Source organism: Xiphophorus hellerii, chromosome 6, assembly GCF_003331165.1.
Source record: "Xiphophorus hellerii strain 12219 chromosome 6, Xiphophorus_hellerii-4.1, whole genome shotgun sequence".
In the NCBI taxonomy this organism is placed as follows: domain Eukaryota; kingdom Metazoa; phylum Chordata; class Actinopteri; order Cyprinodontiformes; family Poeciliidae; genus Xiphophorus; species Xiphophorus hellerii.
This window is the reverse complement of record NC_045677.1, coordinates 7,692,593-7,762,324: the sequence shown is the minus strand read 5'-3', so window position 1 is coordinate 7,762,324 and position 69,732 is coordinate 7,692,593. Positions and strand designations below refer to the sequence as shown.

Genomic DNA, 69,732 nt, shown 5'->3' with positions numbered 1-69,732 from the left:
GGCAGCAGATTAAGGCAGGGTCATGTTTAATGCATGCGGTTTGTGTTGCACTCAGCGCCGGAGAATGGGCTCCAGTCCATTAATTAGTAACAAACGGCCGCTGGAAACAAGACAGGCCCAGCACAGGTCAACCAGCTCCAAGGTCTGAAGCGATGTGGACATTGATGTCTGCCCTGGGCCATCAACTGTCTACAGCTCGCCTTCACACCAACAGGGCACGTCCTGCCCAGAATAACTTATCCTAGGTAATTGCTTGTGGCTTTAAAAGACAATAAGGATATTTTTCACCTGCATCACATTCCAAGAAATTGCTCGTGACTGATGATGCGCTGAGACCTTTGGAAACCCAGATTATCGGCGCAGAATTTGCAGCTAAAAAGGCAAACAAATAACGTAGCAGAGGATGCTAACCTAAAAAGAAGTAGTCTCTGCATTCGAAGCTAACCCCCCTGGAGTGTTGATGGATGTTACAGTTTTATGGTCAGAAGAGGCCAAGATTTAGGTCACAATGACAAGAAATATGTTTAGGGGGGAGGAAAACTTTACAAACTTGTGTCAAGCATAATCTTGGTTTTACTGGATAATTCTCTGAGGTCGATGGAACACTGAAGGAGGAGGTCTGGCTCTAACCTCAAAACAAGAAGATGATTGTGGAGAAATGGATCTAGCTAGTTTCCAAAAACAGACTGATTCCAAGCAGATCCAGCCTGGCCATCGCCTTTCCTATGCAATTCCCCTTGATTCTAATCTCCCTTCATTGCTCCATCTGGGCTGCCTCCCATCGAAGAGGATTTGTCTGGTAGAATTTCAATTTAATCTGTTCAATGAACAGAAGGAGAAGTTATACACAAAGTCAAATTGTAGAATTGTAGGCACACTACAATAAGTGAAAGACAAAGGTTAGCAATTTAAGACTTCAACAGAGTCCACCCCTCCAGGAAGCAATCGTTTTTCAACAGTCCAGGGTCCAGAACCTCTCTGTACAAAGCAAACCAACAACAAGGGGCTGGTGTCAACAGGCGAAAACAAATCCAAAGTAGTTTTGGGATGAATAAAGAAAGTGGTATTTAAGCTTCCAGAATGTCCCTACACTTAGAAAAATGTAAATACCTTCCTACAAATTTGCAAAGAACAACGGGCAAATATCCATCCAGAATGCCAACGAAAACTATGAATGGAATGATGTGTGAGTGAAAAGCAGCATGGACATTAAGCAAAGATTTATGTATCAATTTTGGACTCATTTATGACTTCCTAGATTTGACAAAATATTTAACATCAATTCAAACTTCTCAACTCTTTGATGTTGCACATTGACTCATGGTGGAAAAGAGAAGTGCAAAAAAACAAACAAACATGTAACCCCATGGTAAATGTGTATAAACTTCATCCCAGTGCTGTGAAAGCAGAATGTATTGCACGTGATTTCTACAGCTGCTTTACAGTAATGAACATTTCTGAAGGCGTTCTCCGCAACATCGCAGCATTTGCACTTATATACTTACAGAGATTTTTCAAGCAGTTCCCAGGTGTGAGCTCAGAGATGCCGCTTTAGAATCTTTTCTGTTACCCAATAGATTTGTTGTTTTTTTTAATTATTTTTTATGGGTTTCCCACAAGAAACTACAAGTACATAAATATAAGTCAGCTTTTCCTTGCTTTGGTGACCTTGCTCTAAGCATTTGGTCTGATTAGCCTCTGATCTTTCAGTCTGGCTGAGCTTTGCACCTCTTCGGAGTTTTTAGATTTAAGAAATTATCAGAATTTAAATGGCCACTAATAATTTTGGATGGAGTCCAAAACTTTTTCATATCCTGACACTCGGTGGACACACTCTGGCTGCACACGTATGGATTTTTTTCATGAACAGGATCATCATTGAGACCAACTTTAGAGGATGAAAAAGAAAGAAAAAAAAAAACCTGCAGCTGACTCAGTGGCACAAAAAGTTGAAGCAATTACAGCAGGAGCGGTGGATTCGGGTGTGCGTACTTACGCAAAATGTCTTCCGCATTTTCTTTTTTAGGACTTGTGTGCAAAAGGATATTGGTTAATTAACCAGTAGGAATAAATTATTTGTAATTATCACTGCAGGGCCATCGCAGCGGAGCGCGTGCCGGTGAGAGGGAGGCAACACCTCGAATGTTAATGAAGCCGTGATGAATTGTCCGCGTTCATACAAACACGCTCTCCTCATGGGTCCCCAGTGCATTCTTCTCAGACGTGCACAACAGAGTGGGCGGAGTGGAGAGAATTAATTCTATGAAGTGAATCCGGCGAGGAGACACTGTATGCAGATAAGTGCCCGGGGTGTGAACTATGCGTGTGCACTTCTGCGGTGGTTTGTTTCAGTGCGGGAGAGGTAATTGATCAACACTTTCTTTCTTTTTTTCCACGTGTGTGAACAAAACGCATAGTAACCTGCATTGTGTTGTGTTGTATTTTAAATCTGTGGGCGCACGCATTTCTTAACAACTCAAAAAGGTGTAGGATTGCGACGGTGGTCGCCGTGGCAGTGACATATCTTAATCTACTTAGTTAGCAGCCAGGGTCCTTTAGCAAACGGATTATCAGGCAGATTTGACTAATAGACTCCTCATTTGGCTTTAATGCGTTTTGCATAGAGAGCAACCTCCCCTCATCACTCTTTAAGATGAATCGGTTTCCCTGCAACAAGATAAGAGAAATGGAAGAAAAAAAAACTTCTAAAGTTATTAGTCTTCCAGCGACTGTGTAAATCATAACATTTTGTAAATGGAGGGAAAAGTTGCACGTTTTTCTGCCATCCTCTGGAAATGCAGGAATGTTAGTTTGGAAAAGTAGACATTAGGAATGGGCTGGTAATACTAATGTAGACCTCCAGGCTTTGAAATATTACCCTTATTTACACACCTCCAGAAACCAGATCTAGCTTATGTCTGGTTTCTACCTATTCTGACTTCTAAAATTGAGAATACTGACTGAAGATCTGTGCAGAGTAACTCCTTGAAACCTACCAAGTGCTTATTTCATGTCTTGAATTGGTGAGGTGGGATACTACGGACAATTAAAAACACCTCAAACAAAAAAAAAAAAAAACAAGGTCACTAGGAGCTTGGCTGAATGGATTCGACAAAGATAAAAGAAAAGGTAAGAGGATTTATTCATTTTGGAATAATTACATAAGCAAGAACCAGGTGTGGATGATTAACTGACGCAGTGCAGACGTGAGAAGTAAGGCTCTAAAAGCTGAGGGAAACTGAATGTCAAAAAGACCAAGTAGTAAGAGAAATAGACACAGAAACCATAACATTTTCCAAACTTGAAACTGAACAAGAATAAATCAAGATACCAACCCAACAGTGACAAGGAAACTCGAAAACACGATCGAAAAGGGAGGGGAAAAAAAGTAAACTGAACGGCTAAGATACTAAACTATGGTCTTCTAATTACCTCAAATCAGATCAGAACACAAATAAATGGAAATATAGAACAAAAAAACTCTCAGTGAAAGCATCATGAAAAAAGTGATGTTTTGCTTTTTTTTTTATATCATGCATATATTCAGTTTAACACTGTTGGGGATTTGCAAAAGGCAATATTAAGAAGATGGTTAATGTAGCACAGTATTAATATTGAAAATGTTCGTCAATGAGAATGAGAGCTGAAGATTCACTGCTCCATCAGAACATGAACAGAACGTCTTTACCTGGATCAAAAATCTCAGTTATGCGTCATAGTCTTTTATCAAAGAACAAAGACGCCACCACACTAAAACTAAAGTCCCTGCATGTTGCCTTTAGCGAATTCTCTGTCTGTTGCCTGATGGATCAGAACCAACACAACGAAGCGTCCACTGGCATCTTATTGGCACCTTTAAGAGCTGACATTGATGTAAAAAATGTACAAGTCTGAAACATCTCGACTGGAGCTGGCATGTTGTCACCACCTGCTTCCGGATGAAATGAGCTAATCATACGTCTCCCGATGCGAGCCGTGCAGTTCCTCTGTCAAAATGTCTAAATCGCCTGAACCCGCCTGCCACCTGTCAATACAATTTATTAGACTCATCTGAGGTGAAAAGCACCACGCAGCCTCTCCTAGCCTTTTATAATCAAGATTATATCATTGTGAGGCTAAATGGAGACACGTGTAAATGACATCTCTGTCAGAAAAGAGGCAAAGACGAGAATAAAACAAGTGCCTCGCAAAAGTAATCATGTCCTTTGAGCTTTTCCACGTTTTGTCAGGTTGCAATTTCTAACAAATGTGTGTTTTAACTTTACTCTGTTTATGCTAAATTGATATTTTGATATTTATATTACAAATATTTTCTGTTCAATCTGGGCAAATCTGAGTCCAACACAACAAATACTTGTCTGTAATTGGATCAAAAGGTTATTCAACAAAGTATTAATTAGACTCCCATTATTAAAAGACAGTTAAACTCGCATCTTCTTCCCTCCTCATCACAACTGTCCGCTATTTCGATCTCAAAAAATAAAAGTCCATTAAGTGAATTGCTGTAACATGACAAAAAGGGGGAAAGTGGAGGGTGTGTGGACACCTTTGCAAAGCGCCATACAGCTAAACATGAAATGAAATAAATTATTGTTAATGTGACGTCTTAACCCCAATGAGTGGCAGCTACAAAACCCAAAAGCGTAGACGATAAACGGCTAACACAAACGACTTGAAATATTTGCCTTTTGCTGATATTTAGCCAGTGCAGACGCTGACACCGTGAAAGGCCCTTGCACACACCCCACACACAGCTGGACATCCTATAAATGATGCAGACTCCGTAGATAAAGAGCGCCTGCATATATATCTGTGTCGGGGCCCCCCTGCCCGCTGTGGACGCTCGTATTTTAATCTTCATTTATCATTTGATGTACATCGCATCCTGCGTTGTGTTTTGGGGTTTTTTTTCATTAGTTTCTGAATTAAAGCAAAAAGACTCGCATTAATCGAACATATTTGTTTTCAGTCGTGCAAAGTAACAGATTGCTCGCGTTTGAAAAAGCGCCGCCATGTCTGCTGTGCAATAAGGCGACATTTTCCACAGGGAGCCTTCAGTTCGCCGAGGTCGACTTTGTGTGCACGTGTGTTTTACTTTAACACAAAAACCCTTCAGATTCCGCCTCCACAATAATGTATGTATTTGTTTTTTGCAAACAAGTGAAGGATGCATATATATATATATATATATTTAAAAACTAGGAAGCCTGCTGAAAAGTCTTTTTTTTTTTTCTTACACTTATGCACACACATGAACACAGACAAAGCAGCCCTGAGCCTACCGCTGCCATCACAGGCAGGACCTGGCCTGTCTGTGTGACACGCACAGTTTGTTTGGTAGTTTTAATTTGACAGGGCTCTGAATAGAGCCTCTGAAAGGTGCACACACACACACACACCCTCAGCCTTACACACACACCTTTAATTTGACAGCGCTCTAACAAGAGCCTGCTGCTTGTCAAATGTTCTCCAGTGGCAGCAGGGATCCGCAGAGCCGAGGGGGTTCTGTTCAAGGACATCTGTGAAGAAACACACACACACCCAATCTCCTGAGCTACCACACACTCGCTTTGAATAGGCTGCGAAGGGTTGGTCCTGCCGCACCACACGATGGGAGAGAGGCAGCATACATGCTGAGGGGGCTTCCACACTGCTGTTCCTCTCACTTTCCATCTTCCATTCTCAGTGTCTCCTTGTCTTTTTTTTCCCCCCCTCTTGTTATCTAACATCCCATCGCTTTTTTCGCTGCTTTTGGTCTTAAGTAGAGGGCTGAGGGACTGAGATAGACCAGGGGAGATTTTGATGGCGGCTCCCCGTCTGGTCGGACAAGCCAATTCCTTTCTCAAACCATACACACACAGACACACACACTTCAATCTTCAATCCAAACACTGTGAGACCTTTTAAAGTTACTCAAAGGCAGATTGGAGTTTGCTTGGAATCCTCCGGTTTCATCCCCACTGAAGGTGTTTGTGGTTCACTCGGGACCCACTTACTTTAGCGTGTGTGTTGGGGAGAGACTGCACGCTGTCTCGGATGTGGCCTCCGCCGGACACTTTGCTCATTAGAGGCAAGAGAGGTTGACTTGAGTGACTTCTCGTCGGCTCTCCGCTCGACTTGATCACAAGGCTGGTCCTGCGGAGCGCGGGGAGGAAAGCGAGGCTTCGGCGCAGCGTGTGACCCCGTGTAAAAGACGGCAGGGCACACCTGGCTGTTGGTATGAGAAGAGTACAATGACTGATTATTACAAAAACCAAAGGTTGGGAAAAACAGCCTGAAGTCACTGCCGTTGTTGTGACCGGTTAAGACATGGATCTTAACATTCCAGTCAGATCATGAGATGAGAAGTGGAGTTTATTTGGTTAAACTAAATCTGTGGGATTTTTTTTTTGTTCGTTTTGTTGGTTTTTTTTTTTTTTTTTTACAAAACAACTTATACATGTGGAATATTCCAATGCAGGTTTGAGTAGGCTGTATATTGTGTGTTTTTTTATGTTGGCTGTACTGTCAGAAAACAATTGTTTTTTTTTAAGTTGTCTACAGATTTAATTTTTTTTTAAAACTGCAAGGTATAAGAAGTGTTGTGGCTTTTTTAATATCGCACAATCACATAGTTCAAGCAACCTTGTAAAATGCCTTAAAATGAATGAATCTTTCATTGCAGTAGCATAACCATTAAAGCATTTAGAAAAAAGTAAAAAAGTTGCTTTATTCTCTTCCAATGCTGTCATTTTACTTTCTTTACAAACTCCCACAAAGACACTATCACTTTTGACTATATGAAATCATGAAACAGGACATGACTTAGGCTTCTTCTAAGACATTTCATAAGGTTGAAGAGGGATCTTTGACAAAACTCTTTTCATAACATCTCTAGATCGTCCATCTTTTTGCTCTCTCTTCATCTCATTCCATATAATATAGAGAGTATAGGGGCTAATGTGATTGAAGAAGGTTGATAGTTGTTCGGGTGAGGTATTTTGTGTCGATTTCCTGCTGATCCAATGGTGAACTATTCACAATTTCATGGCAAGGCCTCCCATATTTTTTTGCTTAAATGTCCTGAGAACTTTAACAATTCATAGCATCATAAACTCCAACGAGTTTCCTGGCAGGAACTTTGCAAGCGAAACAAGATCAAAGAAGTGTAATTATACATATCTATCCTTTGCGTCATACTAAACCAAGCTGGAGTGTTTGTTGCAGCTTTACTGATTTTGAAGGTTGGACTGGTAAGCCTTTCTACCAAACAGCAAGGTCCCATGTAGTGTCCAACTAGCTATAACTATTGAATTAACCCACAACCAATCAAATTGTAGGAAAACATTCTAGATTATGGATTGGGAGAAAATGCAGTGTAGTTCTGTAAGAAGCACATAACCTAGTCTTGTATTCTGCTAGCGGAGGGAGCCTACTCACCACAACACTGTCTCCGTTGACTGTACAGACATAAAGGAATAGAAAACTTGTTCAAGAGCTGATTGACCAAGAATGTATTTTAGTCTTCTGCTCATGCAGCCTCCTTCCTAATGTTGCCCTGGGCAACTGCCCATATGGTGCATATAGGAGGAAATATAAAAAGTGGTGCTAACAGACCACTTTTTGTTACACTTGTCCAATGGTGAGCTTTGGAGTTTATTATAACTGTGTGTGGTGACCTGATTAATATGGGAACTCATCCAGGCTAGTGCTTAAAACTTAAATGCATAAGTTATGTTTGTTGTAAAGATATTGCTCAGGGTAAAAAAAATAAAAATAAAAAGGCTTTTCCTGCATCTTTGCCAGGGCGCCTGGTTTCCTGTTTTTACAGGAAACCAGATTGTACAGAGAGGAGACTGCATCACTTGTACTTTGTTCGCATAAATCAAAGTGTGTCAGACGTAAAATCAAAATGTCAAGCATTATACGGAACCAGTCCAAATCACCAGAGAGGCAGGCGCGGAGATTATCCGTTAGATCATATCTCTGAGTGCACGTCTACCTCTACGCAACGCATGTTCCCGTCAGATAAAATGCACATCCGTTTTCAATGATCTAGAAACGGGATTCACATGGTAGACTCTAAAAATGTCAACCTGTACATACCAAAAAACATTTCACTTCAATTTGCAGTGACATTAGCCTAAAGGGAAAATGGTAGAGGGGAATAAATGAAATTCCGGGACAAAGTTCAGTTTTTGCTCAGCGGCACGATAACCATAAAGAAGTGCAGCGAGGGAAGATTTAACTGTTTGAAAGATGTTGATCATATTTTCTGATAAATGCGGCCCCTGATAGGGCTCGTCTTTGTGTGGAGGCTCGCGGGTCTTGTGATGATGAAAAGCCACGCGGATTATTCGAATCCACTAAATCACAGCTAAAAGTCGCCGTGCACAGCCAAGGTCTATGAAACCATCAGCCCCAAATTGAGAACACAGACGATATGTTACCACATTGCCAAGTGCTACCACTTAATGCCATTAATCTTGGTGCTCTCCCCCTCATCCCTCTCACTCCATCTCTGCGCCGGAGAGCCGGGCGTCCTCTAAAAGTATGGATCTTGACCGCAGCCATTTTCCGCAGAAGAGGGAAAGGCTAAAGAGAAAGCGCTGACCCCTCCTCGCCACAATTTTCCCCTCATCAACTTGTGAGACTTCATTAACTTCCATGGTGTAATTTCTTCTTTCAGTGGGTTTCTAAAGGGGAGAGGGAGGCGTATGACGATCTCGGCCGCACAAACCGATCTATTCTTTGTTCTCCCTCATCGTCTCTGCAGCCTGCACCTAAAAATACTTTGTTTTAATTTGAAATGGCGACAAGGTTTTTTTTTCTCCCCTGTAATCCCTGTAAAGTCAAATTGGTTGCACAATAGGAATACCTTGAAGATAGGAAAGATGGATATAATCGCAAAAGTCTTGTTGGCAACCAGTAAAGCACTGGCACTTTCTAATATTGTAAAGCAGTCCAAACGGTCATAATTTTTCTGTCCCTTAAAGAGACATAAATAATGTCTGAACATGGCCTTAATCGTCCTGATGTGAAGCTGAGGCCTCGCCTAGAACCTGAACTGTGGAAACTGTGAGCCAATGCTGCCCTCTTCAGGTGGATCTACGTCTTTGAGTGCTGAAAAAGGTGTGGGCGGATGCAAAATCTTTTTTTATTATTATTTATTTACTGCAATTAGCTAAAAAAAACCAAAAAACTTTCAAGAAAGGAACATGTGCATAAGTTTCAGTCAAATTTGTTATGTTTGGCAGTTAAAAACTGCTCCCTCAAAGCTGAAATTTACAATTATATTGCTTATATTTTGGAGAGCAAATTTGTAGCGTATCTAAAGGTTGGGTGTTTTTTTTTGGTGGGATACGCAAATTTGTGTGTGCATGTTTAATTTCACTCCCAAAGTGGTGAAATTTTACATAACTTTGTAAAAGCCCTGAAGAAGAGTCAGACAGGTTCCTTCTGCCCAAGCGCGTCTTATTAGCCGAGTTAGCTTGCAAACATACACAACAAAGATCCCAAACATGGAACAACGGTATGGTAGCTAACAACGAAGCTAACAATGAAGGGTGTAAAAATAGTCAGAAACATACTCACAAGCTTTTCAGCAGTTAAGAAAGTAGCTTACAACCGTACATGTGTGTTTATAGACACATACCTGAAGAAGGGGAATATTTTAATAAAAGAGTCAGACACGTTCCTTCAGCTCCGGCGGGCGGAGAGGAAGTTCCGGTGCTCCTCATTATGGGTAGCGCTAGCGGTAGACTCCCCCTGCTGGTTGCATCTGGCTACATCAACCAAATCAAACCGTACATCATTTAGCCCAAACTGCTGGCAAAACATTGCGAATCAATCCATCACAACTCCACCCAGTGTGACGTCGCACAGTGAGAACTGTGGGTTATATCCGTGCACTTCCACTTGAAAAAAAATGCGTATTTATATTGCTAAACGTTTAGATAAGAAATGATACCTTCTTGTGTAGTTATGATGATTTAGTGCTGTAAGGATTTTGAGGCCTCATACATATACATCGCCAAAGGACTGCAGTTCGTCTAATGTGCAGTTCAGAAAGCGATGTTCATCTGTCTGTGCCGATATGTAAACTTTCCTCTTTCTTCTTTCGCCCCTCCGAGCTGCTCCTCATGATACATGAAGTACCAGTGCCAGATCTGGAGCGGAGGCAAATGCCAACCTGCTTACTCCTCCAAATGTCAAATCTGACAGACACAGACATTAAGCAGCCATCGCCACTGGGTTGTTCCATAGACACACACACACACACACACACACACACACACACACACAACTCGAACAGTCCTCTCAGTGTCTCATGAAAGCAGAGCAGGTGAAGTGGCTGGATTCAAGTGATGCGCTTCTTGTTCGGCAAGGGAAGAAAAGAGGCAAGTCTGGAAAACAAACAAAGCTTGCCATGAACTCGTCATGATCAATTTATTTTTACATGGAAAAAAAATAAATAAATAAAATAAACATCTGAGTCATTTACAAGCAAAAAAACACTTGCAGGGATTTTAAAATAGAAATTTTGACACATGTCCACCAGAGGGAGCCATATACAAAGCGACAAATATCTTCAAACAACAGAAGCGCCTTCTCGAATCTGACCTGTAGCTTTACTTTGATTGAATTCAAACTTCTTTCCATGTATTAGGATTTTACAGGTTGTTAAACTGACTCAATAACCAAGGTTTTATTTTATAGATAGGTAGGTTTTAAATGCATATTTGTTAATGTTCCGAGTTTCTGTAAACAAAACATTCCCAACTTGATAGGCGCGAACTACAGAAGACATTGTTGCATACTTCCTCGTTCAAATCTTCCTAGGCTGCATCTTCAAAGTGAGAAGAACTCGAAAGTCTTTTCTCTATTTTTCGTTTTCCCTTTTCTTGTGCTACACCAGAAAGGATGTAAATTTACATTATTTTCAATGTCAATTTCATTTACAGGGGGCAGCCCTAGCATGTTTGATGCCCTGGGCAAACTACATTCAGAGCGCCCCCATTGTAAAAGGCTAAATTTACATACAATTGGTTCATTTATATATCCGTAGATGAGATGGTTTATAACTCCTGATTTATCATGATTAGATTAATTTTCCTATATCTGTGTTTGAACCATTTGTTCGGGCTAACTAGGCCATTTCTGCTGCTGATTTTGACCCTAATAAAGTAAACATCTTGTGAAAAAAGGTAGGAGACTTTTTACTGTGAGCATTCTGGTTTATTGAAGGCACATCAGTTAAAAAGTGAACATATCGGTTGTGCTTCACACATACATTCATCGTCACTAGGCTTCGTCCTTGGACTAAATTGATCTGCATCACACATTAGGTCGACTTCACTTGATTTGGACACAAATTCTGTAAGGCAGCGACAACTCTAAAGGACGGACTCCCATGAATCACTTAAGATACGCGACACCTTCTTTAAAAAGCACCCTTATTTTAGTAGGAAATCATAAATTACGTTTCATAAATAGACAAAACAGAATAGGCAGTCAGATCTGTGTCAGACTGCCTGGCGACTACTAATGTACAATGCATCACATTTCACAGCAATAAATTATCCTAGGAGATTTTAGGTTGTTTTTTTTCCAGTTGCCACAAGCAAGTATCTCAATGCTTGTGGCAACTAATCTGAAAAGAAAAAAAAAAAGTGTTTATGTGGTACAAAACTTAACAGAACAGGTGCATCTCCGTAATTTAAATTATCGCTAGAAAGAGATTTTCAGTCATTGAAAAAGGAAATGAATCTCATTAATTATATAGATTCATTTCTACACAGAGGGATATGTCTCAAGTGGTTATTTCTGGTCACTTTCATGACAATTCTCCGCAACTTTAATAAACCAAAACTTATTAGTCTCTCAAAAGATTTTTACATTTCACAACCAGTGAGAGAAAAATACTGAAATGCTATTTATGAGCGACGACTTGACAGGATTAGGTTATCGACTCCATCCACAAGCAGGGCAAGCCGCAAAAAGCCATTGTTAAAGAAGCTGCCTGCTCACGCTGTGCTGTATCCTAGCAAGCTAATGGAAAATCGAGTGGAAGAAAAAAAAGTGTGGTGGGGCCAAAGTCCTTTCAATAGCTTCGTGCCTGTCATCTAAACTAGCAGAAACAAATGGCTGCAATAGATGCCTGTGTTAAATAGAGGGGAAAACCCTATCTCCCAACTTTCCCTGTTGGTTCCAGTAAAGCATCCATAAATATGCATTTGAAAATATGTTTGAATACGATTATCGCGTGGCGATTAGCCATACAGTTGGCCTGCTTACTACAGCTAATGTGGCTTATGTTATAATGTGTATGTTACATTTAGAGCACTATTAACTGTGTGCAATAGAAGTATCTGCAAAGACAGCGACTGACTTTAAGCTTTAGTTTTTGTCGGAATTTTTATAAGTATCGCAATATATATCATAAAATCTGATACGCCAATCCAGATATAAATTTCACTTTTTGAATCTATAAAATTCATTTTCTTACAATATTTTAAGTAAAAGCAATTACAAAATGTTATGCATGGTTCTTTTGTGCTTGTGTGTGGATAAATACTGTGACAGTTCTAAGGTTATCCTACTGTGGGAATGTCATACTGGCATATTTCAACTACCGTATTTTCTGCACTATAAGGTGCACCGCATTATAAGGCGCATAGAATAGATGCTACAGTAGAGGCTGGGGTTACGTTATGCATCCATTAGATGGAACTGCACTAAAGGGAATGTCAACAAAATAGTCAGATAGGTCAGTCAAACTTTATTAATAGATTACAAACCAGCGTTCTGAAAACTCCGTTCATTCCCAAACTGAATAAACAGCTGTTTTATTATTTTCCCCGAGGTAAAGTCAGTGACGTGGTATTCGTTCGTGTGCGGATGGAGAGATTACGTCTTTTCATAAACCGAAAGCACCAAGAAGGACCGGCTCTAAATTCATTAATAAGTTCGCGTGCTAGCGCTGTTGCCTTATTCGAATAGTGATTGTACTGACACTTCTACTTGCTGCTCTCTGTTCAACAACCCACTGTTCGAGTTTGTCCTCCAACTGTAGCCATCTCGCTTTGTTCCCTCGGAAACTCTGTTTAGTCTTCTTTACTTGACGCAGGTCATCTTGTTGCTTCCTCCACTTCCGCACCATTGATTCGTTCATGTTAAATTTTCTCGCTGCTGCTCTATTCCCGTGTTCTACTGCGTGACTGATCGCCTTGAGCTTAAACTCTGCGTCGTAAGCGTGTCTCTTAATAGGAGCCATTTTGGGGTCTTTACACAAAACCCAGCGTGCACCGCGCGCTTCTTCTTCTACGGGGGAAAATGAAGTCGGCGGCTGCTTACCGTAGTTGCGAGACCTGTTGTGGCTCAATATTGGTCCATATATAAGGCGCACTCTGGGCTTTTGAGAAAATTGAAGGTTTTTAGGTGCGTTTTATAGTGCGGAAAATACGGTAGTTTAAATGAGTTTATCTTATTAAAATAAACTAATTTAGACAAGTGGAACTTTCCCTTACAGTGCCCTGGGACATTAAATTGAAATGTAGCAGAAGTCATGAGAAGAAAGCTTTACAGTTTCTTGGATTTTTCAAACCACAGAAAGTAAATAAAAAAAGGCTTAGTAGTCATATTATCTTAAACTCTGGAGAGAGCAAAGCTTCACTGACTCTGAACGTGTTGTCTCTTTTTCGTTTCGGGTCCTTTGGAGTCCTTCATGCAAGCCACCAGGAAGTCACGGCACTTGCGAGAGTACTGCTCGGGAAAATCACGGAAGTGGCAGACGTGGGCACTGGAGGCGAAGTCGCAGGTGTGCACGGCGACGCCCTTCTTTACCACGGTCTCCGCGAAAAGCTCGATGTCCCTGTGCCTGATCACCTGGTCTGCTCCGGAGTACAGCAGGAAGTGGGGCCAGGCGGGCGGCCGCTCTCGCACGGCGTCGTAGTGGTTCTTGTGGATGAACTTCGTCACCGGATACAGCACGATCCGCAGGAGGAAGACGCTCACCGCGAAAAGCGCCAGGAGGACGTACTTTAAAACGGGGCTTATCCGGGGCCCCAGGGTGGCGGTGAGCGCGCGCAGGGCGCCTCGGACGTTTCCGCTGCCAGGCGCGCTGTCCACCACCGCCCCGAGCACGCGCAGCGAGCTGAACTGCTTGTCGCTGTGCAGCAGCTCCACGATGTACCGGTAGAGCATGAAGCCGCCGTTGCTGAAGACGTGGAAGAAGACGGGGCTGTTCTCCACCTCGTAGTCGTAGAGGACCTCCAGCAGCTTGAGCGCGGTGCCGCTCAGCTCCTTGTAGCCGAACGTCTCGGAGATGAAGACGGTCTTCAGGGGTGCGGTGTAGCGGATGGTGACGCATCCCTGAGGGAGAAACCGAAAGTAGAATAAAGCCGACAGTTGGCGGTTTCCTGTGACGTCGCAGCGATTTTAAAGCTACAAGCCACTAGATATTTCAGTAAAAACAAACCAAGCGAAGTCTGGATATAGTTTGTCTCCTACTGATCAACACATTCTGGACAATTTTCTATTAAGTGTTAGAATTTTGCTGTAAAATTCTTTGATAAAGTTAAATTCTATCCTCCCCAATACGGGTGGGAATTTATTGTATCGTTCATCATTTATTGTGATAAATTTCTTATTATGTGATGTTGATTTATTGTTGTTACGATAAATTTCTATTAATGTGTAAAAACCCTTAAAAACTGGCTGGATTGTTATTTTTCACCGATTTTCTCCTGTTTGTTCATTAAAGTTGTATCAATAAAACTGAAAATGTTATTAAATTCTTGTGCGCATTTCGGTGACACAAACCACTCTTCTTCATGTGATTAGTGTCCTAAAGAAATGCATTACAAATGCGTATGATTTTCAAGAACAGTATTTGTAATTGTGCCATGCACTCACGTTCATAAATACCTACAAAAACGTAACATATACATATCATCACTTGTATCGTTATTGCAATAGTACCACAAGATATTGTGATAAAACCCTTAGTCCATATCGCCCACCCGTACACCCCTATATAAGCTTCTATACACATATGCCTCTGGTGGCATCACAGAAGGTAACTTTTTAGTGGACTAACGTCTATTTATTGTATGGTTTTTCCTCCTTATTGTCAAATTCTACTTTAAATGTGTTTCTATGAATTACTCATTCCCACACTGCCTGGACACATGGAAGATCTATGAGAAAACTACGAGAGAAGACTGGAATGGCCAATTATCAGGTATGTGGTCATGAAACACCAAATGATGTGCTTGGTGTGTTTTACTGAGATGATTATCAAGTTCTAATTTGATTTTTGGCAGAACTGTTTCAACATCTACAACTTGAAATTTGCTACATCATGCATGTGCTCGCGGTACAGCCTGTACCAAGAGGTGGGCATTTATCGCATCGTTTATTATTTACATTTCTTATTGTGATGAGAATTTGGATTCATTGTTGTTACTATGAGTTCCGTAACAACAAATGCGTTTGTTTTTCAAGAGCAGTGTTTGTGGTGCTACAATTGCTGTGTCATGCAGTCACAGCCATACAGTTACCTGAAAAACAAGTAATGAACAGTTATCGTCACTTGAATTGATATCACAATAGCACGCCCAAATATTGTGATAAAAATTTAAGGCCGTAGCATCAGTATCGCCACCATTTTGTCAACAAAACAAAGAGGTTATAAAAAAATCAATGCTCAGCAGTCAGAGAGAGAGAGAAGGTTTCCAGGTGAACTTCCGCAGTGTGGGTTCAAATTACATACTGACACTGCAACTGGCAAGTAACAATTATATTTGCCGTGGAAACTCAATCTCCCATCATCCGGTTGCTGTTCTGCAGTCATTGTGCAATTGACAGTGAAAAAAAAAATTACACTTCCTTATAGTATTTTGACTGGAATAATCCACAGTCTGCTATGGCTTTTCTAATCTCGTTGACCTGACCTTGTCATTGTAGATGGAGCTGTATTTGGAGAGGTGTTTGTCCTTGCACCCAGCCCAGCCCAACAGGATCACAACTGGCTCCTTTGTCCCCTGCCAGTGTCTCTCTGAAAACAGGACGACACACACACACACACACCCACACACACACACACACACACACACAACACAGAGCTTTAACACTAGCACAGCGAGCTGCACCAGCAGTAACGGTACCACACACACAGCGGCTCTGCTGGACGGAGCTACTGTATGGGTTACATGCAAGGAGGACTGTGCATCTGTAACTATGACTGTAATTACTCACCTGATGTGCCCGCATCCGGAAATACAATATTATAGTCAATATCGTCGGCAGCCATTTCTAAAAGCTCTCCGGCGGGCTAACGTTCTCTCATTTAGACGTTGTAGGCGACTGAAAGTAGGCTAACATGGACACAATTATGTATTTTCTTTAAAAAAAAAAAAAAGACACTACGAACAGGTTGATTCACTACATTGACCATAAACAGTATTACAACAGAACCCTTCCTACCGACAGGAAAACCTCTTCTTCCTTTGGTTTTACAGCATGAGCAGCGATCTGTCTTTGGTTTATCGCCCCCGGGTGGACGGCGGTCGAAAATGCTCCTAAAGATTCACAGCTCCTTTGGACTTTGAAATGGATACAAACTGCTATGTAAGATTACACGCCACCTTATATTTTCTTTATTTTATTCTGGACAATTCGTATAAGTCTTTTGGACAAACTGAGACCACAATAACAGATTTCGGAGTGTTCATAAGGTTTTAATTACCAAGAGAAATGAGAGGCAACAAATCTACATTGTGGCAACCATGCATGCCAAACAACTCATTTCCAGCGAAATGTCGGATAATTAAATGGGTTGGCACATAAATTTAAGAAAATTCATTTGATTAAAAAAGGCAATGTTTTTAATTCAATGAACAGAGGAGGAGAATAAAACACTGACTGCTGATCCAAACATTTTGATCTATTTTTTAAAGAATTGTAACTGCTTAAAGAAAATTGCTGGTCAAAACGATGTCATCTATCATATTCTTCGTTAACATGAATTTATTAACGATTGACCCGGGCTCGATAAGACTCGTAGGACCGACCAGTCTCAGATAGTTCCTCAAATTTTCACACTAATCCAACCAGCAGCTGCCAAAATAATAAAACGAATACTATTAACCTCATCTTGTGCGAAATAAAATGACATTATAGAGAAACTGAGCTACATCTTCTGCCCCCACACCATCTCCATCTTCTGAACGTGGGCCTTGGATGACTTGGCGAAGGTGCTTTTCACCACATTGAGGGGCGCTGCCTTGCCGCTGAGATAGATCTTATTGACGCAGACGGGGAGCCAGGACTCTTCTGGCTTGGCGTCGGTTCTTTCCGGCCCAGGCTCCGCCTCCTTCTTGAGGAGCGCGCACGCGTAGGCGAAGATGTATCCCGTCATGTGGGCGTCAAAGCCTGCCCGGTGCGATCCCGCGTCCGCCTTCTTCTTCGCCTCGGCCTTGGACTCTGCAGAACGGACGCCGGTGCCTTCTCCGGCGCTCGCCGCAGAGTCTCCGGGGTTCGTTTCTTCACCGACTCCGTTTTCTTCGTCGTCGTCGGTTTTCGTGTCCCACCCGTCGTCCATGCGGGAGTTTCCATCGGTGCGCGATTTTTCGTGCGCCTCCATTTGGTCGCCGGCTGCTTCTTCCTTGTCCGCTTCCATGTTTGGTATTTTATCCTTTGGGGTGCCGTCGAAGGCGGAGCAGTCCTCGGCTATATCCGATGGCCCTTTTTTTTCCCTGCGTCTCTTCCGCTTTTTCCTTTTTTCATCTTTGCATTTCTCATCCTGCAGGATGATCAGGTCTGTGTCGTGGGACAACGGGCACTTGGTGCCGTTTGGACACCAGCCGAAAGCCTGAAAAACACAAGCAAAAACAATAAGCAAATACTGTGGCGGCGTTGGGTTTGTTTGATTTAATTAAAAGGTAGAAGATGTACACTTAGATAAAGTCATGCGACATTCACATTAGTAGGAACTGAAAGCTTGTTTTACAAAATAAAATCTAATGTAAAACCCTAATATGTTTCAAAAACATTCAGGAATAAAATAAGTAGAAAATAACAAAAACTTTATTGTACTTGGAAAAGTACATACACGGCTGAAGTTTTACACACTTATACTATCTCTGTTCAGTTTAGCAAACAAATAAAGTGAAAATATTGCCTCTTATGAAATGGTTTAAACTCACTAAGATTGGATGGAGCGTGTCTTAACGTAAAGTTTCAGGTCTTGCTTGTTGTTTTTGTATTTTGTAGCACAGGCAGTGTTTTGTACGTATGTTTTGTTTGTATGCATGCCACACTTTTTAGATTTTTTTTAGATTTCCACAATAAAGGGAGGAAAAAAACATATTGTCTTCCTTCCATTTCACAGGTACACATTATGCTTTCGTCTACTATATATATAAAACCTCAATATAAAACGCAAAACTTAGCAATAAAATGTAAAAAAAAAAAAAAAAAACTTGATTACTATATTTTTTGTAAAACTGGAACATTCTTCAACTTAAAAGGCTGCTGAACGTCAGTGAAACTTACTGAGAAGCGCTGGCAGACATCCGTGTGTCCCTCTATGGATGTTACGGCCGGACATTGTCTGTAGTCGACGTAGGTGGACAAGTCACCCGCGTACTGGCAAAATTCCAGGTGGACGTGAGGTCCATCTGAGCCAGAAGTGACACTGCGGCTGTTTTCCAGCTTGCTGATGATATATGGAAAAAGAAAAACAAACATTCAGGTCTACTGTTTTACTGGACGTCTTCAAAAGCAGACAGTGTCGCCGATAAAAGGATCGCCATGTCACTGAGTTGCTTGTGTGCTGGTATGCTTACCATTTCTTGTAGGCGTACTCCAGATATGAGGCGGTCAGCCGCAGCTCAAATTCAGTCACGTATTTGGTGTCGTAAATCCCAGCGGGAAACATTTCCGACAGGTCGGCTGTGAAGGTGGCCAGCCGCTCGGGGAGGTGGGCATAAAAACTCTTCCGAAAAAATCCCACCAGAAAGAAAACAATTAGTCTCATTAATATCTAAAACATTTATAACCAACAAAAATATTTGGAGATGATAACAGGAGCTGCAGCTAATTATTTTAGCAATTAATTATTCTGACGATTAATCGCGTAAGTGGATTTAGCCACTTAGGCTTATTTTATACAATACTAAAAATATGTTAGAAAAATGCAAATAAACTTAGAGTTTCTAAAAATAAGAAAATAAAATTGTATTGCCTAAAATGCAATAATATAGCAAAGAATGTATCTGCAGCTACATAAATATTTAAATAACCTCATTTGCTTCACTTCACATCAGAGTTATTGCTGATCTGTTGACTGTTTTTTTTTGTTTTTTTTTCAATTAACCAATTAATAATTGGACCGCAGAAGGTGCTTAATAGTAGAATTGTACTGAATTTGAACCAGGTGAAACTAAAATCACGACTACTTGAGGAGTTCTGGGTACAAAATATTTACAGACGAAGCAGATTTGTTATCTAAAATGCAAAATGTGTATATTTTTTGTACAGTTTTGACTTAATTCCTACACTGAATGTGTTGTTTTTTCAGCAAACGGCCTTTTTTTGAGTTCACATACTCCAGCCGACGATAATTTGATTACTAAATTACTTGGCGTTTATTTCAATAACCAATTAATCACGACTCATTGTCTTCAGTCTCATACGCCGCCTCATGGTTCTGGAGCTTAAATGAGTCAAAGCAGCGCTCTCTGGTACCTGGTAGAGGAAGGCCATGTCGATGAGGCCGTTGTGTAGCACCAGGGCCTTCCTGGCTCGCAGCAGTTCAGTAAACAAAGCTCGGATGTGGACCCCACGGTCGTCTGAACCTCCCTTGCAGACATGAAAACGTGCAACAGAACACTTAAGGGAAAACGGAGTCAAAGTAATCACAGGAGGAGCCGAGGAGGGCCAATTGGTCGTTCGGTTCGGATGGAGCAGGGACACCGACACCAAGGCATTCTCACCTTATTGTTGCCCTTGCAGTACGGGATCCCACTGCCGTACTGCTTGTTAAAGTCAAACCCGTGCTGCACCAGAAACTGGACCGACTGCGGCTCTATGATGTACTCCTCTGAACACAGCAGGGTGAGGTTGTACACCTGGACCAGGTAGGAGTCTGGAGGCTGACGGAGAAAAACGCTTCTTACGTCAACAAACTTCCTTGCTAAATTAATCTTACTCCTGACCTTTTTGCACATCTTGGATCTATGCAAATACAAACAATAATTTAATTTATTTGGATTTATGTGACTGATGAACAAAAATCTCTAAAAGTGAGGCCTACATTTGTAATAAGCCCCCTTTATTCTGATGCCACTAAGTGCAGGACATAGAAACATCCTTTGGTATCCTTCAGTGGGGAGAGAGTCTGGAATTCCGGATAAAATTCCAATCGATGACCAATTGCATGTCTCACCTATTATTAGATTGTAAGTTGTAGGAAAACTTGTGGCGTTTGTCTTTCAGTTTACAATTATGCAGTACTTCCTGTTTGTCTGTTGTTTGTTTTTTTAGCATGACAAAACAGAAAACATAGTTACACATGTACTTGATAATAGATAATGTCCGGTATATGTGGTACCTTTTGGTCCAGCTTCTTGTAACACGCAATTCCCAAAGAAAGGATGGAGCGAGAGCGAGCAGCGTGACATATTGCGTTGTATCTGTCCTCTATTGATCTGTAACATATCAGAAAGGAGTCAGAGAAACAACTCTGATCACAAACTAACATATGAGGGGGTTATTATTATTATTATTTTATGATATAAAATATATACACTCACTCAGCCAACAGGGACTTTCTGTTTCCCAGACCACTCAGTTCCTGCAGCAAAACAGAGGTTGTAGTTTCTTCCAACTGAGCAACACACACATGGTTAGAAAGCACACTCAGATCAGAGCAACACTTACCGTGTCAATCGCAATGAAGGATGATGTTTTAATTGCAACCACCATGGCTGGCCATAGTTCTTTGAAATTGTTACTATGGACATCAATTACAGGAACTACTATCGAAGATGACATGTTTTCTCTAAACTTTGTTACCAAAACGTTTCGCTTAAACTTAACAACTGCTACATGGAAGTTCCATTAACACAGGAAACTACCCAATAAATCGTTTTTAGCTGTTAAAAATGTTATATCTAGCTAATTACTTATTTTACGTCTCCGTTATAAGGTTTCAGATAACGTTCATTAGCTTTCATATTTCCGAGTACATCAATGAGCCTAGCCGTAAACATTTCAGCGTGCTTCTCAGTTGTTGGTGGTTGAAATTTCGCATGACTGGAAATGAAGGTAAAAATACTGGATTCTCTATTAAAATGCCAGTAATATTAGAGTAAAATATACATTTAAAAAGAGTCTGATTTTGATTTTGTAAAATCGCATTTTATTAGTTGTTTTTTTTTTATAGTAATTTGTTTTCAGTCAGGCACTTTTGTTGACACACGTGAACATTACGTCGCTGGACTCAAACACCGAAGGGCCGCGCGCCATTTTGGCTCAAACAAACTCCTTAATATTTTATCCCAATTAAAGTGTTTTTATATTGTAATAGGGTATTTTTATGCTAACATATTGTGGGGTAACAGTAAACCTATAACGACTTAACATTTGTTTTGCCTTCTTTCTACGTTGTGAAAGTTGTCAGCCAAAAGTCATGGTTTAAAGAGACCCCAGCTGAGCCAACTCATTTCTTTGCTAAGTTTTGTTTTGTTGTTGGTTGGTTTATTTTTCACTTTGTGTAATGGGAGGCTGCTCCGCCCCAAATTGCTCCAATTCAACTAGCATAGGGAAGCAGCTGTTTAGATTCCCCAAAGACCCTGTGCGAAAGAAGAAATGGGTTATGAACTGCCGACGTGACTTTGAGCCCACTCCTCACTCCAGACTCTGTCAGGTAAGGTAGTTTTCTGTGTCCCTCTAAAATAATTCATTCAGGACAATCCCTTGCACATTTAATAGATCTATTAAATATAACAAATAAGCAGGGGCGTTCTTCGTTGTCGAAGAATGGCCCTCGTTGTCGTATTTAACTAGATCACCACCATTGATAACTTGCGTGTTTACACTGTTATTGATATGTCTTTTCGCAAGGACCACTTTGAGGAGAGCCAGTTTGAAGAAATAGCCAGATCTCCATCTGGTGGGAAAAAGCTGAAGCCCAATGCTATTCCCACGCTGTTCAATGTGGGAGACCCCCCTTTCCCTGCAGTCACCTCTCCATATATCCTGCTGCCACTAAAATCTGAACCAGGTACTTTTCTAAATGAATTATTGTCCCTGTCTTGGAAAATGGAATAATATAACAATCTAGACCGTTAGATTGTTAGGTCATAAGGATTCCTTCAAAATTATCATACCTTCAAATTTCTTTTAATTCAAGCTGATTTTTCTTTTCTTGACCACTAGGCTGACAAAAGATCCATCATTATAAACAAAACATTTTATTTAGAGACATCTACCAGGACACTTAAGGTCACTTACAGAAAAATACTCAACAATTCGTGAAGTGCAGAGCATATTGTCAATGTAGTAAAACAATTGTTAGCAATAGCGGGTTTCTGTGAGGTCATTTCAGAGGATGGGTTAGCAAAGAGGAGGAGCTGGATGAGACTTAGAGTTTGTGGCCTTCGACTAAGATTGTACTTTAAATAATTTAATGTAAATCCAATACTGTTTCTGTGGGGTAGTTCTATAATATTAATATTAATAATATAGTAAATCCTCTCACAACACAGTGATCAGAATGGTCAGGGTGGTAGAAATAAACTCCAAAGGTCGCTGTTGGATAACTTTGGCAGTCCTGGGGGTGGGGTCTCCATAGTAACCATTAGACTTTGCCTCTACATGCCAAATAGTTGTTTGGAAGTTAGGTCAGGAAAAAAGCAACTTTTGTTTTTGTCCTAATGTGGGGTGTTTCGAACTCTACTGACACTAACTGTAATCGTGTGCTTTGGCATAACGAGATTAAAAATCTGATGGACTCACTGCACTTTTATTTATTGGGAAGTTTTATGTTCAGAAACTTGAGGCACCCCAAAACAATTTTTATCACAGGTTTTGTACAACTTCATGTACCAAATGGCACGTGACCTATTTTGAAATAAATAATTAGGAACTAAATGTGTCCCCAGTGTTTAAGAAAATAATGCAATGTATATTTAGCAGTTCTGTCAGACAGAACTGCTAATAAGTTTGTATGATATTAGATCAAGTATTATATCTTATTCTGTTGTGGTAAAATTTTCATTGCTCTTTTCATAGTGAGGCACAAAAATACACCAAAAACTTCATGAGTATGCCTTAAAGGAGAAGCATCTTAAGTTGCTTTAGAAGACATCAGGCTACCACTCTACTTGGTCAATTGCGTTTCAAATGCGTTCGATCACAGCACTGCTCTTCCACTTGGACGTTTTCTTGTGATTCCAGTGGAAAAGGATCTAAATTTTGGCGATCATGGCTATGCCAGACGCAATCCTTTGTCTGGCCTTGAAGAGGAGGATGGAGAAAGAACATCTGAAGACCACAACCCCTGCATGCAGTGTCAGCTCCTTAAGAAAAAACTGGAGCAGGAGATGCAGCACACCGCAAGACTACAAAGAGAGGTAGGAGACATCTTATTTGAAGACTAAAATCAGAATTGAGTTGTTGAAGGACTGAATAAATCCAGTGAGCCCTTTTTCTTCTTGTCCAGGCAGAAGAGATGAAGAAGCGTCTGTATCGGCTCGATCGCATCGAGAAGGGGCTCCAGAACTTTCTGTACGAGGACCAGATCAGAGCGCTGTCCCTCACGAAGCGCTCACGGCGCGCCGTCTGGTCGCCGGAGACGATCCTGAAAGCTAGAAAGATCCGCTGTGCCGTCGGAACCAAAGGCTACGAGTACCTGAGGGAGATCGGCTACCCTCTGCCCTCGTACAGGACTCTGTGCAACCGTCTGGAGACGAAGATCATGGTGACAACCGACATGAGCTGTGAGGAGCTGGCAGAGCTCGGCCTGGGGCTTATGGCCACATGCAACAGTCCTACAGAAGGGGTCGGGGACAATGATGAGGAAGAACTGATGGGAGTTTTATCCTGATCCCAGTTACTTACACTGATTCTGAACTGCTGTAGAGGGATAAGTTCAGAGATTACACTGTCCGTGATTTAGAAAAGTTTTGCGGCACTGGTTTTAAAGTTTTCTGGCCTTCAGGTCACCTGGCTGTACCCACATTTTACATCCACTCAGGTGATGTTTGATGCACCGGCTTACATGTAGCCTGGATTCATGTTCTGCTGATTCCTGCGGTGATGCTGGCATGTTATGGTAGCCTGAACGTGTGAGGAGCATGTGCACAATGTAGCTCATTCATATGCATCTTGTAAATGTGAGTGACGCTTGTTAAAAAACCTCTTTGCACATAGCTTTGTGAAATCGCTGCTTGTTTTTACCGTCAATTGTGACACAGCTGAGTCTTTTACTGGCCTTGTTCTATACATTTAAAAAAATGAAGTGCAATGCAAACAGATAAACATGCTGCACATTTTGGGTAAGATGACCTTTTTATTAGGAACAAAAGAGATGACTGAGGCAACATATTTTGTGGATTTTAGTAACAGTAGTTCTCTGAGAGAACTTGTCAATTATACTCTTAAAAAAAACTGTATTTGGTTTATTTCGATTTGGTTTAACAAATCGAAATATCCTCCAGTTTTCAGTAATGCAGTTTACTGTCAGACTAAATTTAACATATCCATCTGATCTCTCTTTAAATCATTAAAAACGCTGTACAGAATGTAGACATTGGCTGGTTTCTGTCACTTGGTTATGTCTTGATTAATCAGATTTTATGTTTAACATTTCATGATAGAATTATTCCTGATTTATAGGGAAGGGATTGGGATTAACAAAGTGCTCACCTCATCCAAATCCTATTCAAATATGTACGCAAAATCAACAGAATATGGGTATTTTGTTGCCTTTTTTATTATTATTATTTCCTTTATTTTCTTTTTTTGTTGTTTGGATCATGGGTGCCGAAGTCACGTCCAATAAAACAGCTAAGTTCCCACATTAGCGGTCATGTTTCTTCTTTTTATACAACGTTTAGATGTGCATTACCGCCACCTACCGGAATGGAGTGTGAACCGGTCATTCAGCTCTACGGAGGCCTGGTAGTGAGCAGTTCATTTGATTCAGGTGTGTCGGAGTAGGAACTCATTTAATGTTGCGTTCCAGTCACCTCAGAAATTGGAGCTCGTATCTGGTTTTTGATACCCGATCCAAGATAACGGCGTTCTAGTTTTTCTTTTAAAAAAAGAAGAAGAAAGTATCAACCTAGCGACGCCCATTGAAATTGTTTGCATTACAAACATAATATTAAGATGCTTTCCATAAGCAAACACCACTTTTAATTTGTTCAGATTAGATTTACATGCGCTACGTGTAACGTTGACGTTAGACCCACGTCAGTCTTTTATAAAAAAAAAAATAAACATGTCTCCATCACATCTTACTACTGTTGACGCGAGGAGCGGCCATTTTGAAACGCATAGCTTACAAGTCGCAACTGGGCGACTTCGGGGAGCGCTCCAGTTGATTTATTTTTTTCCCCCCGACTGGGAAATCAGCATTTCCCATTTCCGAGTACAACTGGAACGCAGCATAAACATTGCAGGACGGCAACTCTCAAGGACTGGACTTGGGCACCCCTTGGTTTCAAAGAACCACGTTTCAAATGATGTTTCAAAGAACGATGTTTGGAATGAATTGAAATTAAAGTTAATGTACACCAACATTTTGACATCGCTTAAAGTGTTTTTACTTTTCCTACAGTCTTATAACAGTCAGCATGTGAAAGGTAAATGAAAATACAAATTCCTAACAGCATAGTGTTTGCAGATATTCTTAAAGCTTAGTCCTTGTCATGTTTGAAGTAAACATTACTCTATATTGCTAGTACTCTTTTTTTTTATACAGGAACCTAAACTTTAGCCAGCTGTCTAACAGCCCTTAATTGACGCACTTGTTTTTAGTCAATATGGACTTTGAGCAAATCCTTCACGTGCAAGATTAGATATTTGTTCTGCAGGTTTGTTAGTAAAGCAATGTTTTTGTAATAACAGGTCTGACAAGATTAATGTAACCGATTTCTATGTTTAAAAAAAAAAATCACATGTAACAGAAATTCACCAGTGACATTATTCTAGCCGATGGCTAGCATTTATTCTTACTTCAGTGTTTTTGGCATTTAAACTGTGGAGTGAACAGACAGCTCAAAAGGAAGCTGAAAAATACACTCATTCAGTTAGGGGTGTACCTATTCTGTCACCCAAACCAAAACACAATGCTTAAGTTTAAGACTTTTGTCTTAAGTTTGCAGGAATATTAGTCTTGTATATGTTTACCATTTACCCAGCAAGCGATGCTTGATCTGTTACCACTGCGGACAATTTCACTTCGTCGCTCTCAAATATAAAGAAGAATCCTGTTTGGAAAAAATGATAAACAGGAAATAAGAAAAAATGAAAACAGTCAAAGTTTCAGCAAAGTCACATCTAATAAATACTGAGCACTTCTTCACAACATTACCATATCTGTGCACACTTTGAGTGTCACATTCTTTCGCACTCAGAGTGTCTCTCTGTTTAAATTGGGGGAAGTGTTGAGTGAACGCCAGAGCTTTTATACTTCAGAGGTTTTGCCGTGTGCCAGTTAGAGTTGCAGCAAACACGGCGGATAGAGGTAAGACTTTCCCCTTGCTCCTAAAACTGTTCTCTATTCGTATTCTTCTGAAGTAAAAGAAGATATACATATTTTGGTTTCAAGCTTTATTTGGTTTTGTTTGTTGTTTTACATAAATTTAAACCAAAGAAAGGTCAAAACTGCCTCCCTTTCTGTTGGTTTTTGTATGACCCAAATCATAAAGTTAGTAGTTTCACTCCATCTGATGCTGTTAATTTGATTTTTCGACATGGAGCCGCGACTGTGAGCACTTATACTACTTAAAAGTTCAAAAGTGAATAGAAACTTGGATATATTTTATTTATATCCAACAAAAAATAAAAGTATTGGGTAATTGCAGGAGTAAATGCTGTTGTCGTGTGCGAAAATGTTGCCATAAAGACGGTAAACTTTGTGGCTGTAGGCATACAAAGCTTTAATCTCTCTCTGTCTCTGCAGCTCAGTGTTTGCCTGTCAACATGTTGCTCTGAAATTCCTTACCCTTTTGTCCGTGTACTCGGAAATACTGGCTCTCATTTTTGCAATTATCTTCACTCAAGTGGCCAGAAACAAAGAGGTTTTTGTTATTTCATCTCTGTGAGACCAGACTGACCGTTTATTATTATTATTATTAAATGAAGGCCCATGATTGCCCGATTTCCAAACTCCGTTTGTTCTGTAGTTCATCGTCCATCAGACTAAGATAGATTGTAACATATGGCTCACATACAATTTTTCTACCACAAAACCATAAAAAGAAAAAAACACGTCCTTCCTGTAAAATCTAGCCATCACTAGCCGCCACATTTGTAGCATTCTGACGTTTGAGAAGAAGAGACTGCATGTTTGTGCACGATCCAGATGATTTCATAGATGTCTTTTTGTGTGTATCCAGTTTTGGCAGACGAGAGGGTGATGATGCGCTCTCTGCTGCTGCTGTGTCAGAGTGCAGCCCTGCTGGGTGTGATGTGGGCCTCCCACTCCACTCTCTTGGTGGAGGGCGACAAAAATGCCTCCAGGATCTGCAAACCCGCGCCGAGCTGGGAGATAAAGGGCCGCTCGCCGGCGCAGGAGCTGCTCGGAAATGTGGTGGTGGTGGCTCTGCTGAAGGCCAGCTGACACTTCTGTCTGGTTCAGGCGTCCCGGTGAGTGAGAAAAGTAGCAAACGTCCGAATCAAACTTGAAGGTGGATTCTGATCACCCTGTATATTTTTGCTACAGTTTGACACAGATCACTGCTTTGATTAAAACTGATGATAAAAGGATATCTAAAAACTATTGGAATAAGTATGTCTGGTTTTCTATTATTATTATTTATTTCTCTCGTCCTTAGAAAATTCCAACTTTTAATTTGACCCTGTTTATGAAGCAGGAATAAATATGATGTGATGCAGAGGTACTTGTATATTGACAGGGCTGCATCTCAGCATATCATTAGACATTTTTCAGATTCTTTTTTATTAAAATAAGTTGATACAGTGGCACTATCAGACCTTTTATTTCTTAAAACATACATATAAAAAAGGATGAACTGATATATCCGATATCAAGCTCACTGTTATGGCTGATAACTGATATTTGCCAACATTATACATATTTACCTGTTTTTTTTTACACCTTTGGGGGAAATAAACTACAAGAAACAGACTGCAACAAGATAGAAATAAATATCAATTTTTAATATCGACCCAGTTTTATTTGTCAGACCGATACCAATATGTTGAAAAATGACGAATGTCGGCCGATACCGATGTTGGTGCGACATATCGTGCATCCCCAGTTTAAATAGTTCAAAGCACACAATCTCAGCTCTAATTCTTCACTCGTTTGAATATCTGCAGTATCGGACGCCTGCGCACCAAACTGAGGCGCAGCAACGTAACCGACGTGTCCTTCCTGATCGTCAATGAGCAAAATGCCGTATCCAGAGCCCTGTACTGGGAGCTGAAGAAAAGAGCTCCCACTGGTGTCCCAGTGTATCAGCAGGACGCTAATCAGACCGACGTGTGGGAGGTGCTGGACGGCGACAAAGACGACTTCCTGATCTACGACAGGTAAAAAGGCGCCTCCGTCGCCGACCAGAGCGCTAAATTGGAAGTCGCTCCAAGAATGCCGTTTTTCTTTTCCTCCCCGTCCTCAGGTGTGGCCTCCTCACTTTCCACGTCGTGCTGCCGTACAGTTTCATGCACACCCCGTACGTGGAGGCCGCGATCAGAGCCACCTACGTGGGAGACATCTGCAACTGCTCTGTGAGTGACCCGACTTTTGGGGAGGCGCACGGGCGAACCCAGACGGGCGGGGAAAAGAACCGCTCAAATGTTTAAGCTGTCACACTTGATTGCTCTTGATGGTTCTTTATGAAGTACAGTTTTTTTTAAAGCAATATCATTTTATAGGTAAAAAAAACAAAAAAACAAAAACAAAAGTCAGCTACATTACATCAAATTTCAATCTGTTTTCTTGGGGTTTGGTGTGATAGATCAACACAACCTATCTTAGTTTCAATTTTTTTTTTTCTTTTGCAAAGACAAACCCAAAGAATGTAGAGTTCATTTGTTCTCTTCCCACTTTATTTTGAAACCCTTGACAAAAAAATAAAAATAAAAACATTTTCTATCAGCATATGTTTTTTCATGTAGGTGATACTGAGGTAATTTGAAAAAAATCAGACTCTGGATGTGCAAAGCCGCTTGGAATAATTCCACTTGTTCCAATCATATGTAGAGACTTAATACATGTGCACAGTAGATTTTTGAGGATTTTTATAGATTATATTTGCTTTTTTGCTTCTTTTTTTTTTTTTACATATTTTTTCTTTATTTCACAATTATCCACTATTTTCTCATGGTCTATAACCTGAAACACAAATGAAAAGATGTTTCACATTTTTAGGATGTAACATGTTGCATTTGAGTAAGTATAAAGGGCCGGAGTAGTTTTCAGATGCTGTATTGAGTTTACGAATTATTTATCATAACGTTCTTTAACAAGGCATCAGTCTAATTTAAAATAGAGCTAATCATTAGTTAGCATTGGCTCTGTTTGACAATTCGACAATCACAAATTGATTGTCGACCTCATGTTAGCGTCACTTTGCCTTAAATCTATTTATCTGTTTATTCATTGTCCATTCATTGTTTGTATTCAAAATTTAGAGACACCAATTAGCAACACGACGAAACCAACTCGTTTATCTTTCGCAGGCCATTTCCACGAGGACTCCAGGGACCGTCCAGCCACCGGACGAAGGGGTCGACCCCACCGAGAAGACTCAGCCGATCCCCCACCACTATCACCATCTTTCCAGCTTCTTCCATCATCAACCCGCTCCTCGAAATAAGACCCAGGACCAAGATAGGCCCGTAATATTCCCAGCTCCGTATCATCCGCACCATGCCCACCAGCACCCCCACCACAAGTAAACCAGTGTTCATAGGTTTTCAGGTTTATTTTTTGTTCTTTTTTTAGAATTGAAGCCCGTTTTTATTTTATTTTTCTGAAACGTTTACACATCCCGCTATACAATGTGCCGAACCTGCTTTAAAAAGTGCAGCTTGGTGCTTCTGTATTTGGAAAAGAGTGGCCAGGACCCTCCGAGTTCTCCCATTAATGAAGTCCAGAGTGTAAAGCCTGCCTGCAGGGGGCTGTGGACGGATGTCCAGGGGGAGAGAAAGGAGAGACTCTGACCGCTGCCGTATCCAGACAGAAGCAAACGACGAGGTGCAACGACGCTGCCTGGCTGGTCTCACTCAGTCAGATTGTCTTTTTAAAGCTGATTCGCCCCAATTTGCTTTCTGCTTGACAAGATGTGAGGATTACAATGTTCAGAGAACAGGAATAACATCTTACACACATGACTTAATGACTTATTTTAGATGCTGTTTATTGTGCACTTACAATTTCCTCTTAGAATCTCTCATTATAAATTAAACTTATTTTGTTTTTCTCCAGATTAAGGCGGAACTACATGGTAGATTGAGTAATTAGAAACTGTTGCTTCATAACGTGAGCTGCAATAACTCAGAAAATGTCCTGTAATAACGCATTTCTGTGTAATTAATAAAATAAAAACTCAGAATCCAATTACAGTTTGTTTTCTGTATCTGAAATAAATAATACTGTAGAAAGATACTTAATTTTTTATAGTGATTTAATGGCACATTATTCCCTCATTTGTACAATTTTGTACACCCCAACACTTATAAGGTGGATTTAGCTGGTGAGCCATATGCCAAGCCAAAAGCACACACACACGCACACGCACACTTATACACACAGCGGAGACAGGTCGACTACCTCAGAGCAGCTTAAGTCTTGGCTGAGATGCAACACTGGGCAGAAAACAGACTCTGCTAGACCATCGAAATGACGGTAAAGTAACAATTTGATCATTTTTAGCACAGATCATGCTCCAAAGCCAGCCAGCTGCTTTAACAGACATATACATATATATATTGCTGATTGCTTTGTTTAATAGCCGTTGACATAGAACTGGCAGAAGCTGCTTGCAGGAGTCCTTCCCCATCAGTGCGTTAGGACTCCATGCTTTATCTGGCGCAGGGCGGGTCGCAACTTCAGCTACTTCTGAATGAGGGCGGGGGGGCTGACTGCTCAACTGTTCTGCATCAATATGTATAACATTAGTGTATCCACTTATAATATTCTAAATAAAGCTGAAGTCGGTTTGAGGGATTCTGATCCTGGGAGGGATTTTTTTTTTTTTTTTTACCATAAATCCTTGGGAGGCTACAGGTGAGGCTTAACCGCTTAGCTTTCTCTAAACAGCATGTTCTGTAAGGCAGCATAGTTTATACTGCTGCAAGTCACTTTCAGCTGTGGAGAACAGAAAAAAAACACACCATATTTTCCACTACTACTTTATAAGCTTATTGGATTGACAGAGTAAGATGCAGTTGAAGCCCAATATCTAAATACATTGTATATTTTTTTAAAAATGGAAAAGAAGAGAACATTACTCAAAAGGCAACAAAAGGAGCCAGATTGCAATTTTCACCCATGTCTAAAGGAAAGTTTAGAGAGACCAGTTAACCTAACAGTCATGTTTTTTGAGCTGTGGGAAGAAGCTGGAGTACGGAGCATCAGAACCATGATACTCCTTGGTGTAGCCTATAAACCTTTCTCTGTGTTACACCAGTTCTGTCAGGAGAAGGAGCCAAAATTCCAGAAAAACTTTGGTGAGAAATTGGGGGAAAGACACCAAGAACTACTGAACTTGAAAAAAGGCAGAAACCAAATAGTACAGAATTCAAAACGCTGTAAAGAAATCATAAATATTTTTCAGATCATTCCAGGATTTAGATGGTAAAAATGTTTTAGGTAAGCTGAAATGACTCAAAACTTGTGATGATTAGTCTGATTTAATGCCAGAAAAAGTGTTGTATTTATTTATTTATTTTTAATCAAGTCTGTGTAATTATCTGGGTTCAACTGCATATTCTCTTTCATTAAGCAAAACACAAACTACTCTGGGGATGAGTTTATTTTCACAGGTTGCTAAATTATGCAGAGAAGAAAAAGACAGGTCTTTCAGTTGTCATATGTTATGCATCTGAAATTCAGTTATTAATATAATAATAACATAAAGTCCAGAAAAGCAAAACAACTCAAAAAAGAGGAAATAAATACAACAAACAAAGGTACGCAACACTGAAAAACATTAATAAATGCAATTTGAAGAACTATGTGAATTTGAGTTTGCTTTCCGACACTAGATGGCAGCACTGTTACACCGCATCTGAAGGTTCATCGCCCTGTCTTCAACAGGAGGCAGTCGTTCATAAAGAGGATTATTAGTTATTATCTATCATCAGGAGATTAGCCAACATAATCCTCATGCTAAAAACCCAGCTCATCGCTAGGTGGCTCAATCAAGTTTGCAGTGGGAGGTTTCTTTCTTTGGTAAAGCCGTTGATCAGGGTTCGATCTGTGAATACATCGGGGCTTACGTCTCTGTCGTCAAAGATAAAGCCTTAACTTTGAAGAGATCGCAGGTCCTGCTAAGCGTGGGAGGTAAATGGAATGCGTCGACCCAAAGCTGACATGATTCTAGAGCGTCAGTAGAAACGTCTAAGATGAAACCACAACATACGTGTGGACGGGCGCGGAAGTCTCATTGGCAGTTACAGAAATCACTTTGATTGCCTTAAAAGGTTCAGCAACAAACTATTAAGTTGCAGTCAGTGGGGATGCTGAGTTCAGGGTTTTTCACCGCTCAAAGCATTTTGGGAGAAAAAGTTTTGGGTTCTTCTTAGAGTACCTTCTTTACATAAACAGGTAAAATTTGAGGACCAATGCTGGTCCTGTCAGATCAAACTCTGGATCTATGCGGCTCTATAGGTCACCATTTATCAGAGTCCTTACAAATTCACTCTGTAATGGAACCTGTAACGTCTAGGATGTGGATTGTTATGTTGTTTCCATTTCTGCCATTGAGAAATTTATCTTTCGAGCTATTTCTCGAGTTTGCCTTCTTCAGTTCAAGCTCTAACGCTAGGTATGGCAATTAAAACAAGCAAAAAAAACTGCATTATGCTCATGTGCTCATCCCAGGGTAGCAATGCTGTCACCAAGTGGCAGAAACTCCAATTATTCTACCAAGGCATTCTGGAAAATGGAGGTAAGAATATATTTTTCAGCTCGTTACCTTACAGAACCTTGCATAGTTTGGCAGTATTTTGTGCTGTAACTTTCCTCTCATATTTCACTGAACAGACAAAAGGACAGACAATTGGCTGCTGGTCTACTCCCCTGTGCCAATTACCTGTATATTCCTGTGCTACCTGATCACTGTATGGGCGGGGCCAAAGCTGATGGCGAACAGGCGGCCCGTCAACCTCAAACCCGTCCTGGTTGTTTACAATTTTGCCATGGTCTGCCTGTCTGCCTACATGTTCTACGAGGTAAACTCTGAACACAAACAAGGGAACTCAACGTAACTGAGATATTTTGTGAATATATATATATATATATATATATATATATATATATATATATATATATATATATATATATATATATATAATGTTTAATGTTAAAAGAACCGGCAGGAAGTTGTTGACATGTAAAGTTGAGGTAGCACCACCAGAACCCAATTATTTAAATGCAATGTTTTTCCACATTTCTAGTTCACAGCATCATCTTGGTTGGCCGGTTACAGTTTGTTGTGCCAGCCGGTCGACTACAGCAACAATCCACTGGCTCTACGGGTAAATTAAAAAAATGTATATACCTTATTTGTAGTTTAATAATTTAAGGATTGTGTTTCTTCTTTCCTTCTGTGTCCTTCATTGTTTCTTTTCTTTTAGCCTTGCTTCACTGAGTCTTACGTTCATTCTGTTCGGCTTCCTTTGTGTTATTTTTCGCCGTAACTCAGTCGGCCTGTTTGTTCTCTTCCCTTGATTAATTCGCCTACATTCTCTGTCATTCTCCACTCTTCCCTCAGTATATAAGTTCACTGGTTTTCATTGTTCTTCACTCATTCATCTTCTCAGTGCTAGTCTGTTTAACATTCCTCCATGCTGCCGTAAGTCCGTCCTGTTTCATTTTGCCCTCCTGGTTCGCTTTTGGATTTATTTTGTTTTATTTTTTTCAGAATATTTTGAATTTTGGACTTTCTGCATTACAGTCTCGTTTTCGAGTATCATGCAAAATTAACTCTAGTATTTTAGACTTCAAAACAAAGGAAAGGACAAAAGATTTGGGAAAACTCAGTCTGACAAAGTTTGGATTTTTTTTTTTGCAAAAGTTGGAATTTGCCTGCCATGGTAACAGCCGGGAGCAAAGAATTTATATATACAGTACAGACCAAAAGTTTGGACACACCTTTTAATTCAATGAGTTTCCTTTATTTTCATGACTATTGACATTGTAGATAAAGTGTTTTCGAATTTGAATAAAATTAGATTTCTTTTTCCCTTTAATTTATCGGATTGAACAGCTTAATACCTGAAACGAAAGTGTTGATGTCTCATTGTGTTGTGTTGGACAGATGGCCAGAGTTTGCTGGTGGTTTTACTTCTCTAAAGTCATAGAGCTCAGTGACACGGTGAGTACACACACCGGAGCTGCACTCAGTTATATAACTGTAACATAAGTTAATGCTTCTTCTGGACATTTTTAACACAGGTTTTAATTTGGCGTCACTGCGTATTGTTTTGACAAGGTCAAGCTAAAGAAAGACTGCCCTCCACTGGTCAAAACATAAAAGCACATCAACTCTGGACCAGCATTTGTTAGGCTTTATGTAGTTCAGTCAGATTCTTTACTTGGTTATTTCAGAATCAGTTCAATAAAGAGAACATTTATCTTTTTAGCATAAAAAAACATCCATAAGAGTAAGTTCAGACACTCATATGACTTACTACAAAATTATGCTGCAGGAAAATATGCATCAGGTTTCTATTTAAAAATATAACCAGGAGTATACTGCGGTATGGCCTTAAATGTTTTGTTCTTGCTTCATTTAGTGTGTTTGTGGTTTGCAGATATTTTTCATTCTGCGGAAGAAGAACAGTCAGCTGACATTCCTCCACGTCTATCACCATGCGACCATGATCTTTAACTGGTGGGCCGGGGTTAAATATGTAGCCGGGGGTCAGTGTGAGTACGTTTCACTTTGTGCTAGCAGAATCCACAAGGACTGTACCATGAATAAGATGATGATAAACAAACAGAGGTGGTCAGAGTACCCACAAATTGTAGTCAAGTAAGATTAGCACTACTTCAAGGAAAAGTATTTTTACTCAAGGAAAAGTATTTTCCTTTTGGTAAAAAGTCTACTCAAGTAGTGAGTAACTGATCAAATTATCAATCATTTAATGTTATAAAATTACTTCGTCAGAAGGACCATAATATTACGTTAAGTGGAAATTTTGGTATTTTAAGGACCAAAATGACAACATTTCACATAAGTAACAAAAAAATAACAAAATCAGACAAAAAAAATTTTTTTTTTTTCCAAATCAATTCTTTTCAATATAAAATTTATTAAACTTTAACAAAAGCTGCAGGTGTGTGTCTGTTCCTGGTGATTTTTTTTATTCAAACTTGTTTGTTCTTCATTCAGTGGGTAGAGAATCCAGAACTTTTATTCAAGTAAGAGTAGAGATACTTCATGATAAAATTACTTAAGTAAAAGTAAAAAGTACATCATAGCAAAAATTCTACTAAAGGTTCTTTTTTTCTCCCAAAAAGTTCCACAAGTAAATGCATTTGAATAAATGTTTAATAGTTACTACCCAACTCTGTAAATAACCCATCTTGTGTATTTGTCTGTAGCTTTTCTGATTGGTCTGATCAACACCCTGGTCCACATAGTCATGTATTTGTACTACGGGCTCGCCGCTCTAGGGCCACACATGAATAAGTATCTGTGGTGGAAGCGATACCTCACTTCTCTGCAGCTGGTAAGAACGGACGCTAGTGTCAGAGATGATATGAAGCTAAGATACATCGGTACTTGAATAAGTGTGTTTTTCACCTGTACCATTTTTTAACCTGGTGTTTGCTTATAAAATAGCATAAAATATGTGCTGGTGGTATCCATGGTTTTCAAAACAAAGACCCAATTAGATGTTGGAGGCTGTCCATCAAACCTGAGCAATTCTCTGCTAGAGGAAATGTTGATCATAGTGGGTTAGGATCTGTGAAATTATCATTAGTTATAGTTCCCTGGTGTCATACCACAACCTGGTCACTTTTGCGGGAAACTGTAGAGAATTGTGCTGACGTGGATATCAAGATTTTCATTTTATTTTAAAAACAATATTACCTAAATCCGGGGATTCAACTGGCTAACAGATGGCGTTCTTCCTCTCTCAAGATTTTATTTACTTTTCTACAAACTCTTTCTACCATGTGTAGGTGACCTATTACTAATAAAAAACTCAGTGCCTAACTTTAAAAAAAGCTGAACTTTTCCTTTAATTTTGGGTCCAGTCTGGGAGGCTTGTAGAATCAGAACACGAGAAATAAGACAATCAAGCTTGACGCTTTGAACAAGATTCCTTTGTTAGAACATATCAAATTATTTAAAGTGTTCTACTATTGTAGTTGGAAAACAAAGAACTTTTAAAGACATAATAAAAAGATTTATAGAAAATTAAGAAATTTTAATAGATGAGAAGCAAAACATGTTTTTTTTATCAACTTATTTTTCCTAATAACCGGACCATTTGATTAGAAGGTAAAAATTTTGCTCAGTTCTGTGTTATTAAGGTAAATGTGCTTCTCTGCTCGGCACAGATGAACTATTTGCTTATGATTTCTCCACTGACTAAGTTTAATATAAATATGTTTTGTGTTGATGATGTCTCCTGAATGCATATTTTAGTCATTTGCCATCTTCTTGTCTCTCTGATCAGCTGCAGTTTTTCATCGTCACCACGCACACCGCCTACAACCTGCTTGTCGACTGCAACTTCCCCGACTCCATGAACGCTGTCGTGTTGGCCTATTCGCTCAGCCTCATCGTTCTCTTCAGTAACTTTTACTGCCAAAGCTACCTCACAAAGAAGACCAAAAGCACTTAAGGGACACAAGGGATGAAAAGAATAATCAAGTCAAAGAGAAAAGAAACTGTCTTAAACCAAGGAAACGTGCCAGAAGAGCCAACAGTCGGATATGGCCGAAGCTTGAGACGACACAGACTGGATATTGATACAGAGTTCTGTATTCTACGGTACCACTCTGATGCTATATTTTGAATATGGTAATCACTGGGCAATCATTGGAAGAGGCTTTCTAGTAAAAGTTCAAGTCTCACCATTGATCTTAAAATTGCCCCAAAAAATCCTTTGTTGGACACACACAGGTAATATTTTCAGGTGTTGTACCTTAAATGACATCTAATGCTTGATGTATTTAAACATATGGTCAATGTTTAAGTGAAACTACTCAGTAGTATTTCTGACTTCTTTATTGGCCCCCGTTGTTTAAACTGGCCTATGCACTTGATTGTGATTGTGTGTTAAATATTGATGCCAAGTCACATTGAGGATAAATACTTTATTTTGAGAAAATACTAAATATAATACTTTTCAAATTCCTTTGAACCCTATTAAACTAACTCATTCTCAGATTGAGGAACAAGATTTTTGTCACTTTCTCTCTCAAAACACTTGCTATAATTATCCAAGTTCAACCAACAGATTCTCTTGGAACCAATGCTACTGACACTAAATTTGGTTCCTTTAAGGGGACAAAAGGGTTTTAAACAAAAGGTGATTTGGATGCAGCAAAGTCGGCTTTCCAGTCAAAATCTCTGGATAGACGTGTTTCTAGTTATCATTGGTTATAAAAAGGCAAATACTTTGTGCTGTACTTTGTATTTTCCATGGTAAGAGAATTGTGTCGGTAATAACTTTATCCTGATTAAAAATAAAAAGTCTCCATCTGTATTTGCATGCTGGACAGGCCAAATTTGTGGGGCCGCATGAAATCACTCCAAGGGCCACAAATGGCCCTCGGGCCACACTTTGGACACCAGTGATCTAGGGTTTCTTAAAGTTTATGAAAAACAGCATGATAGTATACTTATTAATCGATATTTAAAGTAATGTTCTTCAGTTTTGTCACATGACTTGAGTGTTTCTACATCTTTCGTTGGCTAACTTCTGCACCTGCAGTACAGAATAAACTTTTAAACATTCACTGATGTAGGCGTTAGTATCCAACCTGTGGAGGAGAAAACTTGTGACCACATTCCAGATGTACTAAAATCATTAATTGTTAACTGTTGTAACCTGTAAATGTAAGTTTTATTTGATGAAATGCCTTTGTTTTTGGGGGGTTTTTTTTGTCAAAACTCTGTTCTAAGTAGCAGATGGCGATTTCAAATGTTCAAAAACGTTCGAATGCTGAGCAAAAAAAGATTAGCTTCTTTCTGAAAAAAGATCAAGTGTTCCTGATATTATTCTAAAATGCTGATCTCCAGTGTAAATTACATCAGTGGGGGGAAAAAAATTGACAGAGAATGTTATCGTGTGAGTATTTTTGGCAAATTGTGTACCTCCAAAGCTTCACATCACAGTTTGGCAAGTTCTAAAATAACTCACTTGTGTGGCATTAAAAACCATATTTTGCTGCTGGCAAGTACTTAATCTACCCTTCGTATTAACACAAGTGTGCTACCAGCAACACACACACGCATACATACGTACAGCTGGCTGCCAGACGCCCATTCAGAGCTTGATGTCCCTCCGCTTCACTGCAGGCACGGCTCCAGGTTCATTACTGCTGAGTGCTGTTCTGCTCAGGCATAACCGACTCTCTGGCTCGCCGTCACTTTGATCAACTTATAATTTTGCTTCCGGATGACGGGCTTCATCTTGACTTCTTAGCAAGTTATAAAGCTTTTCACACAATGCCAAGCTAGCGAGAGGCGTCACCCAGCCGTTAGGCTAATGCTTTTTCTTTACTCGCACGTGACACGCTCGAGTAAGTTTTGAGCGGCGCGCGCCGTGATTAAAATTGTTTTAGTGTCGCCGCCGATAAATTCACGAAGATATTTAGAAGCCGAGCAACCGCTTCAGTTTTTTCTTTCTTTTTCTGCTATTTTTTTTTTTTTTTTTTTTGTTGCTGAATCTTGTTTGGGAATGACTTTGTGTCGGTCTCCTTGGAAACTGTGCCAGACGGTGTTTGGGCTGCGGTCAGCTCGAGGCACACTGTAATTAATAATCAGGTTAGAGTGAGAGGATATTGAAGTGCTTTTGCTAACCTCGCAGCCGGTGAGATGGACAGAGATACACACACACACACACACACGCCGGCAAACAGAGACATAATTGTTGATAGTGAGAGAGCTTTGGGACAAAGAGGCAGATAAGTGTGCTTGAAGGTGAGTTATGGGGTTGTTTCAAACAATGAAGGTTAACAAGAGGCTGCAGCAATCTCAGCGTGATGGGAACACTCTCTCATCCACTGGAAAACCGAGCGTTAATCAGCAAACCAGCCTTTAAGTGTAATTAACAACCAAGAAGCTCAAACAACTCCACTTTTCAAGGAGGTATTCTGTCTATTTAAAACCTCGAGGACGAATCTTATCCTGTAAAGATCACCAATCAGTCATTTTGTCGTGAACGTTTGTCTCGGTGCTCCACAAGAGAAACCCCATCTGCTGGTGACACCAGCCCTATTTCCAGACAATGGGATGAACTCAGCACCACCTGTATCTGTGTTATCGCTGCTTCATGGGGGATGTGCCATTTATCCTGACAGCCAGACAGGTTGATTTATGGCTTTTATTATTTGTTGTGGGACGAACGATCATACGCATAAAGGCGATTGTTTCCAAAGAACACTTGCCCAAGGGGGTGTTTGGTGATTTGATTTGAATGGACGTGACGCTGTAACTGTGGCGTACTTGAGCAAAATGGCAGAAATACTTACTGTTTCCCATTCAGAGGCTTCTTTTGAGAAGCACCTTTTGTTTAATGCTACATTTACGCCTAAAGGAAAGCTCAGGTTAAACACTTTCATTTTGTTTTTAAGATTAAAAACACATAGTGCGATTTTATTGTACAATCAAGCACACAACCTCTCTGTTCATTGCTTTATCTTCATTGGTTCACAGGGATCATCTTCAGCGAGCGGTGCACATGGACAGGTCCTCACTCTTGTCAGGGCCACACCGAGACACACAGGACAGACAAGAAATGAGTTAGTGATGAAGAAGTTAATCCATGTTCTGACGGAAATGTTTCAGAATACACTGTGTGGGTCTGGATAGTTCCAGAACAGTGGTGGAGTCTATGCAGCCATCGTTCACTGCTACAATCACCAACTATGGGCATATGAGCATGACACTTACCTGGACGGCCGTTGCCACTTTTAGCATAAAAACAGAAGGTAAACAAAATGACTCAGCAATGGCAGAAAGAGTGCAGTAAGTTCGAGTTGACCTCCAGAGTCCCAAATTCTCAATCTGGTTGAGTTTATATGGGAAATGCTGAGCAAAAATGTCTTCACTATATCTTATTCTCCCTGCATGACCTTTGAGATCAGCATCTATCTTTGCTTATCTAAAAGTAAATAAAGTGGCACCATGTCTCATGGCGAGGTAGTCCTGAACTCTTAACCTTTTCTTGCGACAATCAAACTCATATACTTAAATATGGTTTATTTCCGTTAGCATCAAAAGAATTTCTGTATTTTGGGAGATAAGTCATTGAGATAAAGCAATCATACACACCCTCCTTTCTCACAGATTATTTGATTTGATTGCGTACTGTTTTCAGATGAGTTTATGTGACACACCCAGTTATTCTTATCCTCATTTTGGCTAATTCACTTGTGAAATACATGAGATAGGGACTCCTGATTGAATTCCTTTACATTAGACCAGTCCTAAAGATTTTCTTCTGCCCCCAGTGGTTCCCAAAGATTTTATGGGCCCCCCTATGGATTGCAATAAAATCCCTGGGTACACATATCGTTCAACCAGACCTAAACCTATACACATATTTTGTTTTCAAACTCCACTGAAGTTTATTTCACACTTCAGGATGCAACAAAACAAACTACAAACCGTCTTTACAGTGAAACCCTTTTGTGTAACTGTTTTTTGTTTTCTTTTCATTCATCCATACTGGTTCCTGCGCCCCCCCTACAATGCCACTGTGCCCCCACTAGAGGTCGCGCCCCCCACTTTGGGAACCACTGCAGTAGACAATGAGTAGATTGCACAAAATAATTTTTAATTATGGGTTACAAAATTAAGCAGGAGACAAAAGGTTCCAAAAGTGGGTACAAAGAGAATCATGGCATCAACCATCCAGCGGCAGAGGATGGTCCAGGGTTTTGTGACCCAACCCTGGTCTTTAGCTTACACTGCCCTGCATGTTTCATCTGTTTCCCGGATTTCAATTGATGGCCGATTAGCAGGCTTTTGTTGAACTGCAATCTTTGGGAAAAGCTCTAAAACATGCCCTGATGTTTGCTGGGAAACACTGGTCTGGAAGATTGGGGTAGAAAAATATAAAGATTGCTATAATAAAACAACCACGAGACCTAAACAACCTGAGCAGCTGAACTTTAAACAGAGAAATTATGAAGCAACTTTATAGCAAAATTTGCGTATATTTAGCAGAGATTGATGAATATTGTTAAGCAAAAAACGTATGAATTCCCAGGACAGAAACACAACAGCAGGTCTTTTGGTTAATTTGGAGATTAATAAGACCGTTCATGTAAATTATTTTGAATGAATAAATATGTTGGCCGGTGAGTGAAAACTTGACTTATTATTATCTTTCATATAAACGTCTTTTAAAATATGATTTCCTACCAAGTTTCCTTGGAAATAACCGGAGATATTTTACAGTGGTCAGTTTTTACATTGGGGGCCTTTATAAAACAGAAACAGGAAGGAAGAAAGCTATGAAGAAAAGCTGGTAGGAAACAAGGAAGGAAGGAACGTAAGACAGGTAGGTGACCGGGAACTGATGACAGGCAAAAATAAAATATATTACCAAAGGAATAAATAAAAAGAGGACTAAATGAAAGAAAAAATGAAGAAATCAAGGAATTCTAGGACAGAAAGATTAAAACAGTAACAAGAAGAAAAGAAGACAGAAATGAAGGAAAGAGGGAAGGACAAAAGGGACAGAATGGAGGACAAAAAGAAGGAATGACATCATTTACACCCATGCTTGTCTGTTCAGAGCTGGACTCTGTCCTTCATGTGTTAGATGTGCGGCTGCTGCAGCACACCTGAATCAAATGATTGCTTGCCACCAAATCCTGCCGAAGCCTGTTTATTCACGTCAGGTGTGTGGAGACATGGAGACACTTAGAGGACTGTGGACCCGGAGGAGCAGAAGTGGAGAAAATATTTATATTTAGACAACGAGACAAGGAATAAGTCAGTTTTTTTTTCAGTCTAAAAGGTTGAATTTTATAACACTACGTCTGCAAATTAACCTATTGCTTTATAGTGTCGGTTGTTTCACTTGTGATGCTCAAACATATGTTGGGCCCAGGCAAAACAGCAACCACAACAGCAACAACAATCACACGTTAGTGGCAAATACAGTTAGTGGCTTCAATGTCATGTTTCCAAATGTTCAAGTAAAAATCACAAAGATAAAAAAAAATACTAAAAGAATAAATAAATTCAAAAAAAGCAATCCAGTTTCAGAAAAACCCTCAATCACTAAACCAATCACTCCACCCTGGCTGTGATTTTTAACCTCTAATCACATCTTTTCAACTTCAAAATAAACCATTTATTCACTTACTGCTTCTAAATTTAACGCAGCTATTTTTAAGAAGTGAACACGGCCAACAAAGGCGGAGCATTTAAAAAAGAAAAAAAAAAAAGCTGTTTTGCAGCATGCACACATAAAACTGAGCGCAGTTTACATCCTACCACAGAGACCTCGTCAGGAACTAAAACAGATGGCGTAGTAAATCTAAAACGCACTGATAAAAAAAAAGTAAATGATTGATGAAGTAAAAACGAATGAAAATCACAATAAAATCTACATATGTGTTTTGAGGAATTAAGCTATTTAGTATTAAAAATAAGCCTTTTTGTATTCCATAGAGGAAAAAATGCTCATGATGTTTTCATTTCAGAGTGCTTTCCCAGCAGTGACTTATTTAGATCGGTTTAAAAGTGTATTAGACAACAGGGTCCTTTCGAGACATTCTGTGTTGTCTTCATGGTCTGACAAGCTAGTATTAGCATCGTTCTAATGCTAATTAGGATCTTCAGCCTACGTATAAATGTGCAAATATCACGTATAAAGATATACATGTAACAACCACTTTTGTTTGAGTATTTGCCTCGTTGCAAATACAAAACAAGAATGGCCCAAAAAGCTATTTTTTTTACTCCTCCTGGCCTGTAAGTGGCGCTAAGCACCAAGTATGGGACATGTGGATAAAGCCTCCACACCTGGTTAGCAGTAAGCGCAACAAGAAAAGCGAACAGCAAAGCGCGAGTAGAGTATTTTGTGCTGTAGCTGCTGAAAAAACTTTTGTTGATGCGGAACAATAACGGGTATGCCGCCATTGTTGTTGTTACGTCTGACGCGTTTAGCGGCGTTTTAGCTACCCACATGAATACGCAAGGGGAACATATTATTTCTGAAAAAAAAGGAGAAAGGTTTACAACGCAGTTTTTGTTTCAGACAGCTTCTGAAAATTCCCACACAGCAACTTCATCACTTCCTCAAAGTTGACAGCTTTGCTATGCCTGCAGCTGATTCTAATCGTCGAACGTCAACGCTCAGGCGAAACATTTTCTTGCTTCAAAACCTAAAAGAATGTGATCGTCTTCTTCTTTTTTATTTTGGAGTGATTGTGAAGTGTATTGAAGACTCCCCGTCATCTCAGCCTTGCACGGATTTTTGCCTCTGTCACTCAAAGCATCGAGGTCCCATTCCTTCGCCTTCCCTTTTGCTTCTCTTTTTCCCCGTCATTACTTTAGCATATTCTTTCCCTCCTTTTCTCTCTTCGGTTTTGACTCGTCGCCCTCTTCCCGCCTCCGACACTCCTTTCTCTCCCCGCCCCTTCCCTCGCCGCCCCGCCTCACCCTCCGATGATTGCTGAGCACATTTCATTTGACGTAAAAGACAAAGGGCTGAGCACTCATGTGGTTTCTCCTGTGTAATATGAAATATTAATGCAGGCATAATTCAGCTCCCTGGACGAGGGGCGGAGGTGGATGTCGGGGGCTGTGAGGGGTGGTGGGCTCTTTCTAATCACCAGTGACTGCCGTTTTCTTCCCCCGAAGGACGGTAAGGCTGTCAGGAAGGATTGAGAAACAGTAAAGATAACAACAACAGAATGCTTACTGTTGGCGGCTTCTGTGGCCTATTTCTGTCTTGGTGTTTAATGGCTCCACTGGCTCATTGCCCAAGTTACTGAGGCTGCTCTCAGTTTAAGGTGCCTCGCGCGGCATTTTCAACCATCAGTGGTCACGCTTAAATCGGTTGTGATAGACTGGTATAATTACCACGAAACAATTGGCAGTCTCTGCTAGCTCTCTTTCCGCTCACTTTCGCTCTATCGGAGCCTCCTGTGTGTTTGCATCACTTCCATGGCAACATACGTAATCCCGTGTGCGGTTATGACATCACTGCGGTGATTTATTACGACTGAAAGGACAAGGCAGCAGCATGAAGTAAATTGTATCTGGTTCAATCAAGCAGAGAAGCACTTTTATGTTATCGTGTTTGCATAAGGGTTACGTTATGCGATACGTGACATCTTGATGCTTCCACAGTGCAGCGAGCTGTTGGCACGTTCTGATGTGCTGTTGAGCAATTCATGCTCTACTCCAGTAGACGCATTGCTTTCACAGATTTTTTTTTCTTCCCTTCAAGCAACGCCTGACTGCAGTTTTCATTTTATGGGCCTGAAATCTTCAAAAACAACAACCGTACTTGTAACCGATCAATTAATCAATCGATCAAGCAAGCAAGCTTATTTGTATGGCACATTTCAGCAACGAGGCAGCTCAAAGTCAAAGTGCTCTACGTCATAAAGTCTCGAAAGTACAAAGTCATAGAACAGACAGTCCACAATTGAAACATTTCATTTTGCCAAGTGTCGTCATTTCACCTCAAAATGTTGCTTTGTGTTTCATTCGTTATGGTTCAAAAGCAACTCTAAGCAGGTGAGGTTTATAGACTACATTTGAAGGAATTCGTAAAACCACATTGCCAGAGTATCGGCATCTTGCCAGAAAGCATTGATTTAGGTGTGTCTCTTTAAATCAGTAAAGAAAAAAAAGTAAGAAAAAAATCCTTTGTTTTAACTTAGAAGATTTAATCTCCAGGCTTTTAGGTGGAAAAATCTAATAGAAGTGTCAACACAATGCAGAATCCTCAATGAAAAAGCCAGACTTTTCTCACCAACTACAACCCTCGAAATCCAACATGGCCGCATGATTTGTTTCCTTGGTGACAGTCTTTATCTGCTCCGTATAGTACGTGTGTTGCTTATTATTTTACAATCTTACAGCTCTAGTAAGCATATTGCAAGATTGTTTGAAAGAGCAGAATGCTAAGCCATTGGTATTCATTTGCGTAAGTGATAGTTTGTTAAGCTGTGTTAGGTTTGTTCCACAAATCTAACAAGCTAAATTTTAAAAAAAAAGCCAAATCAGTAAGCAACATTTGCAATCACTAAGATTGTTAGTATTTATTTGCTTCTCACTTCTTTTCTGCGCTCATATAAACTGAACATATAAACTCCGCGCTGTTTCTGGGAAAAGTTGTTCAATTAATTCAAATAGTTTTTTTTATCTATTTTGCAACTGCACAACTACTAAACATCCATGGATGGTTTTTTGTTTTTTTTCCACATTGCTTTTTTTTTTTTTTTGGTCTTTATTTAGGTGAGAGACAGTGGATTTTTATTTTGGGTTGTCTAATTAAAGGGGCTGAAAAGAAGAGCACGACACACATTTCAGATTTTAATTTTCGAAGATTTTGGAATAGCATGTATCATTCTCCTTTCACTTTTCTACATTGAAATTTCTCGTTGCGACCTGAAAATAACTCTAAAATAAATAACATAAATAGGAATTGAACATTGAACATCTTAAGACTTAGGATTCTTGAGATGTATGTAAAGCAGTGTGCATTATCATAATTTAAGAGCTAGTTTTATTACTAAATTACCTTTCTTTTTATTTATTTGTTTGTGCTTAAAGCAAAATGGCTATTAATTATTTAAACCACGATTAACAACAACAAAAAAAAGCAGCACAGTCCCAACTACTAGCTAAGAAAGAACTTATACAAAGTCAAGCTAACGTTGTCCCGTTAGCGTGTTGGATTGTTGGGAATGTGGGGAACGGTGGCGCTTTCAGGAATTTTTTTTATTCAAAAAGCAAACCAGGTGATCAGGTGATTTGTGGAAGATAAGAACATGGAATTTGTCTAAATCACACAGACGCACACTCTTTGGGTTTCTCGTGGGAACCAGCCTTTTGCTTCTTTCCCAACATTTCTTCTTCCTCAGAAATGTACACTCACCCTGGATCACACACATATGGGCAAGGTCATACTTTCTCTGATATATTTAATTATTTCTATGTTTTTCATTCAAAAATCCCATTGGAGTTTTCTTTTTTTTTTCATGTAACATACTCTGTCTCTCTCTCTCTCTTTGTCTCTCTCTCTCAGTCTGCCGTTGCATCACTGCTGAATTACCATGCCGTTCCGCGTTATTAAACATGACACTCGGCCCAGATAATGGAGCCTTTCTTCATCTCAATTTGGAAGGGTAATCTTATTGCTTTGATTAGCACCAGCTCCATTTGCATATCAAGGCCTCCCTACTTTTAATTCCTCCATCTCAAATCCCCCCTTTCTATAGCCGCAGATAAAAGGAACCTATCTCTGCACAACGTATGTATCTTTCTCTGGAATCTTTTTCCTCCCTCCCCTCCTCCTGTTCTTCTCTAACCACTTGTTCGTCTGTTCGGGTTTTTGTCTCTTCTGTTCGGATTCGTCGTCATTGTGAATTGAACGACGTCCGCCGTGTAAGACAAAGGGAGAGGCGAAAAGCAAAGCGCGACCTCGTCTCGCCGTGCCTTCGGACGAGAGGTCAAGTCCGGCAATCCTGGTTACTTATTGTTCAGGCTTTATTCGAGTGGAAAAAAAAAATGTTTCAGCAAAACCTTTAAATTGCACAGATCCATTAAAGTGTAACGACCGCTTTACAGCACCAACAATAAAACGCGACGGAAAGTTGCACTTTGTTCACTATTCCCTGTAAATTGGGATTAAGTTTAGCCTTGAGGCAAATAAAAAAATCTATTTGAATTGAAGTTTAAAGTGTATAAAAATATTTTCTGTTGGCTGATAAGGGAAACTTTCTTTGGATTACAGCTATGATGTACCAGTTCTCTGGTCTGAGATGACTCACTACAACATGAACCGAACACTGGGACTTATGTTGTAAGATCTGCATGCGATACCACAAAGTCCCTTTATCTTTTTTTTGTGACATTAAATGAACTGAAATCAAATATTCCTAAAGCAGAGTACGAACTCTTTTCCTCCCATTTTTAGACTCATTGTTCACACATTTTATATTGACATCATGATCATTTTTCGTATGCAGTGGCTTGCAAATAAATTCACAATCCCCCTATTTTTTCAAATTTTAGAATAACAAACATGATTGTTATAACGGAACGGAAATTTACAATTTTTTCCTTTTTACTCTTTATTCAGATCCCCTTAAATAAAATCCGGTGCAACCGACCTCCACAAGTCGCGTAATTAGTAAATAAAGTTTGTCTCTGTGCTATTTGACATCTTTGTCTAGTATTAGAGTCATAAATAAGAAATATTTAAATTATTTGTACATTGCTTAATTTTTTTAAATTTTGTCATATTTAGTAAAGAAGGTTGATATTTGTTCAGGGCAGTTTTATTGTGAAATTTAGTTTTATTTTGAAAAGCTTACTTCCTGTTGAGCCTTATATTATATTAGAAAGATGGCAGAAGGATTGCATGGACACGGAGCAACACGATTTGTGACTGTGTATACCGTGTATTTTTTTGGAACGAAAGAAAAGGAATTGTATAACTGATTTTGTATCGTCATTTTTGTATTTGCGCGTTCTATTGATAAAGAATTTTTTGTTAAATTCAAGGTTTTGCATGCGTCCTTTACTTTTTCTAGTCTGTCTACGGAATGACACAGACATTGGGTCTGTTGCCATAACATCTAGACGTAGGCTTGTTAGAGAACATTCGTGAACAAACAGCGTCATAGAAATCAATGAACACAGCAGCCTGGAAAGAAATGAAGCTGAATCCAAAATCTCCAAATAGATACATTACGGCAGGACTAGAAACACGGCTGCCCGTTTCAATTGACAAGCACGAATTGAAGAAACAGTCAACAGACTCCTGGTAAACGATCCACGGGACAACTATTCTGACTTTTAAGTTTCCTGAAAGCCATGCAGGGGGGCAAAGGAAACACGTCCAAGAAGGTGATCTGATCAGAAGATAGTGGAACTGTAAAATTGCATTATTTTTTTTTTTTGCCTAAATGCGAAACATATGACTGTAGCAAACAAGCTGGTCAGAGCTCACAGAAGATAAACGAAGTTAAACACAAGCCAGTCCCTGAACAACACTTATTAGAGGCTACAAAAGACTGGAGACTAAGAGACTCACTATGTTTAAAAGCCAAGTCAAAGTCCAGAACTAAACCTAACTGAGAATCAGAGACAAAACTTAAAAATGGACCCTTTCTGACTTTTTTTTTTTTGCCCTTTATTTCGAAAAAAAGAATGGGCAACATATTTGTTTTCTAGAGGAGAAAAGCTGACGGAAACCATGATTATTTGGTTAAAAAAAGTAGTGACCCTATCGAGCACCAATACATACAGCACTTTTAGATAATCTAAATGTACACAATTCAAACTTGCTAGCAAGCAGTTCGGACTGTAGGAAGTCAAAGAATTTGATTTGTCACGAGAAATGAAGTGGGTCGTCTCACTTGGCGATGAAAACTCGGTGCGGCTCACAGAGTAAAAACGCAGTACACCCGAGTAAGTTGGAAACCTTAACGCTGACCCTCATCAGGATGCACTACTTTTTGTGTTGTGTTTATCACATAAAATCCCAGTGAAATACACTGAAGACTGTGGTCAAAAAAATCTCCAAAAGTCAAACTGCTATGAATTCTTTTGCAAGGCACTAAATATGGAGCGCAGTTGTCGCCAATCAATCTTAACGGCGGCTCACTTCTATGTTCTCCCAACCTCCTTCTCAGTGACTGCATGGCATTCAAGGAATTTCAAGGAACTCAATAAAAAGGTGTCAGACTGTTATGTCATTCGCTAGTAAGCTAATGCTATACTATATGACAGCAGACTAAGCCTCAAATAGAAACGATGCCCTACAGACAACACAAAACAAATATGGCGGACCAAATGGGAATGACGGTTAGCGACACCTCCTTTGTCGTACTGACGAGAAAAATGTTTCCTCTCATCAAGGAGATGTGCTGATGATGGCTTTCTGAAAAATGTCTTCACCGAAGATGTTCACCCCAGTTGACCCCTGCACAAAATGTTGCCACAGTTGGGGACATTAGCTAGCTTGCTTGCTTAACTTGCTAGCTTAAGACGCTCGCTCGCAAGGCAGAGCCGATGCAAAACGATCACCAATCTGCCGCTGTGCCTGATAAATCTGATCAGGGATGCGTTTCTCTCTCTTCGAGTTGTGCAAGTGCACTCGGTGACACTGATCTGTTCCGTGAGCGTGAACAAAACGGAGGAAGGAAAGCCAGAGAGACGCTGTAAAAAGCAGAGAAAGAGATAGTGGGTGTCTTTTTTTTTTTTTTATAGGATGTTGGCCAATCTGATGTTTTACACGTCAATAAAGAGCTCCAAGGCCATGTTGACTTTCCGTGGTTCAGAAATGCTATCAGCGATCTGGAAACGGCTGCAACGTGCAAGATCGATGTTTAAGTGCAACACATCAGAAGCTTTTACCTATTCACAGTCAGTCAGACCTGAAAGCCTGAGGTGCCTCAGTCATATAGTCGTCTTATTGATGGAGAGTTTTCATCTGCAGTGTGCTGCACCCACACCATTTCATTGTAATTGGGTGAATGGCGTGCTCATGAATTTACTTTTAAGAAGCGGTTGAATTTTTGTCGGGGTCTGCTGTATCTACTTAGCTGCCGCCCACGTGCCAGAAGACTTTCTGTGTCGAGGCGATAAATTTGTCAAATGAAAAAAAAAAAAAAGACGCTTCCTCGGTTACGTTACTGTCTGCCTCATAACAGGAAACGTAGATGGGAATATTAAAAATAGAAACGCAATATTACATTTAGAGACATCAAATTATGGACGATGCTTTGTAAAGCAAAGCTCCACACAACACCAACGTTAGTGCAGTTTAATCTTCTTTTGTTGATAGACCTGCATGAGAGTGGACAACGGCAAATTTCTTACAAATAAAAGTGTAAAAAAAATGTAACATTTTTTTTTACAAATTTTAAAAAATGCGTAAAAATTTAGGAAATTACAATTGAAATTTTACAAATAAAAATTTTAAATAGGAAGTGTGCTGTTATATTCAGCATTACTGACTTGATAGTAGAAGCGTGTTTTGCTTTATGGATATGTCGCCGTTTTGCACATGTAGAAACTGATTTTTTTTTTTTCCCCCATTCTCATTTGGAAAGTAGCTCTGTGAGATTGGATGGAGAGCATCTGTCAACAACTCTTTTTCTTTTTTACATATATATAGTCTGAGGTACTTTATTGGATTATGGTCAGAAATTTGATTGGGTCACAATAGCAAACAAATATCCCTTGATATAAACCTTTTCATCGTGTCTCTGGCTGACTGCTTAGGGTCGATGTCCTGCTGGACGGTAAACCTCCGTCTCAGTCTCAAGTCTTTTACAGCTTTTTTTTTTTTTTTGATCACTAAAACATCTCCATATCATGATTCTCCACATCATGACTGTTGTGACAAAATTCACAAGTCATACCTACATGCTACATGCAAACACACATTTGGGCCCCCCCCCCCCCCAAAAAAAATTATTTAGTCACAAATATCTTCTACACTAGATATGTTATCTACAGTCTATAAACTTATTTTGTTGCTGCAACAGATGCTATCCAAGCATATATGATTATTAATAGAAAGTCCAACCAGGTGGTGCGTCTACAAATTAGCCGCTATCTAGAAGGCCTACATGCAGGACAATGGTTATTTTTGTAAAATTGATTATTTGTTCATCAAATGAACAAATTGAATAAACTTAATACTAGAAAAATACTGTCGAACATTTAAAAAGATTACAATCTGTGTCAATGGGTTCTACAGAAGAAGAAAAACAAATCTTAGAAAGGCCGAAATGAAATGTTTGGTCGTCAAGTCCTCTTTATCTGATCAAGTGTTTTGGCGTTTTTGGGGAATTTTCTAATTAAATCTTCTGCCAGAACGATTTCTTTTTGTGATTTTCCATTTTGTTGAGGTCAAGAGGTTTTCGAGGGGGGAGGGACCCGTGGAAAAGCTTCTAGGTCACCCTTTGCAGATTTTCGCCATTGTTGGAAGAACCTTTCTTTCCCGTCTTGTTTATGCCCGTCATGACGTTTGCTTTATAAATGTGTAATTGTTACAATGAAGAAATTTTTCCCTCCCTGTATAATGCGCGCGGTTCGGGTGATCGAGACATTGGTGAATCAATCTCAAAGACATCTTATGGAGTCATTGGCAATTTTATTTTAATTTTGTTTTCAGAGACGCTGAGGTTGATGAGAATTTAGTGAGTATAGATGGTTAAATGGCAAAAACTTTGGTCCTATCGAATTTGAATGTTTCAACAACCCGTGGCATTAAACCCTAGTTATTTATTCAAGGGCCTCTCCGCAAAATTGCACAACTGCATTAAATACATTTTTGATTACCGTGCATTATTTTACGAGTGATCAACAGAGGAAGGAGAAAGGAGCACGGAGAGAACAAAAGCACAGTTCATAATCAAGCTTTGCATAAGTGCTTTTGCTCAGCTTTTCTACCTACTAACAAGATAATTATGTATCCCCTTTGACAAATGAATGCCCGCTAAAATGACTCCAATCATATTCCTCCTGAGCTTTTTCAGGTCCAGGCCATGAATAAAAACCTTGAATAAGAACTTGATTATCTTATTACGAGCCATTTCCTCCACCCAGATAACAAATGCAAATAGAAGGTTAGAGTTTTAAAACAAAACTTTGGGTTTGATTCTTTTGCAATCAGCCCTAGTAAAACCGAAGGTTATGACCATAAAACAATTGCAGGAGAGTTCACTGGCCGCAAGGTGATTTAACGGATTACCCCGGTGAGCCGTCAGCGTTTTACTCACTGCCTGTGAACTCCACAAACGACCATTTAGGGAGTTTATTGCCCTCTCCCTCGTAGCTCGTTGTACTCATCATCTTCGGTTATTATTGCCCTCTCGTGTGATCACATGCAGAGGAAGGAGGTGGCTAGAGGCTTTGACTGTATAAAAAGGTAGCTCGGCCCCCGGGTCCCAGTACCTCGCAACCTCTCTCAGCTTGCCTCAGCATCTCTTCTCTCGCCTCTCCGAAAAAACAACCGACACCACCAGAAAATGGCCTTCTCCGGAAAATGGGAACTTGAGTCCCAGGAGGGATACGATGCATTTTGCAAGTTGGTTGGTAAGAGTGAAAGCAGCAGATTCTTTTTCAGATTTGTTCTTTATTTCTCTCTTGATGAGCTCACGTTTCTCCTTATCTACGCTGCTTCAGGTATCCCCGACGACATCATCCAGAAGGGCCGCGACTACAAGACGGTCACGGAGGTCGTCCAGAGCGGGAATGACTTCACCTGGACGCAGCATTACCCTTCCAACGCCAAGGTCACCAACAACTTTACCATTGGCAAGGAGTGCGACATGCAGACCATCGGAGGAAAGAGCTTCAAGGTAGGAAAAGGACATTTCCGGAATATTGGACAGATGTAGGAAAGACAATGTTCTCTTCTGTCTGACAAGACGTCTACGGATGTCTGAATGCGATTGGAAAGTGTATGGTGTTGAACAAGTGGACCAAAGGGTTAAGGGCAATGACTTGCCAACCCTTAGATAGCCTTAAAGGTTGACAATGCCTGTCCGGTGTTTGAACGGTTGCCTCACCCATCGCTGTCGTCCTCTCTGTGTTTCCAGGCCACCGTGAACATGGAGGGAGGCAAGCTGACCGTGAGCTTCCCCAACTACCACCAAGTCAATGAGGTCACCGGGGACAAGCTCACCGAGGTAAACACACTCCCTCAGGCTTTTAACGCGGAGAGAGTTATGCAATGACAGCCGTTATTACACTCGGCTCCCCGCGGGGACCATTAGAGTCGTGAAAAGTTATACGGGGCTGCAGCTTGGGAAGCGGCTCAAGCTAACGAGAAAACCGAGATGTGTGGCAACGTCGCCAAATGCAACCTTAACAAGCAATTTAGTCTCGCCGTTAACCTTTCCACCTGTGTTAATGGGAAACAGCTCTCTTTTTACACTTCTTGTTTTCATGCAATAATGGTATTAAGTGAACTTGAGAAGGGGATATTGCAGAAATGCACATTATAATTACTGCGATAACTGCAATAAATTATGGGTATTTTCTTTACGCCGTGCATTTTGATGGGATTTTTTGCAATCAGCTGTTGGAACAGGATCATTTATGCCTTCTTCTCTGTGTTGCAGACCTCCACCGCTGGGACTGTGGTCCTGAAGAGAATCAGCAAGAAGATCTGAACGCCAACTGACTGTTAACATTTTGTACAGTTGAAATGGAGAGCTCAAAGCTGTCGAAACGAGCAATAAATTAAGAGTCATAAGAGTCTGCGTCGGTGTGTGATTTCAAAAAAACGCATCATTTTCACAACAAAACGCATCTGGCAAAATTTTTGCAACACTACAAGAACTAACTTATGAGTTGGGAAAAAATATATATATATATAATAAAGAACAGGTAATAATGTCAGAATGAGAAATATCCTAACTTTTGTTTCCTTTATTTTATTCTTAGGAACAGATCCATCTCAGAAATAAAAACTCAGCAGAAGCAGTTAAGCTTAGAATATAATGTACTTATGCAATATAAGTGTAAAAGGTTCTTAACTCTTATGGAACAACCTGCGCGTCATGTGACTGTATACGAGTTGTGTTGAAAAACAGCCATGTGGTCCTTAGTTTACTTAATGACCACTAAGAAACACTACATAGAATTTGCGGTACGCTTCCTGATGCCATCATGGTTACAAAATGATCAACCAATCAGAGTGAACGAGAGGATTCCTTGACTTCTGATTCAGTCTCAACAAACATAATCTAAAAAACTGCACTAAAATGTTGAATATGTTCATTTTTTCTTGACTGAATCTAGTCTTTATTACTTTCTATCATGATAATCAAGGTAGTACATTTTCCCATGGGATTAACGTGAGGCGCTGTAGAAAAGAATGCACAGACTCTTTCCAAAATAAAATATATAAAAATAACTGTGTGTGGATAGAGGGCGAAAAAATTAAGTCTAAAATGTAAAAGTCATTTACAAGTCAGTGAAGTTTTCTGGAAAATTACATTTTCTTCTCGACTACACAGTCCATATTCGAGGTGGGTCTCAGAGTGACGATATAATCACTAATATATTAAGTGTAAATAAATTGATGCAAATATGGCAATTAAATAAAACGAACTGGATAGTCAGATGTGCAGATAACTCTCCATGGTAGATCCTTAAAGCAGACTATGAGTAGGCTTCAGAACATCCTGTTAAATTGTATCTGCTCATAACATGCACAAACCACATGAGACCATTTAATGAACTGTAAGTCCTGCTGACTTAAAAACTTCCTCCTACAGAGAAATTATTACAATTACAGATCCACGGGCCTGTTTTTCGAAAGGCGTTGTTCATTATTGCAGAATTAAAAAAAACAATTTTTAAAAGTGGTGTTCGGCCAAAAGGATAAGATCAACAAGAAGCGCCATGCTCCTGCTCCCATTTCCTAACAGATTAAACAATTGTTTGAATCTCTTTTCACAAACTTGTGCTTCCTGTCGGCGACTACCGCTGCGTAAACGCAGCCGTGTTCGCTGCAGGCCACACTCCCACCTGCTGATCACATCATGCAGTCTTTGCTCGTTCACGCCGAGCCGGTAACAAGCCCGATGTCTGTCATCTGGGAAGCTATATAACAAAAGTTAGTTGTTTTTTCATCTAATTTAAACCAGTTCTGAATTATGCCCATTCTTTAATATCCTTTGTTAACCGGCTTTTCTAGACTTTGTTCTGTCATCTCCTCTTATGCCCTTTCTTCTCCTTTCTCCCCCTCGTCCCCAACCCACAACACACCCGCTTTTTGTCTTTCTTTACATCTACCCTCTTCCTCGGTGGCTCCCAGCCAAGCAAACAATCAGTTAATTAACCAGCTCAGTCCCAGGATCAGTGTAGCAGCTCTCAGAGGAGCGCTGCGAAGGCCCTCACGTCTCTAAATTTACAGCTTCATTAAGTGGTCTGGAGTAAAGGAGAAATCTTTTGGAATAAAATTGCCAGATTGAAACCTGCGAGTGTTTGTGTGCGTGTGTGTGTTGGCCTTGACTCTGGGGCTGGTGACTCAATTGCTCCCTAATGAAAACAAAATCTCTGGGTTTTTTTGCCTCTGAGGTGGCGATTGTTTTGGTGTAATAATGAGCCGTCCTCTCTTGCCGGCACAGACGCAATCAAGATCCCACACTCCTCCGAAATTAGGGTTGGAAAGGCAATGAGCAAGGTGTCATTTGAGCGTGTTTGTGTAGCCTGCCGCTGGTGCAATCACGCCGCAATATCACTTCCTTTGTCCTCGCAGACAAACAGGCCTAATTGGCTATTTCCGAGGCCACTGCTTCTGATTGGCCGTGCTGCCTCTTTCTGATTGGCCTCCGTCTCTGCGAGCACAAGTGGGAGAAAATGGCTCGTTAACGTCTCCGGATTGGGTTTTCCCGTGCCGCATCTCTGATACTAAACATCGGGAGCACTTGGGAGCCAAAGCCGAAGCCAAAGCCTCAGCGGCAACCTGGATGAATTCCGGACAGGAAACCGCTTGGGTTTTGTGACAGTCAACCAATTTCTTTCAGGAGAAAAAATATATAAATTCGATGCAAACCTTCGGGTTGATTTCTGCTATTAAAGGGAAAATGGCCTCTGAAACAAAAATAATGAATAGAAACAAACAAACTGCACATTGGACTTCGACAGGAGATCCATCATTTCATCCATCCATCCATCCATCCATCCACTCCTGTGCCAACTTTCTCCTCGCAGAGTTTCAGGAGGCTGATGATTATCACCAGTGGGCTAGAGGCATTGACTACTAGCAGCCCACACACACACAGGACAAATAACCATGCCCACACACTCTCACTCCGTAGGGCAACTTAGAATATCTTAGTAACGTAGCACGCAATTGCTTTGGTTGGTGGGAGGAAGCTGGAGAAACAGGAGAGGACCTAAAAAAAGGTGGTAAAGTTGAAAACTAAAATCAGAAGGCAGAGGAGTGAGTTGAACTCGACTGGGACAACGGCGTTAACGGCCATTAGGCCCAATTCTGATGTAAAACTGTTGTGAGTGGAGTTCTGAAGAGAAGCGCAGAAGAAAGAAGGTGAAGCTTCTGCGGGGAGGAATCGTCAGAAATCCTGTCAGTTTGCAGCGTGACTAATGTGGGACTTATCAACACGTCAGATCAAAATAAAAACTGCAGCTTGCTGTTTTAGCAATCTGCTCTGTGTTAAAACATTTCCAGCAGGAGAAAGATGTGATTGTGGAAGACTGTCTGCAGCTATATGTGCTGAACCGGATTTGTCTTTTGAAAGCAATGGTGAAAAAAAAAAAAAAAGGTAAAATTTTATTTCTGTAGCATTTTTCAGCAACAAGGCATTTCAGAGTACTTTACATCATAAAAATACATAGTCATAGAACACACAGTCAATGATTGAAACATTACATTTTGTCAAGTGCCATGATGAAGTAATTTAGGTGATGCGCTGTTAGAACATTTTTAGCATAGTTAACACATGTTGTAGCTCCATGTAGGCCTGGAAAATCTGAAACAATAGTTTAAAATATGTACTACTGATGAAACGTTGTTATTTAGTGCATTTAGTACAGATTTGTTTTTAATGGAGAAATTGACTTGGATTCCAGATCTGAAATGTCATACATTCACTTCTGCAGTTCAGTATTTAGTATTTGTGAATTTCCATGTGGAACATGACTCCAAATTATTTGCATGTTTTTTTTTTTTTTTTTCGTTGAACATAATTCAAGTATTTGACATAAAATGCTGAAATACTTTACCGCAATTCTACTTGACGTGGTATTGGCTGGGGTTTGCAACACAGCCAATCCAGGGGCACCGATCATTTTTCCTCGACTGGATGAATCTGCAAATACCAAACAGCTAGTAGTTAGTCAATTTACAAAAGATTCCAATAGATTTTTTTTTTTGTGTGTGTGGTGGTGGCAGCCCTGTTTTTCTTTTTTTGGGCTGTGTATTTTGTCGAATTGCAATGGTTTCGTCACATAAAAGCAAAACTCAATGTCGTCAGAGAGTTTCTTTAATTGGCTAAAAAAAACTTGACAGACTAGAAAAAACACATTTTTCTCTAACGGGAGCTGAATTTACACAGATGTAATTTCAGCTCTGAACACAAACAGAACACAACACCGTGTGTGATACTTACTGAAACCCAACATAACAGTATTGAAATTTTTTACAAAATGACACCTAAAAAGGAAAACCCTGGAGGAGACAAAAAGTATAGACACAATTAACTTTGTTGTTGTTGGGTTTTCTCTAATTTGTTGTGCTTTACGCCTAAAGGACGACAGAAACGAGGACGAGGTTGACAAGAGAAGGGGGGAAAAAAAGAAACCCAGTAAGGGCGAGAGAAAGTAAGTGCTCAGAGGGATGATAATAAAAGGGTGACATACAACAGTGTGATTGGCATTAATAACCTGGAATTACCTGAAACAACAATGGGAACACTGGCAATTTGCTTAAATCACTTCTGTCTTGGTGAAGAGCAGTTACTCCTATTGAATGCAGAAAACCAAGCAGAAGCACATTACTGCTGAGGAACATGCATGTGGGTCGGCGTAAATCAGACGAACTGCTAGCGTGATTTTGTCGTAAAGCTCCAAAAATGCGACAAAAAACAGCGTTAGAATCCATGATTTCTGCCAAACAGTGTTGGGAATGCAACAATAACTAGCTGATTCTTAGTGGAATTTTCGTAAAGCAGAGTCTATCTAATATTTAGGATAGCAGGTTCAGCTCTCACCAGATTTTCTTTGATTTTTTTTGTCTCTACCAGAACACATCGTACTCTGAATAAGGAAAATGCCCACATTTTTCACTTTTGAAGTACAAAAGTATAAGATGGTATGCAATCCTGTACGACTAGGATTACATACCAATTATCTGATGGAGGCTCTTTTATCTGAGGAACGAGACAAGGTTCCAGAACAATAAATTATTTACCATAATTCGACAAAATAATCTAAGTTTTGCCTACGTTTTACTTAAATATAGCAACATCTTCGTTTTTTTTTTAACGTCACCATGAATGCGTCTCCTATCATCTGTTTTTACAGATTCATCTCAAATCAATCTGCTCTCTGTCAAAAATTGCGTCAGAAGCCAAATACGTGAAAGCCTACAGACTGGTGCAGAGGTCTGCTGTATGGAGGAGTGGAGACAGAGCTCCATAGATGACTGAAGGCCTCCTACTCCTACTCACACTTTTCTATAGCCGAATAATGTAAGACGCGAGGCTGAACGGCATTCTCGTGGCAGTGACCTCAACTTGACTGCGCACTTATTTTTATCCTTTGAAAAAATACAAACACACTGCGTTCGGTGTTATTGTTAATGATTGAAGGAACGTCTGGTTTTTGTTGCAATTGTATTTTCCATACAACAGGAAATTACTTAGGTATGTCAGGCTGTGTAAAAAAAAAAAAGAATCTGAATCATGGACAAGCAGAACGTTAAGGTGTAAACTCTCTAAGGAGAACTATTACAGCGCTCAGATGGGATCTGCTCAGTTCAACCATTTGCCATTTTGACCCTGAGGTGGATCCTCGGCACTGATAATGGCATTTTTAAATGATTAAGTCTTCAATTCGCTGATGAAACTCGATTCCTGATATCAGGGATGTGCACAGGTAAACACTAGGTGGTGCCAGAGCACTTGCCCCTTCTCTACTGGAGAAAAAAAGTGCCCTTTTGAAATAATAATTTGTTTTAATTTTTTTTTTCTTCTTAAATCGTATTGTGTGTGGCTCAAGGTAGCATTTCTGAATCTACCATTGTCCCACATTTTTGTAATTTTCCCCAACATAACAGCCATTCGGCTTAAATGACTGCTATAGAAATCTATAATAATATTGTCATTTTGTTGATACTAAGAATTTTGTAAAATTTTACTTTTTGTGTGTGTGTTGTGGTGTTGCTAGATTGAATAGTGGAAATAAGCAGACATCAGACTTCGATCGGCTTCAGTTATTCGCTTTACTTCTCTTCGTTCTCTCTTCTTCTTCACATACAGCATCTTTTTGACATGCACAGTCAGAGCTCCCCCTGGTGTCCTTTTCATGCAATATCACAACATAGCAGTGAGTGTATGCAAATTGACAGTGAGATTAAGACAAGATAAAGATATCCAAGATAAAAAAAAAATCTGAATTCTTCCGTTAGCTCAAAGATGGCTTATTTTTGAACTTGAGCACCTGCCACCCCCCCACATTTCTGTGCAAGCCACTGTCTGATATCTGTTCTTCGTCATGGTAGGCTTTATTATTATTTGATTTCTTATTATTTTTTATTTGTTATTATTGTTATACTATTGTGTACTATTCAATTTTAAATTTGTTACTACAGAATTATCAACAAGTCCTTTCAAAACATATTAGCCGTATAATAATAAAAGAACATTTTAACAGGGTTGTACTTTTACTTTTAAGAGCTACTTTTGTCATGTTGGGTTCCAGCTTCTTAACCCACATGCAGAACAACACCCAACAACTTTAGGGATGTAAGAATGAAGAAACATATTAGGTTGTGATATAAATATGTTCATGTTCAGGACTACCTTAAAATTTATGAAAAAGTGACGCACCCTTTTATTTAAATCCAGTAACCTATCACTGTCGATAATGTATGTTTATCTTTAAGGAATGTAGAAAGTGGTTCTGTATGAGGGGTGCTGGTCGGTTTTCTTTGAATTGTACATTTCAGAAGCATTATTAACCGGTGACGTTTAAATAGCCACTTAAAGGGACCCCAGCGCGTTGATAATGCCCAGCAGTAAACAAGCCATTCATCCATCCCTTCATCTATAAAGCCTCGCTCCTCGTGCCCTGTAGCCCAGGACAGGGCCTCTCCTCGGGGGGACAGTAGCCAGCTTTGTTTCCGTATCATGCCTCACATTCCCCAGACCCTGCCCTGGTTCCCTTACATCGCCGCTCTGTGGGCAAGGAGCCCGACCGTCCTTCCAGTCAAGAAACCAGCTTCCATCCATGCACCCAGTCAGCCATCCATTCATCCATTCATCCACCGAGCGGTTGACTCCATGTACCCCCCTCCGGCCCAGAACAAGGCCTCTCTCTGGGGGACAGTAGTCCGCTTTGTTCCCCGTCCTCATGCCTTACATTCCCTAGACCTGCCCTGGGTCCCCCCTCCAGGCACAGGCCAGTAGGAGGGGCAGGGGTCTCTGCTCGTCCCTGTGTTCCTTTTCCTATATTATCACTCTCTCGGTCTCCACAACCATCATAGCATCTTCGATTGTTTTTGTTTTTTTTGTAAAGGCTTTTCTCTCTGACCACTGATGGCCTTCTCTCTTTTTTGTCATTATAGTCTATGGTCTTGTGTTTCCCCTACATCCAGTCGCTTTGAGCCACTGCCGTGGCTTAGTCACACTGTTTTGTTCAAATATATCTTCTTACAGGGCTGCAACCGAATTATTATTTTAGTTATCGATTAATCTATCAGTAGTTTTTGACGATCGATCGATTAATCGAATAAAAAATTGGCATATTTTGCATATTTTTCACTTAAACCTTTTTTATACAGTATTAGAAACATATTCAAATTTTGCAAACACACAACTCAGTCCCTTTTTTAAACAAGAAAATCAGCTTTTTGCAGCATTCCTTTGGTATGCGCCTGGTCATTTGGAGCATCTGGAGCTAAATAAGCACTTCTAACGTCAAAATGTGAAAAGCTCAGCCATTTCTACTCGACTTAACATCAAAACAGCGTAGGGCTAATCTGTGGAATATGTTTTGGATTGACTGGTTAATAATTTGATAGCAAATGGTGATTAATAGGAGATTTTTTTCACAAAATTTGTACTCGGGGAAGCTTAAACTAGGTCACTCGAGTTTTGGGTAGAACATATTTTCAAAGTTTTCTTTACTATTTCAACGTAAATGAAAAATGTGTACATATATTGTACAGTTCTGGCTTAATTACTCCTCTGAATACGTTATTTTAGTCTGTATATTAACGATTAATCAATTACTAGATTAGTTGACGATTATTTAGATAATCGATTCATCGCAATTAGTTTCTTTTATAAATGATTTTTTCAAATTATCTGGTCTAACCTGACAAGCGCACAGGAAACGATGTGTGTGTGTGTGTGTGTGTGTGTGCGTGGGTGTGTGGGTGTGTGTGTGTGTGTGTGTAACTGACCTGTGCAATGAAAAAACAGCTCGTCAAAGTGAATGCACCTTCTGTGATGCAACCCGACCCCTGAGCTGATCCAGGATCAGGACCATCCACCGGGCTCACCTCTTTTCAGCCACTCGCTTGAACACAAAACACAGTGTTAAAGAAAAAGAAGAAGAAACCCTGATCCAGCGCCAGGGGCTGTCTCTACCTACAGCCCACTCCTTTTCAGCCAGAAAAAGGGTGGAGGCGTAGGCCATAATTAAAGATGGCGGCCACGCTGTCGCACAATGGCTCAACACACAGAGCTGGCTTTTATTGCATGTATTTTTCTCAACAGGAGAGTGGGCAGTCTACCCTCTATGAGGATTTAATTGGTTTAACAGCTGGAGAGGAAAAAGCAGGAGGAGGAGATGCAAGGAGGGAGGAGAAATGAGGGGACGGCTGGCAAAGGGGGTGTGGGGGGGGAGTAGATCCAGCAGTGGCAAGAAAACAAAGACAAGAAGAAAAGTGAGTCACCAGGATTTAAAATCTGCTGTGTTTGATGTTGATAAATTTAGCAGCGGGCAGACTGACTTTACATGGCATGCTGGAGAGGGGAGGTTAATAATTTGTAGCCGTGTGACTCCATTTACACGCTGCGTTCACAAGCATCCAAAATCTGGCTGGAAGAGAGGGTGGCACTTGCCTAAGAGAACAAAAAAATAAAAAAAGAGCGAGAGAGAGAGACAGGCAGGCGTGGGCGATCTGGCAGGTAATATTTACCCTGCAGAATTGTAGACATTTTTATATAAAGATTAAAATGAGAGGTGGTCCGCCGTGCGTTTTCTGTCTCCCTCACACGGCTTCACCATCAGCTGTGTTGAGTTGTCACTGGTTTCGTATTTTCTGGTGTCTTTGTCCTGCCTTTGCTAAGAAAAGAAAAAGCGGAGCAGAGCCTCGAGGCTGTGTCGAGGTCCTCTGGAGGATTTGCATTTGGGGCCGGGGCCCTAACCTCGAAGGTAAAGGCTGGCTCATGTTACCACACAGATGACTGAGAGGAGGGAAATGTGGGGTTTTTATAATCATATCTATTTATTTGGGATAATATTAAGCAGAAAGAAAGTATGCTCAAGAGACTGAAAACTTAAAAGATCTCCAAAATTGAAACAAAAAGAGGTGTTGGAAAGTAGAGCTTTTTAAAACGGGAATCCATTTAATTATGTTGACGACGACGTGTCATCGAAAACAGCAACAGCAGATTGGTGTAAACAGAAAGAAGAGGTTGTTTCTTTGACTAAAATATATCTTTTTAAAAGGCAACACAAAGAATGAGTGTGTGGACACTTGGTGGCAAAACAGAAAAATGAACGGAGTGAGCGCTCTTACTTTACCCACAGATCCTGTTACTCAGGAATGGAAGGTGAGATTTGTGGAAGCAAGCAGACGGAGAAGGTGCGGTGGTTCTGGTGGATGGGTCGTTTCTTATGGTCTTCTCTTTGTAGAACTGCTGGCTTGTCATATGTTTTCTCTTTGATTTCATTTTTGAACAATGTTTTTACATAATGTGGGATGAAATATCCATTTTTGACACATTTTCTTGCTCATAAATGGACAAATTAAGATCCCCCCCAAACGGCCCGTTACCGGCGCAGGAGTTGGGGTGGAGGCGACAATGTAAAGTAGCCATGTGTTTTCAGAGACACACTGAAAACCAGCTGAATTCAAGCACAACGTTTGCCATTTTAAAACATTGGAAGCGGCTATTTGAAGCATGGGGAAGTTTCGTCAGAACTTCGACTTGTATACTTCCTGGAAAAAAAAAAATCTAAATTTTCACTTAAATTTCTGAGTTTTATCTTTTCTTTTCTTCCCGCAACTTCTTCTTGAATCTCTCACTGTTACATTTACTGAATTTTCCCACTGGAAAATAATCTCTTAAATCCCCAGGGGAGGGCGCTAGTTTAATAGGTCTCCAAGCTACCTTAACACCTATTGAACTGGAGACTTTACCATCAATGCTGATGTCCGGGGTGGCTGTTATTTTATGCATTAATGCTCAACTTCAGTGCTAATATGCAACATTGCCACTCTGGCAATTCTTGGCTGAATTCTCGGTTCACTCTCTTTCACTTTTCTTTCGGTATTTTCACCTTGAGCCTCAAGCCTGAACGCAACTGAAAAGGGAAAGTTGTATAAAGGATGATGTAGTGCCCTCAACCAGACTGCATTTAAAGAAAAAACATTTACGTTCCCCTTTAAAAGCCTCACGTCTGTACTTAGCCTACACACGAGTGAGATACATTACACACTTTAGGTCCCTATCAAATGGAGGCTTCGGTTCCAGCGTGGGAGAGGACGCACGGAGGAATGGACGGTAAACGCGTGTAACGAGTTGAAGGACAGGACCTCCCACCGCGGCACTGCAGAAACAGGGGCTTATTTCACACTTCATTTCATACTCATACATCCAACAAAAGCACTTAATATAGTCCAAATGTGGGCAAACGCCAAACAAGCACGTCGAGCTGTAAACACCGTGGACGGCTGAGCGCGAAGACGGATGGGATTTCTGCGTCGCCTACCCTGCTTGTGGATGTAAAGTAATGTGGAAGATGGAGGAGCCCAGTGGAGAACGAGTGGTGCTTTAAACTGGAAATATGCGGCCCGATCCTTTCAAGTAATGTGTTTATTTATGTTTAGAGATTTGGGTTTTAGTGGAGTTTTAGAAAGAACATTTTTTTGCAAAAGAGTAAGTAAGCTCAACACTGCAAAAGCGTTAAACTTTGCCAAGTATTTTTGGTGCAGTTTCTAGTGCAAATATCTTAGTACGCTTGAAATAAGACGAAACTTTTAAGAAAGATATAGGAGCTTGTTTTAAGTCGGTGGTTCCCAAAGTGTGGCATTGCAGGTGGGGATCGGGTAGCAGTATTGATGAAAAAAACAAACAAAAAAAAACCAGTGCCTGACTAATCATAATAGACATGTTTTTGACGGGGCTCCCTAAACGTGACACTAGGTTGCAGTGGCACAACTCCAACCCAGATTTGAGAAGATCTGCAGCAACAAGCAGACTCACCCCAGCCACGGAAAAGATGGGAGGATTAAAGTAATTTTCGCGCAACAAACCTTTATTTTAATTTCTTTTCCTCTCAGGGTGCTGTTCATGTTTTCACCCCATTTTGCACAGAGGCTTTTTTTTCTTTTTTTTTTAAATGTATTGATGATAGCAAAGTTGAATATTGTTACAAATAAAAAAAAAAGAAATATGTTTGAAATAACACTGACAGCAAAGAATACTCTTCTACAGTGTAGAACTTACAAGAAACAGTTAAACAAAAGTGTTTCACTGTAAAGATGGTTTGTAGTGCGTTTTGTTGCAACCTGAAGTGTGACATAAACTTCAGTGGAGTTTAAAAACGAAATATGTGTATAGGTTTATGTCTGGTTGAACGATGTGTGTGCCCAGTTAATTTTCTTTTTCTTTTTTGGGGAGGATTTTATTGTAATCCATCGGGGGGGGCCAGAAGAAAATCTGTGGGAACCACTGATTTAAGTCAATAAGTCCTTAATATTGATGAAGAAACACTAGATCCATTGGCAGATTATTTCACTTATAACCTGGGAAAAATGTCTTGCTATTTGTGAAATAATCTGCCAAAGGAACTAGTACTTTTTCATCAATATTAAGGAATTATTGACTTAAAAACAAGCTCATGTATCCCACTGAAAAGTCACATGTAAGTTAGTTTTCTCTAATTTCTAGTGTACTAAGATACTTGCACTGGAAACTGGAGCAAAGATACTTGGTAAGATTTTGTGTTTTTGCAGTGAAAGCACTCTCAAAGAAAATAAAACGCAATATGTGGACCGTCTATTATCTGAAAATGAAGCGTGTGATTGAACGGCCCGTAGAGTTTTTGTGGTTCGGCCTAAAACAGCGTTCTCCTTTCGTCGAACTCCCGGCCGGCACAGGAGGAACTGATATCTGACCTCAAGAAAGGGCAGCGTGGGATCGACAGCGAAACAGCGCGAGGAATCCGAAGCGATGGAGCCTCCCTCACGGCAATCGCTGGAGGCCTGTCATGGTGACAGACTCTCCCTCTGCGCTAGAAATCCCAGAGGCAGGAGGACGGCCAGTAGCGCCTGCGGTAGGCAACTTTCACCCAGAACTAATTAAGACTGAATCCTGCAGAGCTATCATGGCTGACAGGCCTCGAGGTCACGTCCCTTTGGGCTGGCACAGCAGGGCGCCGGTGCTCCCTGTCAAGCCGTAAAATCATCCGCAGGGTTTTGTTTTTAGCTTAATTTTTTTTTAAGCCTGTTTTCTTCCAGTATTTCATTCTACTAATGTTCCAATCAACTCTGATGGCAAAAAAACAAACAAATAAACAACAAAAGAAACAGCACATCCCCATAGCATGTTGCAACCTCCACCATGTTTCACTCTGGAAACTTGCTTTACATTGCAATTTTCTCTCCACTTCGCAATTATTCACTGCTAGTTTTAATGCGACCGCATAAAAAAGTGAAAAAGCATCTCCAAGGAGTATAAATACTTTTTCCAACCACTGTGATATTACAGCGTGAAACCTCTTGAACGAATCGAGCCGATCCATTCGAAGACAATCCGAAAGCTGTGTGTTCAAATCTAGTTCACACCGCGTCAGCTAGAAAGGATGAGGTGTCATTTCCCCATAAGCATAATTCAGTGATGTGAACGGAGGTCAGGAAATGTAACGGCGTGGTGCTGAACACGTTTGACTGAGATGAGCAGGTGTTGAGTGAATCGATTCTCTTCCTGGAAGAATCAATGTGAGCTGACACGTTGCAGTTTTCATGCCATTATATATTTGGAATGGCATTGAAACGAAGCTTTTAATCATTGTAATTATTCTAACACACACACACACACGCGCGCGCGCGTGAACATAATTACTGCAATGGCGCGTGGTCTTTCGCCAAAAACAAAAGAGAAATATTATGGCCCGCCAAGACGCGACGCTACTCCTTTTTTGTTTGTATTTTGTTGAACTCCTGTCTTCTTCTGAGATTTTCATGTTGTTTTTCTTCAAGAAAAAGTGGTTCTTGTTGCAGCGCCACCACAGGCGAGGAGGTGAACAGGGTTTCTTCAATAAGCTGAAGCTGTAACAAATTTTTGGTCCCAAATCGAAGCAAGTCTACCGAACTATCAGGTATGAAAACACCTCGAGATTCAATAGTCTATTCTGAGGGATCCTAGTTTGACAGATTCTCCTCCGCATTAACAAATTGACTGAGCATCTGCATCCAAGAGCTTAAAAGCAATGACTGTTTGTTTTTTTTCGTGTAAAAAGGAAACGTCAGAAATCTTTTAGACGTTACTTGTCCCTGGAGAAAAAAAGAAATCAGGCTCTGAAAGAAGAACATTTCACTTTTTTGTTCTACTTATAAATCTGGCCATAAGACAGACGTTTTGGTTCTACAACTGGAGTCACATCACATTGTTGGGGGGGGGGGGGGGAATCTTTCAACCCTGTCACTTTCAGTCCTTCGGTGCTAATCTGCCAAATATATCTTCTGTCGCTGAACTGTTTATTGGCAGTTCAATCAATGCACACACATTTTGCTTGATCATGCAAATAAGACGACCAGAAACAACACCCGGAGGCATGCAAAACAAGCCAGACACACACACACGCACGCACACACACAGGGACGCGGCCGCACTAACGACCGCCTCACATGCGGCGTCTTCAGCTCACACAAGCCATTTGGCTGAAATGGTGGCTGATGAGGCCACACGGCGATGGGGTGTGAAATAATGTCCTGACAGACACATTCGCATGCGGGCACTGTTCAAATCATCCACACACACACACACCTACACACTCCAATCAGGACGCAATGAGCCCATGCAGAGAACAAAATGGGCAGAAAAAAGACCGGGGAAAGCGAGGGGGAGTTGGAAGCAGACAGAAAAACAGAGAAGACTTTGGCTTTCAAGTCTTAGCCACAACAACACTTTCTGTATCTCTCGATTTTAAGACAGATCTATCAATTTCACCAATTTCTACCCACGATTCTTTAAACAAAACGATTGCAAACGGAATATTTCTGTCAGCAAAATCTATTTTCGTAGAGTTTGGATTGCATGCAGTCTTCCTGTGGGTTGATTGATACAGTTGTTAACAACAACGCACTGAAGACACGATGATTGTGCTGCTAATTATGTTAATAATTTTCACCTATTCAACAACTTGAAGCTTGAAACAAAAAGATATATATTTTTAACAACCGCTGACTAAACTGGGTGAAGCAATTCAACAAGAATTCATTTGTAAGTTATTTAAACCACAGAGCTAGAATCCTTTGACGTTGTTTAAATTCATATTTTACTGAAGTAGCACTAACCTTTAGCTTGAGTAGATTTTCTTAGAGGAGAAAAACTTTTCAGTACAGTTGAGATGGTGACTCATGGGACCACAGCACCAGCGGGCGATAAAGTGGTGCTTTTACACACCAATCTTATTGGAAGAGACAAAGAAGAAGAGTAGAGAGAAAAAAAAACCTCTCTCCAAAAAATGTTATTGCAGCTTAAATCCTTGCTATCTCTGACAGTTTGATGATTCAAACTGGGTAAACGGCAGATCTCTCCTTACTGTATTTCTTTAAAACAAACTTTGTTGTCCCTGAGCGTCCTTCGTCTGCTGCTTCATTTGGGTGTTGAATCTTTGAATGAGTCCATTCTTGTCCCCTGCCTTACAGCCAACGGGATCGCTAAGATCCGGGCTGGCACCCACTGAGACCACCGGGCTCGCGGAGGGACCAGATGGTTATATTTGTGTCACCTTATCTTTTGTGGACAGTTTAGAAGACTGAATTAAGAACAAAGTTGGACAGGACTTTAAAGTGGAACAATCTCCCAGCATGGTAGAAACGCCAAAGTAGTCACAATGTAATATTTATAGTGTTATACTTGTATGAGTTACTTAAATACCACTTAATAAAGAGACAAATAACACCTAGTGGCATCACCAGGAACCGTGTATTTAGCTCCATTTCAAGCCTATTAATAGAAGCCAGTTGGAGTATACACATGGCTGATCCATATGCCGGTTGTTTTAGACTCTCGGTGACCCCAAGATGCCACTGTGTACTGTGATTTCTGCTTCCCTCGCCATTGTGATCACAATGTGTTGTAGCAACATGAGCTCTATCCTCATCCATCTTTGTTTGGCTCAATTCTGGTGGTAGCCACAAACATCTTTACAGATTGTTAATATGCTTTTGCTGTAAATGCTGTCGAAAACCGACACACATCTTACCGTACCGGACGTGGCACCTTTAAAGTCACGTTCCCCGTCCCCGACGTTGACCTACAAATAAAACCTCAAGTTTTCAAACAAAAACTCTGCTGTGGAGCAAAATTAAGCATAAAGTCAATAAAAATCTGCTTTCTTTTTTCCCATCCCTTGCATGCGCATGTGCGTTTTAGCAAATCTACTCGCCGATCTCTTCTTCTTTACAATCCTTTCATGCGGCTCCCCAACCTCCTACATCCCCCAGTTTGTTTTCCAGGCCTTTCTCCTGGTAGATGTCCCACCAGGAGCTGGGCCTTCACAAAGACCTGACGCCAAAGAAGTAAAGGAGAAAGAGCTGCGAAAAGAGAGACGGGGAGAAAGAGAGAGAGAGAGAGGACAGCTAGGAGAAAACAGAGGTTGAGAGGTCACTTAAGAGAAGAGAGCAAGCAGAGAGGAAAGCCGTAAAGACGGCAGAGAATGGAGGTGGAGCGAGAGAAAGAGCGAGGGGAAGACCGAGGAC

The 69,732-nt window shown here is 40.3% G+C and overlaps 6 protein-coding genes and 1 long non-coding RNA gene across 8 annotated transcripts; 4 read left to right on the top strand and 3 right to left on the bottom strand.

Annotated features, from left to right (window-relative positions):
* Positions 1-11,195: 11,195 nt before the first annotated feature.
* LOC116722340 (uncharacterized) lies at positions 11,196-13,238 on the bottom strand. The gene is made up of 2 exons (XR_004339747.1): positions 11,814-13,238; positions 11,196-11,670 (listed from the first exon to the last, which is right to left on the bottom strand). It is a non-coding gene; the product is annotated as an uncharacterized LOC116722340 (long non-coding RNA).
* A 146-nt stretch (positions 13,239-13,384) lies between these two features.
* tmem53 (transmembrane protein 53) lies at positions 13,385-16,516 on the bottom strand. The gene is made up of 3 exons (XM_032566442.1): positions 16,240-16,516; positions 15,936-16,039; positions 13,385-14,352 (listed from the first exon to the last, which is right to left on the bottom strand). The coding sequence occupies exons 1-3, from the start codon at positions 16,292-16,294 to the stop codon at positions 13,651-13,653; spliced, it is 861 nt and encodes a 286-aa protein (XP_032422333.1). The 5' UTR covers positions 16,295-16,516; the 3' UTR covers positions 13,385-13,650.
* A 184-nt stretch (positions 16,517-16,700) lies between these two features.
* Positions 16,701-21,268, bottom strand: toe1 (target of EGR1, exonuclease). Its single transcript, XM_032566441.1, has 8 exons — positions 20,926-21,268; positions 20,799-20,839; positions 20,597-20,693; positions 19,980-20,138; positions 19,732-19,845; positions 18,831-18,979; positions 18,538-18,700; positions 16,701-17,854 (listed from the first exon to the last, which is right to left on the bottom strand). Exons 1-8 carry the CDS (start codon positions 21,037-21,039, stop codon positions 17,174-17,176), a joined length of 1,518 nt encoding a protein of 505 aa, XP_032422332.1. The 5' UTR covers positions 21,040-21,268; the 3' UTR covers positions 16,701-17,173.
* Positions 21,269-21,487: 219 nt separating this feature from the next.
* LOC116722318 (THAP domain-containing protein 1) lies at positions 21,488-25,793 on the top strand. Its single transcript, XM_032566549.1, has 4 exons — positions 21,488-21,913; positions 22,111-22,270; positions 23,446-23,621; positions 23,711-25,793. Exons 1-4 carry the CDS (start codon positions 21,764-21,766, stop codon positions 24,092-24,094), a joined length of 870 nt encoding a protein of 289 aa, XP_032422440.1. The 5' UTR covers positions 21,488-21,763; the 3' UTR covers positions 24,095-25,793.
* An 844-nt stretch (positions 25,794-26,637) lies between these two features.
* Positions 26,638-30,802, top strand: selenop2 (selenoprotein P2). 2 transcript variants are annotated; one of them, XM_032564344.1, is made up of 6 exons: positions 26,638-26,740; positions 27,615-27,864; positions 27,941-28,006; positions 28,561-28,773; positions 28,860-28,968; positions 29,923-30,802. In XM_032564344.1, exons 2-6 carry the CDS (start codon positions 27,635-27,637, stop codon positions 30,139-30,141), a joined length of 837 nt encoding a protein of 278 aa, XP_032420235.1. In that variant the 5' UTR covers positions 26,638-26,740; positions 27,615-27,634; the 3' UTR covers positions 30,142-30,802. The 2 variants fall into 2 exon arrangements, with proteins under 2 accessions (XP_032420235.1, XP_032420236.1); XM_032564345.1 differs by lacking the exon at positions 27,941-28,006 and having other exon boundaries at positions 26,641-26,740.
* Positions 30,803-33,268: 2,466 nt separating this feature from the next.
* On the top strand, positions 33,269-38,167 carry elovl8a (ELOVL fatty acid elongase 8a). Its single transcript, XM_032565922.1, has 7 exons — positions 33,269-33,356; positions 33,452-33,639; positions 33,865-33,945; positions 34,728-34,784; positions 35,224-35,338; positions 36,017-36,144; positions 37,102-38,167. Exons 1-7 carry the CDS (start codon positions 33,269-33,271, stop codon positions 37,267-37,269), a joined length of 825 nt encoding a protein of 274 aa, XP_032421813.1. The 3' UTR covers positions 37,270-38,167.
* A 14,576-nt stretch (positions 38,168-52,743) lies between these two features.
* On the top strand, positions 52,744-54,074 carry fabp6 (fatty acid binding protein 6, ileal (gastrotropin)). The gene is made up of 4 exons (XM_032564783.1): positions 52,744-52,907; positions 52,998-53,173; positions 53,414-53,503; positions 53,939-54,074. Exons 1-4 carry the CDS (start codon positions 52,841-52,843, stop codon positions 53,987-53,989), a joined length of 384 nt encoding a protein of 127 aa, XP_032420674.1. The 5' UTR covers positions 52,744-52,840; the 3' UTR covers positions 53,990-54,074.
* Positions 54,075-69,732: the final 15,658 nt, after the last annotated feature.

What these genes read in the sequence shown, in the direction of transcription:
- tmem53 (XM_032566442.1), bottom strand. Translation starts at nt 16,294, where the DNA reads ATGGCTGCCGACGATATTGACTATAATATTGTATTTCCGGATGCGGGC. An exon ending in TCCGGATGCGGGCACATCAG is followed by an intron (nt 16,040 to 16,239) that starts GTGAGTAATTAC and finishes TCCTGTTTTCAG; the next exon opens with AGAGACACTGGCAGGGGACA. An exon ending in GCTCCATCTACAATGACAAG is followed by an intron (nt 14,353 to 15,935) that starts GTCAGGTCAACG and finishes TTTCTCCCTCAG; the next exon opens with GGATGCGTCACCATCCGCTA.
- toe1 (XM_032566441.1), bottom strand. Translation starts at nt 21,039, where the DNA reads ATGTCATCTTCGATAGTAGTTCCTGTAATTGATGTCCATAGTAACAAT. An exon ending in CCTTCATTGCGATTGACACG is followed by an intron (nt 20,840 to 20,925) that starts GTAAGTGTTGCT and finishes GTTTTGCTGCAG; the next exon opens with GAACTGAGTGGTCTGGGAAA. An exon ending in ACAAGAAGCTGGACCAAAAG is followed by an intron (nt 20,139 to 20,596) that starts GTACCACATATA and finishes TTTCTCCGTCAG; the next exon opens with CCTCCAGACTCCTACCTGGT.
- LOC116722318 (XM_032566549.1), top strand. Translation starts at nt 21,764, where the DNA reads ATGGGAGGCTGCTCCGCCCCAAATTGCTCCAATTCAACTAGCATAGGG. An exon ending in CTCACTCCAGACTCTGTCAG is followed by an intron (nt 21,914 to 22,110) that starts GTAAGGTAGTTT and finishes TCTTTTCGCAAG; the next exon opens with GACCACTTTGAGGAGAGCCA. An exon ending in GCCACTAAAATCTGAACCAG is followed by an intron (nt 22,271 to 23,445) that starts GTACTTTTCTAA and finishes TTGTGATTCCAG; the next exon opens with TGGAAAAGGATCTAAATTTT.
- elovl8a (XM_032565922.1), top strand. Translation starts at nt 33,269, where the DNA reads ATGCTCATGTGCTCATCCCAGGGTAGCAATGCTGTCACCAAGTGGCAG. An exon ending in ACAATCCACTGGCTCTACGG is followed by an intron (nt 33,946 to 34,727) that starts GTAAATTAAAAA and finishes TGTGTTGGACAG; the next exon opens with ATGGCCAGAGTTTGCTGGTG. An exon ending in ATATGTAGCCGGGGGTCAGT is followed by an intron (nt 35,339 to 36,016) that starts GTGAGTACGTTT and finishes ATTTGTCTGTAG; the next exon opens with CTTTTCTGATTGGTCTGATC.
- fabp6 (XM_032564783.1), top strand. Translation starts at nt 52,841, where the DNA reads ATGGCCTTCTCCGGAAAATGGGAACTTGAGTCCCAGGAGGGATACGAT. An exon ending in TCGGAGGAAAGAGCTTCAAG is followed by an intron (nt 53,174 to 53,413) that starts GTAGGAAAAGGA and finishes CTGTGTTTCCAG; the next exon opens with GCCACCGTGAACATGGAGGG. An exon ending in CCGGGGACAAGCTCACCGAG is followed by an intron (nt 53,504 to 53,938) that starts GTAAACACACTC and finishes TCTGTGTTGCAG; the next exon opens with ACCTCCACCGCTGGGACTGT.